The sequence below is a fragment of the Hesperophylax consimilis genome, chromosome 3 (assembly GCF_061612785.1).
Source record: "Hesperophylax consimilis isolate HC1 chromosome 3, BYU_Hcon_1.0, whole genome shotgun sequence".
NCBI lineage: Eukaryota > Metazoa > Arthropoda > Insecta > Trichoptera > Limnephilidae > Hesperophylax > Hesperophylax consimilis.
In genome coordinates this window covers 44070211-44142299 of record NC_142838.1, presented here as the reverse complement: position 1 = coordinate 44142299, position 72089 = coordinate 44070211, and the positions used below count along the sequence as shown (strand labels likewise).

Here is a 72089-nt window from a genome sequence, read left to right as displayed (position 1 = left end):
TTTCGTTTCTGTTTTATTATAAAAATAAAGACATCCTGGTAGTACATATAAAAGAATAGTGATCCACGTACACAATATTCAAATTAACAAACACATAATAAATAATAAAAAGTTTTTTAAATTGAATTTGGCCAACGAACCCCTCATGTCTACCAATGTATCATAAATATATATATTAAACAATATTACTTAGTTTGAACAACTATATTTTAAGTATATATTTTGTATTGGGGAAAGAACGGTTTTCCCAAACTGTAGGCTTTGATATGAAGATGATAGTGGTTCATAGTGATATCATCCGACGTCAAAAGCTCTGCAAAAGTAGCATCTAATAAGATTCGACTTGCGAAACTTTAAAAAAAATTTTTATGTTTTGTATTCTTGTAATTTTCCTGTTTTGCCCAATCAATTTTTATGTTTCTATTACACTTTGGATATTAATAACTTTTATAAAGGTTAATGTTGTTTAGCATTGTGTTTTGTGTAGGTATTTAAGCACAAATTATGACTCTGAAATAATATTTTAATTTTCAGAAATTCTCGTTAAGTGCCAACAATGTGGAATCCACTTATCCTTACGAAATCAAAATAGTAAAATCTTATTGAAAAAGACAACAATGCTTTTAACAAGTTATCGATTCAAATTTGTACTCAATAAATGGATTACATGGGGCATTGGGGCACTAGTACTGTATACTAAAGTATATTTTGTAATCGTTATTATTTTATCTTCAAAAGAACCGCCAGGCGGTAGAGAAGTACGTTCTATCGCATTTCACACAACATTAAGACAAAACAGAAAGTTTTTCTAGCAATCGTTAAATTGCTTAGTTTAATCAAGTGGTGTCCTTATTAGAATACATAATAATTTCCATGTACGTGTTAATTCGATTAATTTGAATTTTGGCGGGCCGGAACTCTGCCGGAATGTCGGCTAAGTAAATGGTTCGAGCTCTAACGTGTGTTATTATCGAGCGCATATTTACCAGTAGACCGCCTCCTAGTGACTAGCCAAGTTGACCATTGGCCAAGTGAAAGCGTTTGGCCACACGTCTCATCACTCGGAAGTCACAGTCCCAGAGGCGGCGCGTTTAGAACAATACAAAAGTTTTGAGTTTATGTTTCAGCAGTGGCCCTCTACACTCTACGCGTTTCCCTAACATAAAAAAATATTTTTTTATCTCTTTTCATATCGTAATTTTTAAATCTTATTTTGTTAAAAATACGTTATTCTGGAAATTTTAACATTTACAGTCAACCTCGGAGAGTCGACTGAAATAAGATGTTATTTATAAGTTGAAAAATACTAAGTAACTAACCATCATGCCGTTTCACCGCAGGAGTAGGCAGAGAGGACGGAGCGCAAAACAACTTGGCACACCCTCCTTTGCCTTCATACATTCATATTCCGACTTCTCTCCTCGGGCGTCTTCGATTTTGTCTACCATTCAAATTTGCGTAATATTTTCTCCTTGCACTCATTTCTTTGTTCATTTCATTTTTTTTGTTTGTTCTAAATGCCCAAAAAATTCTAAGCGTCCCTTTCTTAATCTTACATTATATCTATTATACGAAGTGTATTATGTATATTAGAGACATTTGAAATGAAAACATGCCATTCAATCAGTTCATCTAATCACGGCCTCCGTGGTCTAGGGATAAAGCTCTGTTAATTCATTTTATTTTATAGAAACAAACAGTACATGATTTACAAAGATGAAACAATATACTGAAATAAGTTACTTCATGTTGGGTAACTATGAGATATTTCCTTGTAATGTCTGTTAAGTTTTTTTTTTTTTTTTTTTTTTTTTTTTTTATTATTTTAATATACATCATATGGGTTACATTAATACATACATATTTTGCAAAATATAATATTAAGGTTCATATATGGTCATGTATACCTTATCAGAAAAGAGGAGCTCTTGTGCCTGATAAGGGAGCCACGATTCTTACTTAGATTCATAATTCATAATGAGATATAATAATAAAAATATAATAATATATATTATAATAATAATATATATATATTTTTATTTTTGTTTAAGTGGTATGTTTATTCCTTAATTACCAGGTGACGTGTGTAGTATATAGGAGTGTGTGTGACGTGTGTAATGTATGTGTGAGTGTTTGTGTGTGTGTGTCTGTATATATGCGCACTGAACAGTTTAAATTATTGACATGATGCCACGTTTGAATTTCGTCAGTGAATCCGAAAAATATCAATGTCAGAGTTAAGACAAATATTATTTTGAGTGTGAAGAGATTGGTTAATTTGCAAATTAGATGCTGCATTTGTTTTAAAGTTAAACGTGTGGAAATTATAATTATATTGATTAATCTCTTAATTCAATAATCTGTTAATTCATTAATAATATAAAGAGTAACAGATTGGTGGATACTTTCAATATCATCCTTGTGAAAGACCATTCAGATTTGAAACGTTGGTTGAAATTACTTATGCAGTGTTTGGTGATCAGATCTGAATAGCCAGGTACTTAAAAACTCTTCTTTTTCTCTTCTCTTTCCCATCACTACTAAAATTAGCCTAACAATAAACCTCAATTAGGGTAGCCATAACCCAACTGGCTCAAGAGGGTTGGGAGCTGTTTTTGCTGAGACTTGGTCGGTATTCATTTAAAAAAAATAATGAATCAGGTTAAGAAAACAGTATTTAGTTTATTCTTTGACAGTGGTGCAACAATCAAATAGTCTACTACCAACGATATAAAGCGTAAACAGCATATCGAAATTATGTTCGAAATAATGTTCTACCTCTCTGAAAATTATAGTTCTAGAACTTGCAATGTACTTACACAATTGTTATTCTAATATGAAAGTGTTAAGTTTACTAAGATGAAAGGAAATTGTTTTCACACTTACACATATTGGTACACAATAACAGTCTCTCGTGAATGCATGTAAACAATTATAATTATTTCACGCATAAACCTATTGTAAATCAACGAACAAATAACCACATCAATATTGATTTAGTATCTTTGATTTTGCACCTCAATAAACATGGAATTGTAACTCAGAAATGTGCATAAGGAAAGGTAAATCTGCTATATTCTTCCTGTAAAAGAGTTCACCCAGGTTGGAGTCAAATCGTAAAACCTCGTTCGCATTGCAACTAAATACAAACTAAGCATTAAATGTACAAATAGAAAGAGCATTTCAACACCAAAGTTCGAAAATGTTGCTAGTGATATGAAGTTTATTTTTGATGAAGTGGCTTGGAATTGTTGAAGAATCCGCTTATTGTATTCCGTCCCAGTCTTGACCTAGTAACCCTCATCGAGTTCAATGTCCTAAGAGGGGGCCGTACGTTTACAGTACAGCCATACGAGCGCGTGTACGTACGTTGAAGGTTTGTACGTAGGTATTGTTAAATGTATTTTTCGCAAGTAATTTTTGGTATTATTTTTGTAACGTTTAATTCAGTGTGATATACCAATATTACTAATACCACGATATGATTATTAGCATGTTTTGAAAATCAACTTTCATTTCATTTAGTAAAGTAGGCAAAATACATTATTTTCGTGTTTTTCATGGTGATGGTGGTATTTCGCGAAGGAGTTTTGTAGAAGATTATTCGTGTTTGGTGCTTGCCCCACCGTTGTTGTTTTCAACGTACAAAACCGAAATTTGAAAGTTTCCGAATAAATTTGGCGTTTGAAAGAATGAAATAAATAATTTTCTAATTGTTGATACAATATACATTTCATAGTTTGTACCTTTTTATAAGTTTTTTGTTTATGCGTGCCTACCAGAAGTGTTTGTACAAAATATTCATAGAAACGAAAGTAATACTGACGTTGACGTTGCAACATGTGTTATACTTATATTATCTAGAAACTATTTGGATAGAATCATTATATTTATAACTATTTACCTAAGTAAGATCAACAAATAGATGATACCTATTGTTTAAAAACATTTTTAGGATTGATTTGTTTTTCCTTACCAAACATTCTCACGGATAAAGAGGAAAATAGAAGGTCCACCTCATAACCAGGCCAGATTACTGCACAAGAGTCCCAACTCTCCCAACCATCTGGAGCAAGTGATATTATGGTATCGCCAACGGGGGAATGTTTGAAAGCTGAAAGTAGTGGGGAGGGGGAGGAGATGGAGAAGAGGAAGGTGTGGAGGTATAAGCGATTGGAATATACTTATATTCTAACTTATTACTAATATATTTTTTAAATAAGGGCTGATTGTAGTGAATAATCCTGATTATAAAAACCTTTTGGGAGATAAACACGTTTTTGATTTATTGTAATTCATAGCAAAACATTTACTATTCAAACTAAAGCAAGATAACACGCGTTTTTCTTAGAAAAAAACACTCACCTTACAAAAAGTTTCAGAAGATATCACTCTCCGGTTGAGCTGCTAAGAGTTACATACCAATTTAATTATCTTCTAGATATTCACGTTTCTAAGTGATGAACTAACTGAAAAAAAATATTTATCTTCTAGATATTTACGTTTTTAAGTGGTGAACTAACCGATGCACAATAATTATCATTTAGATATTCACGTTTCTAATTGATGAACTAACCGATGACCAATAATTATCATCTAGATATTCACGTTTCTAAGTGATGAACTAACCGAGACCAATAATTATCATCTAGATATTCACGTTTCTAAGTGATGAACTAACCGATGAACAATAATTATCTTCTAAATATTCACGCTTCTAAGTGATGAACTGACTGATGAATAATAATAATTATCTACTAGATATTCACGTTTCTAAGTGATGAACTAACTGATGAACAATAATTATCTTCTAGATATTCACGTTTCTAAGTGATGAACTAACTGATGAACAATAATTATCTACTAGATATTCACGCTTCTTAGTGATGAACTAACTGATGAACAATAATTATCATCTAGATATTCACGTTTCTAAGTGATTAACTAACCGACGACAAATAATTATCATCTAGATATTCACGTTTCTAAGTGATGAACTAACCGATGAACAATAATTATCTTCTAAATATTCACGTTTCTAAGTGATGAACTTACTGATGAACAATAATTTATGTTTTTTTTAATAAACGTTTATGTTCCATAATTATGTTTTTTCAAAGATTGGTTTTTTTAACTTAAAAAGTTAATTTTTGTACCTTACAATTTTCTAAAACTTAAAAAATTATTAAAACCTGAGTATAATTTTATATTTTAAAAATAATACCGACAAATTTATAGTTATTTATGTGCAGTTATCATATTAATATTATTTATCAAGGAAAAGAAGGATTTTGGGTTAATGCCAAGCCATTGTCTCATCGTAACAAATAAGCTGGTTTGAATTTGGGTCTGGTTTTAGAACAAATAAATGTAATGAGGTTTTTGCGGTATTACAATATGTGCATAACCAAGGTATTTCAAATGTATAAACTAAACAATAAAGTGAGCCTTATTGCTGTTTCACGTTTAACCTTTATCTATCGTTATTTAAAAATAGCAGTTATTTTAGGTATGCCTACATAATCCAACAATTAAAATCTGAAAACACAATATTTTCAAAAATATATCAAGCTTTATAAAGAGATGAATGTTTTACTTATTTAAAATCAGAGGATTTTGTATATTTAAAGTCCATTCGTGTTAAAACTTTGTGTTATTTGCCTGGGGATTTTGTAACTTTACCGTCCATTTGTGACGAAAAAGGGAAGGAAAACTTTGTGTTATTTGCCAGGGGATTTTGTAACTTTATCATTCGTCGAGTTTTTGGTATAATTTAAATTAGGAAACCAACTTAAAAGTTGTTTATAATATATATATTCTTACAACCTTGTCTTTTCTCCTTTCATTTCTTTTATCAGTGAGCCAAACAATGTACATGTTTATATGTTTATAAAACTATTAGCACACACGAAGATGTGAGCTAACTTAAGATTAATAAATAAATAAACATTAATACATAATTATTTTTGCAATTCTTTTCTTAATTGTTCTGCACCATTTGGGATCACTCACAAATAAGCATTTGATTACATAATATTCAAGTCAATTTTTTCCCCTGTTTTATAAAATTGCATTACTGTCAAACGTTGGTAGACGGACACCCATATTCCTTAACATTTTCTCCCACTAATCCTAATTTATACTAAAATGATCCTCTTAAGATGGTATTTACCCGAAATTCATACTTTTATATGTCTGATGTATCAATCAATGGGTGGTAAAACCATGTATGATCGTGTGAGGAATGTGGAGATCCGCAAAGAGTGCAAGGCTGATGTAAGCGTAATGAGTGAGATCAAAAAACGGACGCTTAGATGGTTTGGGCATGTAGAGCGAATGAGCGAAAAAAGGATTGTAAGGAGAATATACGATGTAAATTTGAATGGTAGCAGAAGTCGGGGACGACCAAGGAAGACATGGCACGACCAAGTGAATCAGATACTTGAGTCGGGCCATGTCAAGAGTCAGAACAATAGAAGAGTATGTATGAGACGATGTATGAATGTGAATGAGGCAAGGAGTGTGTGCCAAGACCGAGTTGTTTGGCGGTCCGTCCTCTCTGCCTACCCATGCTGGGAAACGGCGTGATGGTTAGTTAGTTAGTTAGTTATGTATCAATCAACCTTAATTTTGAGAAAAAAACACAGTGTTACTTTCCACCAAGCGGTCAAGACTGCCTTCATTATTTTTAAATGCTTTCACTACACTTGCAGTTGCTAAAATAAACGGCTTTTTTCAAGATAAAAATGTAGTCAAATTTATATATTTTTTGCGCTTGATGGATATTAGACATAAAATAAAGAGTCCTCTCCATCGTGCGATTTGTTGCTTTTTGCATCGTGAATTTAGCATCCCTTATACGGCTAGACCTGGCGTGCACGCCAGCTGAGGCTGTATGCTCTCTCCTCGCCCCTCGCGAGCCTCCGCCGCACCGCCCCAGTCCGCCCGCTGCACAGTACGCAGTGGCAGTGCACAGTACACACGGAACCCAGTGCCTGTCCAGCCAGCCAGCCCGTGTGCCGCTTTCCGCCTCGCAGCTGAATACCAATCAACGGCACTTTCCAAACTTGCAATCCTTCGCTTACTTCCATCCTAAAAGTGCACCTCCAAATAAAGTCAGCCGGTCGGGTTTCGGAAATAACATTGAACCTTCCTACGAATCCGGAGTAGGTTCATCTATATTTTTGGAGTGCGACTTCCTGCGGGGATTCACTCACGTCCGCGCTAATTACACGCAGGGTTAGGCGGTGCCGTGTCCATTGATTGAGCAATTAGAATGATTGTTTACAAACACGGACTGCTGGCCATGGCGGTGGTGGTCAGCTGTCTGACTATCACGAACAACGCGGCTAATATTGTGGGTAAGTGGATCATTAATGTCATTAAATTCAATAATTTATTGAATTAAATTGTCTCTTGTACATATTGTTTTTATGCAATAATATGATTATCAAACATTTTAGGACTTATTATTTATTTAACGTTTTAGCAGAAAATTTGTGTGCTTGTATTTTGAAACCAAACACATATAAAAAACACTCGAAAGAACATGTTAAATACTTACACTTAAATAATTCAATTCTGATTCTAGTGTTTTTTTAAATTAAATTCATAGATTTACAATAACAATCCAAAAAAACGTCATTTAAATTGTAATAGTACAGCTACGTGATTAAAAACACTTATTTGAAAAAAAATATTTAGTAAAATCGTAATTTAATCATTCTGAAGTTAAGTTGCAATTTTAATGTTTTTTTTAGCAATAATGAAAGTGAGTTCACACATTTCGTATGCACAAACAAGTATATTTTATAATTAAAACACCTTCATTCATCCGTACATGGCTTTGTCATTATTCATAAAGTAACTACGATCATAACCCGGATTACTTTCCTTTGAAATGAGTGAGGAATTAGTGAAGGTGGGCGAAAAGATAAATAATGAGTTTAGTGTCAATCACGGGGAACTTTCTCGCCGGGTCGGGACGGTATGACGGTTTGTCCGCATTAAATATGAACTTGATACTGCTCGATCGCTCTGTGGTCAGAGCCGGAGCCGGAATGTTGTAAGGAAGTAGGGCGCCGCTCTGCGGGAAATATTAAGAAAGTTTTGCGGTCGTATTCGCCGAATGCAAATATAACTTTGCATATCGTATTATTATAGGTTTGTATAATTAATTAGAATTAATGGCGGTCATTTTTAACAATGTTTTGGAGACATGTCTATTTAATACACTAGTGTTAATTATTGTTATTATCAGACTTCGCCCGAGTTTCAGCACGTTTTTCTGCAACATTGTATAAAATTAAAAATATGAGGAATTATTGTATTTTATAATTTTTGGCCAATTCAATGGATTTTTCAAAGCTTTATCGCTTTTGATAGAAATAGCTTTGTGGTGTTGGAGAGTATCCTAGTACTCTTAGATACCTACGGACTAACTAAAAAACGTGGTGAAAATTTTATTCAATTGATAAATTACCATGTGTGTGAAAACCTTACTAATTGAAACATAAAATAGACACTGATAAAACATATTTCATGGAAAGATACAAAAGTTATGTAGAATTTTTATGTTAAAACCACCACAGTGTCACCTACTCAAACCTACCTTACACCCAGCATAAAACAACAGTTATTAACACCACATTAACAACAGTTTTAAATATATATATTATATGCAAATTTAAATAATTTGGTAGACACTGCAATGTATGTATAGAAATTTAAAAAAAATATATTAGCCAGCTAAAGGAGGTTGTTTATATGTTGTATAAACTTGAAATAACCATAATTTCTCATCGAATTTTGGACTGTTTTAAATGTTCTATATATTTCTTCATATTGAAGACGTAAAAACGAATACAATAGTATTTTGGCCTAAAATCAAAATTTAAGTTTTGTATGAAAAGGGCAGCGCAAATATAGTGATAATTGCGATATAATGAAATTATAAGTAAAACAAATCTCTTTCGATAGATAGAGGAATCCATCAAAGCGAAATGATCATTCTGCTATTTTATTGGCGTTTGTCTATGGCGTATAGACTCTGATGATGAGTATCATTCTCTACGTCAATGGGAAGTCTCAAAACATTGTTTATAGTAATCGTCGTCGTCGTCGTCTATATTGATATTGATGAGGCAAGCAAGCGTACTTAATATCCGTTTGTGTGTTTATTTCCTTAATTTGTATTTATGAAGTTATTCATCTAATTTTGTACGAACTTTTTCAAGTCACTTAAATCGTAGAGGCACACCCTTTTCAACTACCTGGAATATATTTTTTTTGTAATTTTATTGTAAAACTTGCTTCAAAAGTAAATTTCGTAATTCATATTTTAAAGGAACATTGCACTCAAAAAACCTAATGATATAATTTTTTTATTTATATTTTTTAAATTTTATTTAAAGAAAGCAAGACAAAAAAATATATATTACAGTAAATAATAAAATAAAATACAGAAAAAACGGAAAAGTTCCAATAAACTACTTTGCAAAAAATATTAAAAAAAGATAAAAACTTATTTTACTTTATGACAACAGTGATAACAATAAAAAATAACAATTTGTTTTAAAAATATAAAAACATATACACAACAGTGATAGTATCTACCTATAGTTTGTATTAGACTCTTATACAAACTATTTCTTTCAGCGAGCCAATTTTTCAATATAATATTTGTTTTTACATTTATACATTTTTTTTATTTCAGCAGGTAACATATTTAAGCAACTAGGTATCATGTTGTCTAGTGTTCTTTGTCCATATTTGTTTAAATGCCTAGGTACAATTAGTCTTTCATTTATATCTTTATTGCTGATTAATTAAGAATCTCTTCAAATTATCCTGTTAAAAAACAAGATTTCAGGCCCTTGACGAATGTATCGATAGGTTTCCTAATAAACTTTTAGTAAAATACGAACGTATTTTTACTATAAAAGTCCATAAAAATCTGCATTTCTTCATTGTATATTACCAAGGAAATTGCAGGTGCATGAAAACGTGTTCCGATTTGTTGGGAATTTACTAATAGTTTATCAGGAAACGGCCTGCAATTCTGTTTTATTACCAATCAGTTGAAGATCATTAAATTTACGTAAGAATCATTTAGTGAAAGCATAAAATTTAGATCAATTCTCATTTCACATTATATTTATATCTAAACATAATCAATGGCATTCATTTTTCAGATCTACTGGAATGGAGTCTTCTTGGTAAGGACGCTGCCCAACTGAGAGCTGAAGAGGATGGAGCCGCTGTCCCCGGTGGCCAGAGGAACTGTCTCTGTGATGGACCTTCTTGCATCTGCTGCGTGGACTTCAACCTCACTTTTATAGATCTAGGCGGTCCAGGTCAGTTCTAATCTGTTAAAATTAATAAATTAGAAAATACATACAAGTTATTTGGTATTAAAAATTTGGTTATATTTCAAAGCCAATATGTTTGATAATGTACCTACTGAAGGCAATACTTGTTTCTAAAATCTAAACTTGGATACCATAGAAAAAGTTTGTAGAATGAGTGCTAATAGTTTTTATCCACTTTGACTTTCAGGATGTGTCCGGATGAAGTACATCTCACAGGAAGAAGGATTCGCAGTGAACATGTCCTATGGCGCCAACTTGCTTCATAGTCAGACCGTCAAAGGTACTCATTTTTATATGTGCTATTTATATTTATAAATAATCAGAATATGAAACCGATTTAGTAAGGTCAAGTAAAACCATATAAGAAATCAATATGTTCAGAACCGACGTTTGTTGTTCTCTGTCGAAGGGAAGAAACCTTTCTACTACCAACTAACTTTCTGACCTTGAGTTGATTTTTCACGAAAACGGCGCTATATAAATTAGCCAAATATTATTATTATTGAGAGCCTTTTAAATATTTACTACTTTAGTTACAACACATAAAATACTCACTCTTATTATTAACTGAAGCACACATATAATAATAACAATAAGTGTTTTATTATCTACATACAATATGCATACACGTATTGAAATGTAAAACCTCCTGGTTCTAGAGATTCCGCACTATCCCCACATATACACGTTTTACGCCAAAGACATTATTTTATGCCAATGAAAAAATTGATTTTCTGAATATTACATAAAATATAAAAATGAATTTGAACAAGATTGGCGATCTTAGTTATCCAGTTTCTAGAAATTTATACTGCGAGAAGGTATTGGATGCAATGATATAAAGACGTTAGTTGTGTGGATAAATGATGATGAATTTATACTTCAAGAAGGTATTGGATGCAATGATATAAAGACGTTAGTTGTGTGGATAAATGATGATGAATTTATACTTCAAGAAGGTATTGGATGCAATGATATAAAGACGTTAGTTGTGTGGATAAATGATGATGAATTTATACTTCAAGAAGGTATTGGATGCAATGATATAAAGACGTTAGTTGTGTGGATAAATGATGATGAATTTATACTTCAAGAAGGTATTGGATGCAATGATATAAAGACGTTAGTTGTGTGGATAAATGATGATGAATTTATACTTCAAGAAGGTATTGGATGCAATGATATAAAGACGTTAGTTGTGTGGATAAATGATGATGAATTTATACTTCAAGAAGGTATTGGATGCAATGATATAAAGACGTTAGTTGTGTGGATAAATGATGATGCATTTATACTTCAAGAAGGTATTGGATGCAATGATATAAAGACGTTAGTTGTGTGGATAAATGATGATGAATTTATACTTCAAGAAGGTATTGGATGCAATGATATAAAGACGTTAGTTGTGTGGATAAATGATGATGAATTTATACCCCAAGAAGGTATTGGATGCAATGATATAAAGACGTTAGTTGTGTGGATAAATGATGATGAATTTATACTTCAAGAAGGTATTGGATGCAATGATATAAAGACGTTAGTTGTGTGGATAAATGATGATGAATTTATACTTCAAGAAGGTATTGGATGCAATGATATAAAGACGTTAGTTGTAGGGATAAATGATGATGAATTTAATAATAATAGGAATTATATCTTTATTTAATAAATTTGCAACTATAAACATGTAAATAGATACAGAATACATAACAGATTAGATAAAGTTGAGGATTCTCATAACCTGCCTCACTAGGCTAGTAAGGCTAGCGTGTGTTGAGGCAGTCATTTTGTTAGTTATTATAAATACTTTTGAGTATTCCTACACTAACTAACTAACTAACTAACCATCACGCCGTTTCGCCGCAGGGGTAGGCAGAGGGTAACAAACAACTCGGTCTTGGCACACACTTCTTGCCTCATTCACATTCATACATCGTCTCATATATACTCTTCTATTATAATATAAACACTCAATATTTTTGTTGCATAAATAATTTAGAATTTAAGTGATTGCACCTGTATTAGTCGCTTGAAATATCAATACAAATTGAAAATATCTCCAGAGTGAAAATAAATGCCGCCGACGGGAATTGAACCCGCGCCTTCTGATGTCCGGTCTGATTCTCTGGACCATTGAGCCACGTCGGCTTATTTCCAACCCGCCAAATAATTCAATATGTACTTCAATCAACAATTACGGCTTATTATATTTTTTCCACCTGTAAACAACTAACTTGATTTTTGTAGGAAAGGCTTTGTTAATGCTAAATTTCCCACTAGATGGCGTCGAGACACATTATATCTACATTTTTTGGTGAAATACTTTGACTTGTAAAGCAAATAATTTGTTATCCTTTGTGCTATGCATAAAACCTTGTCTTATAAACATTGGTTTATCATTAAAAAATAATAATATTTTTCAAAAAATTATTAATATTGATATTAATTATTACGACTAATTATTGCTTATCCTTTGTGTTATGCATAAAACCTTGTCATATAAACATTGGTTTATCATTAAAAAACTGTTCATTTCCTTGATAAACTCAAATTAAAAAATAAAAATAAAAAGATGACACGAAGAATAACATTGCCCCATCTCCAGGTCCGGACCCAGAACCGATTTGCCTAAACATCGTGTCCCGCGTTGCGCAGCTGTGCGCCAGGGTCACGGAACTTGCGCCAACCTCTGACGGGCTGCGGGGCTGCGTGCAGCTGGAGCCCACGCTGCTAGGGGAGCCGACTCTGGATTTCCCCATCGGCTGTTTCAGGTCCGGCGCCGATGGCATGACCATGGAACCCATGAGGAGTAACGGAACTGAGGAAGATCTAAGGTTGGTTCAAAAGATGTTTTCACCATGGGATAGTAAGGTTCGGTTGTTCGACCCTTCAGCTTTTCGTTGGTTAGATGTATGGCATCATGGATGGCGGCTGATCGCACAATCGATCTGAAATACTGAGCGGACTCTTAACAAAACTTCACATGCTTCATCTTGAATATCTAACGCAACTGTTTTATGTCATTACATCAAAATATAAAAATCTGCTTTACACTAATGCAGGTAACTCCATTAATGGAGGACTGAACGCAGTTGGCGCTAACAAAAAATTGTCCAAAGAAGCGAAGTTAGCAGTCCACAATGGAGTGCTGGTACCTACCCTGATGTATGGAAGTGAGGCATGGAACTGGCAAAGAAAGGATGAAAGTAGATTGAATGCTGTTGAAATGAGATCCCTGAGGCGTATGTGTGGTAAAACCATGTATGATCGTGTGAGGAATGTGGATATCCGCAAAGAGTGCAAGGCTGATGTAAGCGTAATGAGTAAGATCAAGAAAGGGACGCTTAGATGGTTTGGGCATGTAGAGCGAATGAGCAATGAAAGGTGTGTAAGGAGAATATACGATGCAAATGTGAATGGTAGCAGAAGTCGGGGACGCCCGAGGAAGACATGGCACGACCAAGTGAATCAGATACTTGAGTCGGGCCATGTCAAGAGTCAGAACAATAGAAGAGTATGTATGAGACGATGTATGAATGTTAATGAGGCAAGGAGTGTGTGCCAAGACCGAGTTGTTTGGCGGTCCGTCCTCTCTGCCTACCCCTGCGGGGAAACGGCGTGATGGTTAGTTAGTTATTTAGTTCTGCTTTACACTAATCTATGTTGAAATAGATTGACTAATATGTCCGAGTATTCCGTGGGAGATCCCGTCCACTTTTTATGCTCCGACGGAGAAGATTTCTGCCTACCAAAACGCGCTTCTTATTATATTCCTTTTTTGTAACAAATAGAGATAATGATATCTTCACTGGGATCTCCTGCGCTGAGGATTTAATTTAAATATTATTAAAATTTAGTAGTATGGAGGATAAAATAAAGTAATTATAAATATATTAAGTGGCGTTTTACCGAAATAATTATCAATATATTAAATAGTGTTTATTTTCTGAAATAATTATCAATATATTAAAAGGTGTTTTTTCTGAAATGTGTTGTTTCGGTTTCATTCTGTATTTGGGGTCAGTATATTGTCTATTTTTGATCTCCCTATGTATTGTAACCAGATTTTTAATTGAGATTTAAAAGTTTTAATGAGTTTTGAAAGAGAGTAAGATTTTGTTGTAGAGTTTAGTACCATAGTAAAGGAAGCTTTTTTGCCCAAATGTTATATTTGTAGGCTGGTTGGTTTGATATCAAAAAGGTGTTAAACAAGACTGCGTAATGTCACCGTGGTTATTCGATCTATACATGAATAATTGTATGCACGAATTGAAAGAGGTGGGATTGGGTGCAAATTTGAGTAATCTGAAAGTACATAATATGTTGCCTGTTGTATGCTGATGATGCGGTGCTGATTGCTAATAGTATGGATGATCTGGAGTCTCTCGTGTCTAGGATGAACGAAGTATGCATGAAGAATGAAGTAATGATGAATGTAAGTAAGTCTAAAGTAATGGTGTTTGAAAGAGAGAGTACGAAAACAGTGTGCAATATAGTTGTGAATGAGGAATACTTGGAGCAGGTGGATGAGTTTGTGTATTTAGGAAGCATGTTTACGAGAGATGGGAAGGCTGACAGAGATATTGAAAGAAGAGTAAATGCAGGTAATTACGTTAATGGAGTCCACAACGGAGTGCTGGTACCAACCTTGATGTATGGAAGTGAGGCGTGGAACTGGCAAAGAAAGGATGAATGTAGATTGAATGAGATCCCTGAGGTGTATGTGTGGTAAAACCATGTTTGATCGTGTGAGGAATGTGGAGATCCGCAAAGAGTGCAAGGCTGATCTAAGCGTAATGAGTAAGATTAAGAAAGAGACGCTTAGATGGCTTGGGCATGTAGAGCGAATGAGCGAAGATAGGAGTGTAAGGAGGATATATGATGCAAATGCAAATGGTAGCAGAAGCCGAGGACGCCCGAGGAAGACATGGCACGATCAAGTGAATCAGATACTTGAGTCGGGCCATGTCAAGAGTCAGAATAATAGAAGAGTATGTATGAGGCGATGTATGAATGTGAATGAGGAAAGAAGTGTGAGCCAAGACCGAGTTGTTTTGCGGTCCGTCCTTTCTGCCTATTATCATATATCTGTGATGGTTAGTTAGTTGTATTTGTAGTTACTGGTTGGTTATGTTTTCGACCCTGAGATTTAGTGTTCTCAATATGTGTGTTAGTCTTCATTTCTTGTGTTTTGCATTTATGAATGTAAAGACATATAAATTTTCAACATCAATTGAGACAATTCAGCATCTATCTTTAGACGCATATCACAACGTAGTTAAAGTGCTCCAATGACCTTTTTAACTTACATGTAGGTAGGTACTTCGAAATTGTCATTTTCTCTGTAATATATTGGTGTATAACCGTTTCATGGAGAACAACATCAATTTGACTTAATTCATTGTTCTTATTCCAGTGCCCTGAAGCCCGACCCCGACACCCCTACCGGAATCAACGCAGATGAAATCCTCCAAGCTGTCAACGACTCTGCAGAAGAAGGGATCGCCTTTTTCTCCAGCTTACTAGGATTCAATTTCGGCAAAACAAATAAAACTGAAACGTCATCACAAGCTCCTGACTCTGAAAGCAGTGAGGTTCAACTCCCTGCCAAAACTAGCAGATCTTCTAAAAATATCCAATACATCTCTAAAATTAATGAGATAAATTAAAAAATATATAAATATCGTGTTATCAAATCTGTAGTTATTTATGACATTCGTTCGTATTTTATTGAAGATAAAAATAATGTATGCTTAATCTTAGATAGTAGAATTAATCACATCATCCTATAGTCTGTATGTAATATAAATAAACATATGAAAGTAATTTAATTATTTAATAAAGAAGTCTCCGTCTCTCTTTGGCTTCAAATTTTAATTTTTTGCTTTTTGTGTTATGGGTTTTTTTTTCACAAAATTTCAAAGTTGAAATCTGTGAAAGTTCAATTCAGGTTCATGAATTTATACGGTTTTCTCTAAGGAACTTCTTGCATATGGCAACTATTTTCAGGTCGCATAATGTAACATGATTTTTTGTAGTTATCCATTTGACTAAATAATTACTTTCAGTAAATTAGTATTGGGACGTTTATACGTAGTCTAGGTTTAGTAGTTAGTAGGACCGGCGGAGATGCTAATAATGTAATAATAAAGTGGACTAACTAGGCAGCAATGGTAGCAACCAGTAATATTTTATAAAAAGGCAAGACTTTGTGAAAAGTATTATTTGTTAGTCCATTGGAAGATTGTAAAATGTTATTTCTCTAATAATATTTTTTTTACCAAGCAATCACTAATCAATTTAACGTACACCTACATAATCAACAATGATTTATGTATTACGTAGTACTTGATAAATCACAATATCTTGTCTTGCCACAAAAACATACCTGTAGGTATACAATATACAATCAGTAATATCATGTTTTTACTGAAGGATAAGTTTGTCCATCTAGCGAGGAAGCATCAAAGCTTACAGATTTTTTTTTATTATTACTATTATTTTTAAATGATGAACTATAATTTGCAGAAACAAACGTGCGCTCTTTTAAATGTTTTGCATATAGCGCTGTGCGATTTTGATACTGTTCAACAAAGTCACGATAAATGTTTATAGCAAAGCAAATAACCAAAATTTAAATAAAAAATTCTTGATATTTTTGTATTAGTGATTTAAATATTTGGAAATAATGTATTTATTGACAAAAGTTGACATTTGTATAAAGTGTAGAAAATGTCTCCATTCATCTGGTCAGTTAAATCCTTTATGAAAAGGCTCCTGGGGATTGGTTTCAAGAAGGTATATTCCAGACCTGTGAAAGAAAATAGGTATTATCATTTCACACTCTCAAACAACAAAATCATCAAGAATCTAAGTTATGTAAGTATTTTCTGCTTACGCGTTTTTTGTTAAATGCCCTCCCATCTGTAGTGTGCGGTTCAAACTATTACATCCAGTGTTATACCTCATCTCCTGGTAGTCTCTGCACTCTCGTCCAAGAAAACCATTCTCCAAGCCGATGGACTCTGCAAAATACTCGTAGGCTCTGCTGTGCGAGCACCAGTAGTCGGAGTATAGACAACCAGGCATCATTTCCCCCCCGTTGGGGTAGAAGTCCACGTGACCGTAGGGATACATTAGCATCCCTCCTGAGATGAAAGTGTGGATAATCTCCACGTAATCAGCATCCCCACGGCCAATGCAGTAGGCGGAGTTTTCCCACGTGCCTCCGGGAGGATCCAGAGCTAATGATTATTTATTTATTTAGTGATAATACATTACAAAAATAATAAAAATATTATTTCCAGTGAGTTGAAGAAAATACTCATTTCAGGAAAGACAACATGAATTAACATTAATAAAATAAAAGAAAACTTATTTTTACATAAGAAAATGATTTTAAAAGGGAGTTCAATGTTCTTAAAAAGTACTCCCATAAAATTAATGTTTCCGACAGACTTAAGAGAGACTAAACGGTGGAGTTGGGAAACCCTTATCCATTTGGGTGCTCCCAGAGATATGTGTTTGGATTATGTTGAAATGTTTGGTGCGTGGGGTACAGGACTGCTAGAGTTTTATTTGATGAGTTTATGGTTTCATTGATACGATTTCGCCAGGTGAGTCTACTCCTAGGTACGTTTTCTCCTAACAAGTAGATGTAAGATGGCCTGGCTGGTCGGCAATCTGAGAAAACATGGATTTGTGCTTATTCGCCATTGTTTGAAGAACATTTCTAGTTCTGATACGTGGGCTTGATCGCTTACCGAGGTGGACATGACTCCAGTATCGTCTGCAAATTTACCTATTTTCGTGCGATGGTTTTGGATACTGGGGCGGGGAAATCGCTTAGGTAAATTTCCGCAAGCGCTGGCGATAGAATAGATCCTAGGGAAACCGGCTCTTAGCGATCTTCCTATCGATGATTTGAGTCATTGAGTGGAAGATATTCAGGAGGTACATTTTGTAAATGCGACCTCTGTGCCAGACTTTATCAAATGTTTTGCAGACGTCTAGGGAGAGGGCTACTGTATGTTGGCGATTATTGAAACCGTTAGTAAATTCTTCAACCACCATCAAGAGTTGGTGGAGAGCAGAGTGGCCCGATCAAAAGCCGTATTTAAAGTCGGGGATAAGTTTTAGTTGGTCAATTGATTTGTGGAGCCTGGCGAGAATACAAATAAATTTACAGACAGGTGAAATGCAAAACGGTAGAGTTAACGTAAGACTTTGCTATGCTCAGTCAACTGGGCTACAACGTGGACCCGGCTCAGATGAACCCTCGCTCGGCCCAGGAACTGCACGAACATGGCGCGATACATGCCGACGCAGTGTGCCATACAATGCCTCCCGGCGTAGCCCGCGGATTGCGCGCCCAGGCTGTGCGCCACCAGTGCACCTAGCTGACGGGAACCCCCGCCCACCCCATGAACTGCAGGAACATGGTGAGATATATGCCAACGCCTTGTGCCATACAATTCCTCCCGGCGTGGCCGGCGGTCACGGCCACCTGGCTGAGGGGAAACATGGTGAGATATATGCCGACACCTCGTGCCTTACCAGAAATATATCCTATTTTCCCTGTCATGCAATTCCTCCCGGCGTGGCCTGCGGCCTGCGCGCCCAGGCTGTGCGCCACCACGTGCACCTGGCTGAGAGGGACCCCCGCCCACCCCAGGAACTGCAGGAACGAGGCCAGGTACATGCCGAATGCCACAGCCAGTGGGTCGGAGGGGTTCTCGTCCATTCCGGAACTCCAGTCCACAACTATTACGTTCACGTCATAGTGTTTCAGGAATGCTGAAACATGTCACAATTTAAATTACTTTCACTTTAAATAAAACATTTACCATCTTTGAGGTGGAGATTAATTAACTTTGTTACATATTGCCTATTTGTCACTCAATTTCCAACTCACAACTTTATTAATGTAAACATAACCTTTATTCACATCATAACAGCGGTAAGTACTCTGGAGAAACAGGTGCTCTCAAAATAATTTTTATAAAATGTGTTCTACAAAAAACAGATACTATGCAGATATTTTCAACTTCTTAATTTATGATTTGTTTTCAAGTAAAATGTATTAAAAATAATCTTTATATTAATTGATAAAATCAACGGTAATACCCATTAACAGATTGAAAACAAAAATAAACTACCTCCACCGGTGTACATTACTTGTTTGATAAGAAATCTTATTATTTAATTATTTACCTACTTGACTTTAATTGGCGATATAGGGAATAAGTGTAAGTATGTTAAAGGGTGACGTTAAAAATATAAACTAAATAGTTGACAAACAAATATGAGACTTAGGTACCATTTTTAACGAGTATATTTGATGCATGATTTGCGCTGCTCTTCCAGCCGTGGATGAGGACTTTAACAGGAGCACGGCGAAATCCCGATGCATATAAATGGTCTAAGTAACCATTATATATTTCTCGAGGTGTGTCCGTGTTTTGTCTAGGAAAGGGGAAAAACGTATAATAGTAATACATAAACAGGCGTTCTCAAAGCTAACAAATCTACTTTTCAGGTGTCAATCATGTTTACATCAATAACTTACGGAATACAATTTGATAACTAAGATTTATTAATAATTTTAAATAAAGTAAAGAGCTTAGGAATAGGTGCCTTACCTTGTATATAAGTAGAATTTGACTCTTTCCCTCGGATTATAATCACTTCGCAAGTTTTCCAATCTAAAATCAGCGATTCCTCCAAATGCGAGAGAAATAACTGAAATTTTTTAACATCATTAATGCACTTTTCATATTTAGGTATAACTGTATATATTTCCTCCATGGGTATTGTTATAATTTTATTTATCTTATGGAGTCTTCAAATATTTGCACTAACTGATTATAAAATAAATATATTTCTCCATTGCAATATTTTAGTTAGGAATCACAAATGTGCGAAGAATGAACTAAGCGAACCACAGATGTGAGAAGAATGAACAACACTTATTATTTTAGTTTTAATTGATAACATTATTTAAGAGGAATGTCTCCTGATTGTTGTGTACATATTTTTTTTGGTTTCTATAAATTAACTAACCAATCATCAAGCCGTCTCCGCAGGGGTGGGCAGAGCGGACGGACCGCCATATAAGTCTATCTCCGTACACACAACCTCTGCTTGATTCGCATTCATATATTATCGCCTCGCATACACTCTTCTGCTAGTTTCAATCCTGACATGACATTGACATTTTAAAAAACTTTTCTCAAATAATAATCTATTTGCATGAGTACATATTATATATTCTTTTTTGTTTTTTCATTGATTTGTTCCATACATAAAAAAAATGTATTAATATATTTGTTTTATTTAGTATTTCAGGTTTGTACACGAAAATCCAATTTGGTGGAGGTATTTTGTTATATGTAAAAAATAATCTTGCCTTCTCGCAAATATTTGTATATACAAAATATTTTGAAAACGTTTTTGGAAAATTGACACCTAAAAATAAGATTTTTTTAATCTTTTAGCTATATACCGACCTCCGAATCTCAATAAACAAGCATTTTTGTCTGAAATATCTTCTGTGTTTAAAAATAATATTGCCCAAATGAAAGTGTCATATATTTTGGTGACATAAATTTAAACTTATTAAATAGAAATAACTTATGAAAATATCTAGTGTAATAGCTCGTGTATCGATCATTTTTTGTAAGGATTAGCGGAAGACAATTCGCTGGAGCTTTTGCAGGTGTGAGTTCAATCTCCTCATGTGTATGTGATTATAACATTGCAGATCACCACACTACTACTATTAATGTTCAGATAGCTTCTATAGAACAAGTAAACTTGAACAAAACTGAAAATATAACGATTCTTTCGCAGAGACATATCGACAATAATATCCAAAATTATGATTGGAAATCACTTCTAGAAGAAAATGACTGTTGTACTGTTTATTCAAAATTTCAGAATTATTTTGATGATTTGTATAAAAATAGCACAATTGTTACAAGTAGAAAATTCAAAACCCGGCTTTATGCGAAAAACGATTAAATATCTTCTGATATTTTATGTAAAATTAAAAGAAGAGATAACTTATATAAACGTTGGAAAAATGCTCCAACAAACAAATATTATGAGAAAGATTATAGATGTTTTAGAAGTGTATTAAATAAATTATTAGTCAAAATAAAAACTTTTTACTATAATGATAAATTCAAAAACAATTTTCATGACCCAAAAAAAACGTTGGAGGAGTGTAATAAAATTTTAGAAACTAAGTGTAAAAATGACAGTGATGAAAATGTTTCTAAATATCTGATGAAAGATCGAACAAAAGAGTGTTTCATTTTTGTTGATTATTTCTCTGAAAGTGTTTACAATATGTTACATAAGTGCAACCATAAGACAATTGAATTTGAACCAGAAAAGATGCCTCAAAGCATGTACCTACCGAGGGCAACAGCGGCGGATATAGAAAGTATTATTAGACAAATGAAAAGTTCTTCTCCGGGAATTGATAATATCAGGATGAAAGATTTTAAAAAGCATATTTTAATCTTAGGTCCAATTATAACCCATTTTATAAACAGAATCTTATTTCAAGCAAAACTTCCTGATGACTTAAAATGTAGTTTTATAAGACCTATATTTAAGGGAGGTGACCACACTGTATTGGGTAACTACAGACCAATTAGTATCTTACCATCACTAGAAAAAATTCTTGAAAAATATATTCAAATAAAATAATAAGATATTTTGAAGATTTTTCTATAATAGATACTAACGGTTTCCAAAAAATACACAAGAATATATTATATTTATATGGAAAAGAGAGCACTGTGACTGTACTCTCTTTTCCAAACACAATGACTTCAGACTTTATTACATTCATGAAACGTTGCTAGAAATGGCTTCAGCCGTGTTTGGAGACCAGACCTGTATAGCCAGGTACTTCCTTACCTTCCTCTACTGCATCTCCATCCGCTTTCCACCACCACTACCTTTCCCGCTATCTCCAGCCTCACAACAATTCCCATTATTCGCAATATTGGGAATACCATAGTCTCACTGGATCCAGATGCTTGGAAGTGGTTGGGAATCTTGTGGGCTTTATAAAAAAATAATATTCAGAAGGCAAAAACTACGATACAATTAAAAAAAATATTGATTAAATTTGATACAAGTTTTCACTTTTCCATTTATGTCAAAAGATGTAGCTCGTCCAAAGGGTCTACTTACCGACTTTTAGTAATTTATTAAATGTCGTATTTTATATTTTTCTTTCTATTCAACGATTATGGATTGACGAAACTAGTTGGTTCCGTCCACATGACTTCCGCACAACGCCCTGAGCCACTCGCAACTAGCAAGTAAGAACATATTATGGGAAAGCCCTTATACTTTTCTTTGCATTTTTGCAGGTTGGGAGCGGCTAAGTGCGTTTTGCGGGCATCGTTGACGGAACCATTGAATACGTTTGGATTTAGACATTGAATTGAATAAAAGACCTGTAAGACCCAAATAATAATAATAATAAATAAGAGTCCATTTGGTCCTTTTCCGTTGCAGTAAATTATCATAGTAAACCTGAATTGGGAAAAAAAAGTTGTTTGGGAGCAATATCCTCTTGAAAATTAATTGTTGTTTTATATTTGACATTAATCGATAACCTTATCACCTTCAGTACAGAGCAAGTAGATAACAGTGCTGAGCGATATAACATTTCAATGTAGATGTGTATAGCTAACTACTTATCACATTTTATCAAGAACTAACTGCCATAAAAATCCATAATATTTAATTGGATAGTATGATTGCTCAAGGTTAAGTTTTAAAAAATCTTTATAATGTAGTTTTATTTATTGTTTCTTTAGATTGTATCTTTTTTACGTTAGAATTTTTAACCTAGCACAAAGATTATATATTATTGCTCTCTTACAAATTGGGTACCTACATGGTACCTATTAATCTAATTCCAGTCAATTCATTACGGTATAATGTAGTAAACATGTTGGATGATCGATATTTAATTGCAAGAAAAAATATAAAAACTATTATTTTAAAAAGGAGAGAAGAAAGAAAGATAAAGAAAAAATTACATTATAGAAGGAAAAGGGTGGAAAAATATACATATAAAATATATTATGCCACAATTTAAAAGGAAAAAGATGAAAGAATATGTTGAAAATCCTCGGATAGCACAAATAATAATTTAACATTATTTTGAAATGTACACAAGGAATTTGATAACTTAATGTGATCTGGAAGTCTATTAAATAGAAGTGGAGCCTGGTACAAATAATGTCTTTGCCTAAATGAGGATTTAGAATGAATTGTCATAAAGTTCAGACCAGAGCCAATTCTTGTAGTACGAATTTGCTGCGTTCTTTTCGTTGAACTAATATTGTTAAAAAATCTGCACAGCGTTTGTGTGATAAATAGAAGTTTTAAATTCATGATATTACATTCCTTATAAAGTAACTGTGTAGGATATCTAAACTTTTTCGTGTACATAACTTTAAGAATCAGTTTTTGGGCAATATTAAGTGGTTCTATTACAGTCTTCAGGCAAGAACCCCAGCACATTATGCTATCGAAAGTAGACACTGAATTATAGCAAAATAAACTGTTTTTGATTTTTCCTTTTTCTAGTACATGTCTGATATCTTTAAAAATATATATAAGTCTCCTAATTTTATTTACCAAAATTTCGAAATGATCATTCCACCTCAGAAATTTATCTATTTTTACCCCCAGGTATTTGACGTTGTCTAGACATTCCAAGAGGTTGCAGTTACACGTTTGCACACAATTGTGAATTATCAGCTTATGAGAGGTAGATAGCTGACTTTTATAAAAAAATGCTAAAAGTGGTGTACTTGGTTTTTTTGTGTATTTAAAGAATATATATTATTACTAAGATAAATTTTAACTACTCTTAAACCTGTATCACATTCTTCAAAAGTTTCACTCCAATTTTTACCCTCAAATATTAAGTCAGTGTCATCTGCAAAACTAACAATGGATTACCAGGAATAAATCGTTTATATAAATCAGAAATAATATTGGCCCAAGCACAATACCTTGTGGGACTCCAAATGAGTTTTACTCTTTCTTAACATTTTATTTATTTCTACTTGCTGTGTTCTATCACTAAGGTAAGATCTGAACCAACCCATTGCTGTATAATTAATGCCTAAAAATAATAATTTCTTAAGAAGCAGCTCGTGGGAAACCGTATCAAAGGTCTTTGATAAGTCCAAAAATACCGCAATAACTTTGTTGCCATAGTCCAGTGCGTTTATAACTTTGCTCAATGCCTTTAATACACCATCACTCGTACCTCTATTATCTCTGAAACCGAATTGATTGTCGTAGAGAATTTTGTATTTTTCTAATAATGATACTATTTATTTATTTATACTGGGTTTTTACAGACGCTCTCACTTACGTGAGAACAATCCAGTTATAAAAACTCAGTTAACATACAAAGACACATTAATTTTCATATACGTAAATAAAAATTAAAATATAAAACAAATAAAAATAAAAACTCTAAATTAAAAATATATATGAAATACAAATATTACAGAAAAGTAAGAGACGCAAGTAATACATAATATAATCAATGCAACATATTATTTAACAATAGCAGTTTTTTTCTGAATTCATATAAATTATCAACAAAAATATCTACTTCAGCACACTCAATCTTGTTATACAGTCGACACTTTTGGGTTAGAGGGCTAAAATAGGCGATATTATTTTTGAAAATATTCAGGAGAAAAATACTATATGGGAATTGGGGACATTTTTTTCAATATTGACATAATGAGGTATCAAGATGGCCGTGGATAATTTTATGCAAACATAATATTAGGTCAGTCAATTGCCTTCTTATTTTAAGTGTATTAATCTTAAAGTATTCACGACGTGCGTCGTATGATCTAAGATGATCATGTAGTCCACATTTGAAAGATAATAGTCTAAGCATTTTTTGTTGAACCGATTCTATAATATTTTCATACTTACATATTCAAGTTCACTTTTAATTAAGGAATAGTAAAGGGTTAGAATTGATTGAGGATCTTGGAAAGGTTTACATATTCTGTGAATAAATCCCATCATTTTAAGTGATCTGGACTTAATGTCATTAATGTGTAATTCCTAGATTATAGAAGACACTTTCTTAAGAATAATCTTATTAATGAAATAAGAAAAAAATTATAACCTTATTTCGAGTAAAGTTTAAAATGTAACATTTTCTAACATTTAAGTGCATATCATTGACAGTACACCAGTTATATTTATTTATTTATTTATTATAAGAACTTGTTGAACATTTAAACATATTTTTGATCATTCATCCGCCATGCTAGGGATGTCCCTGTGTTATGGCGGGTGATCAAAATCCTTTTGAAGCACTAGATGATCGGTAACAGACTTGTTTTACGAAAAATTTTAAGATCATCGGCGAAAAAAGCATAATCACAGTTTAATTTCGAGCCAAGGTCATTTATGAATATAAGAAAAAGCAGGGGGCCAAGATTTGACTCCTGTGGTACTCCAGAAAATACAAATATAGGGGATGATTTGTATCCGTTAATAAGCACTAGTTGTGTTCTATTAAATAAATATAATTTCATCCAGCGCAATAAGTCTCCATGTAATCCTATTTGTTTTAGTTTCTTTAGTAAGATGGAATGGTTAACTTTATCAAAAGCTTTTTGGAAATCAGTATAAATTGCGTCTACTTGTAATATTTCGTTAAAAGAATTACAAACATTATTACAAAATTCCAAAAGATTTGAGTTGATAGATCTACGAGGAACAAACCCATGTTGCCTAGTGCAGAGAATAGGCTTAAAATGTAAAAAAAAATTTTTGTATATCAACTATTCAAAAACCTTGGCAAAACATGACAGTATGCTAATTGGTCTGTAGCTTTTTATCGAAGATTGGTCACCTGATTTGAAAACTAGTACCACATGTGCTTCTTTCCACAAGTCAGGAAAAGTCCCCGTAGTTAAAGATGCATTAAAGATAATGAACAGCGGTAAACATGAAGAATCTGCACAGCAACTGACAAAGAATGGAGGAATTTTATCAGTTCCAGGACCTTTACTCGAGTCTATTTTAATCAAAAAACATTTTATTTCATCTGCACTAATATGTATTATACCTAGGTTGCTTTAGTTGTGCACAGTAATGTTTGGCATTGAATCAATAGATGATTTTGACTTTTTCTTTTTCCTTCCTTCCTTCCTTTTTCATTAGAATGGATCGATTTTTTAACCAAATATTTGTATTTTAATTCTCTTCCCCTTTTTTGGCTTTCCAAAGCAGTTCCTAAAATAAGGAGATATGGATTCTCCTAGTAATATAATTTTATCTCGGTTTGGTTTGAGATCAGCTTCTTCTTTCTCCAATAATTTTGATCTTGTTTTTGGATTTCTAATTTTAATGAGTTGATTTTTTTTCGGATTACCTGGTCTTCTGTCATATTGTCTTAAAGATTTTGTGTAATATCCACTGCATTTATTTGGTTATTAGCATTTTTTATTAGATAGTGGTGTCACGAGTTAAAAATACGTGTTATTTTATTTTTTAATTTTGTTAGATAGGAGTCCTGAAATTGTTTACTTCATTTTGAAGAAAGGAGTAGTAGTCCTGAAATTGTTTACTTCATTTTGAAGAAATGAGTAGTAGTCCTGAAATTGTTTACTTCATTTTGAAGAAAGGAGTAGTAGTCCTGAAATTGTTTACTTCATTTTGAAGAAAGGAGTAGTAGTCCTGAAATTGTTTACTTCGTTTTGGAGATAGGAGTAGTAGTACTGAAATTTAAAAAAAAAGTTACTTAAAATATTTAACGTTACAAAAACATCGATAAGTAGTGAACCGAAACAGGTGATCCTACCATTATAGAAAGGGTGAATGGGTATCTCATCAAAATGACAGTTACTAAAAAAACCTCCTCCTAAAAAAGTGATATAAAGTCATTATATAATGAAAAAAACTAGGTTAAATGGGTTACATAGGTAACGTGAAACCTAGTTTTTTTTCATCATTATCACTTTTTAAAGGTGTGTTGAATTTTTATTTTGATGATGGAGGAAAATAATTTCCCTCGAAACCTATATCATCTTTAGGGATGCTGTGTGATGCGGCGGTACCCAAACCTGCCTACTAAATTGTGAATCCCTTAATTTATGGCAATGTGTAAATGCTCGAATTGTAATAATTGTAAAATTTATTTTTGAAAACACCATAAAATATTTGCATAGCGCCGTTTTGGTGCAAAATCACCTCAAGGGCGCATTCAACATAATTACTACAATAATTATTATTGTAGTGATTAATAGTTAATAATTATCATTGTAGTAATTAATATTTATAATAATTATTAATTAAATTATTTTTACTTCATTATTACTATTTGCATGGAAAATTACAATATATTCGTATTAAGCGTGGCGACCTGTACTAAGGTTTAAAATATTAAAAAAAATATAATATATAAAAAAATGTTAAGGGACTTTAAACGGGACGTGTTTTAAATATTTTACATTCATTAATAGTTGTTTATCAATTATATAAAATTTAAAATATGTTTATTGGTAAGGCTATTAGAAATTATAATGTACTTACTCTTCGATACTAGCTGCAACTATTCCACAAACGGCTGCGATTGATCCAGAAATAACTAGAGCACCAGCGGTAATTGGATTTGGTACTATAACCGTTGCCACACCGTTAGTTGTAACGAAGGCACCGGCCACGGCAGCACAACCCTTAAGATTTTCCTTTGCACCACGTTTTGTTCTGTAATGGTAATTTTTTTATTTGGTAAATAAGGTTCGTGTAAAGATATGTAGGTATATTTGTGTCTTTGATAAATATATTCTATTTTTATTTTTAGTCACAATATCGTAATAGCTATCATTGTTACATTTCGCAAACTGAGTTGAAGAAATAAGGAAGTGTACTGCATTTAACTGATGTTTGGCCGTAGAAGATACCGTTAAAGATTGAAGTGACAGCACTGATTTGTGAATTCAAAATGGTGTGTTGATTTTGCATTGTGCAAGTGAGGTTATAATTTCATCTCTTCAACTATGCTACTTTTACTTAGAACTTACAACATGTCGTCCGGAAGAAGAAATCGTATCATTAAAATATTAAGTAATCTATGGTTTTGAGTCTACTCATTCTATCTTTAAAAATATGGTTATGTTGAATTTAAATGTATTCATATTTTGCACAGAAGGTGAATTATTATTCTAAAGTCCAACCCAATAATGCTGAGAACATAAAGAAAAAAAAAATAATAATATAATTTATAATTGACTGGACAAAACGACAAAGGTTGACTCATTTATTAAAAAATAACAAAAAATACAATCTAGGCAAAAGTTTAATTCGTTATAACATTTAAAATCACTCCATATATCTTAAAACAATGTTATGTAAAGTTCATACTTGTATCAGTCGCACTAACTAACTAACTAACTAACTAGTCGCACTGTCACCATCTACTGACAACCGCTGGACGCTTTCCTATTTATATGCATGTTATAAGATTTACTCGTAAAATCACTTCCTATATCTAATTTTTTTTTATTTATTTATTTATTTAAACGCCCATAGGGCTTTTACCTATAATAATGTACATCTTTATTTTTTAGTTATACAGATTACATATAAAAAATTTAAAAAAAATAAAAAAATCGGTGTTAGCAAAATACAGGTTACATAAAAAAATATCAGAGTTGACAAAATATGTTACATAAAATATAAGAATTTTAAAAATATAGGTATGGATAGAGTAAGTGAGATGAAAAATATAAAATCTTCCAAAATCCACAAAATCAACCATAATGATAATAAGAAAGTATAACAATAGTTTACAAATTAGGTAAAAATAGTTCGCACATACTCCGTTTAAAGTTGGCCAAGTTCAAATTATTGTCTAATACATTATTAAAATAGAAAATAAACCATTTTTAACCTTATTTCCACTTGCTTAAACAAGTAAAAATAAGTTAAAAAATGTTTTATTTTCTATTTTAATAATATATAATTCCACCAAGTATAACAGTATAATAAATAAAGTCTAATACACTTATATTATTTAAGTATTTGTTACCAAGACTGTGTAAACGTTGTATTGGAGAGTGAAAACTATAGTTGGAATGAGATGTATGTATGTAAAATGTTGATATTTGCCTAGTTGTTCGTGTAGGTATGTGTAGATTTATTAAATGCAGGAGTTCACAACAAAAATGTACAAACCCAAATGAACTAAATCTACTTTTTAAAAATGTTAATTTCTCTATTTTAAATATGAATATTAGAAGTTTAAGGAAACACTTCGATGAGCTCTGTATCCTTATTAATAACCTAGATTTTTCTCCAAGCGTAATTGTTTTGACTGAAACACAAATGAAAGATATAAGATATATATCAGAATATACCACAATTTCCTCTGCCTGTAAGCATACTGGTCATGATGGAGTCACTGTCTTCTTTCATAATACTCTGAAAAATGTTGCCACTGAATTTATTGAATTTAAGTCAGCCAATGCAATAAAATTAACATTTTTTCAAACCAACTATAAATATCACGTACTAGCCATATACAGATCTCCATCATCAAATGATTTTTTATTTGTAAAAGAACTAAAATCTTTTGTTAGAAATCTTGACAGAAACAATTTTACTTTTTCCATTTTGACAGGTGACATTAATATAAATATTAATGATAACAATATAAATGTAAATTGTCAAAATGAGTATCTAGATTGTTTATCAAGCTCTGGATATACGTCATATATTAGCTCACCAACTAGAGTAACCTTAAGTAACTCTGCATGTTTAGACCACATATTTGTCAAGTCGCACAAGGCGACCAATATTATCTCTTCAATTCTTGAAACTAATATCACAGATCATTACCCGACCTTTTATGGACACCATTTCAAAAATACACCTCTAAACCAAAATTCTGTAACTCTAGAAAAAGTAGACATTGATTATAAAACTCTAAACTCTTTACTTCAGTCAGAAAACTGGGAAAATGTAATATCAATAGAAAATCCACATTTAGCATTAGAGAATTTCTATAATACTCTTAGAGAGTATATTCTAAAAAGTGAAAGTAAAATAGTTGTCACTAACAGAAAATATAAAAAAATTAAACCTTGGATTACAGTTGGATTAATTATATCAATTAAACAAAGGGATAAATTATATAGAGAAATGATAAAATATCAAATGGATTGCCAAAATAATAATCTCAGAACAATGCCTTACCTGAAAACAAAATATCTAATGTACCGAAACTTACTAAATAGACTGATACGAAACTGCAAAAATAAATACTATTGTGAACAAATTGAAAATGCTAAAAATAATACTAAAAAAACTTGGAATATTATAAATGAAATTGCCAACAAAAAAATTATGTCTTCAAATATTGTAAATGAGGTTAAAATAAATAATGAAATAATAACTAACAAATCGAGCATTGCAGAATGTTTTAATAACTTCTTTACAAATATAGTAGACGAGGTACTTCAATCTTCCGGCATTAATGTTAATCATGATTATATGGAGACATCTCCTCTATTAGACTCTAATAACGATTCAATTAACTCAATAGAATATTTTTCTCCTATTACATTTAATGAAATTGAAAAATATATTGATAACCTAAAACCATCCAACTCTAAGGGAAATGATGGCCTATCATGTGATACATTAAAAAAAATAAAACAACATGTATTAACGCCATTACAACATATCTTTAATATATGCCTCAAAGATGGTCATTTTCCAGAACAGTTTAAAATCTCCACTATAATACCTATTCATAAATCTGGGGATACGCATAAATTAGACAATTACAGACCAATATCCCTTGTTTCAAACCTATCAAAAATATTCGAAAAATGCATCAAATTTAGAGTCATTGAACACTTAGAAAAATATAAAATTCTATCGAAAAACCAATACGGCTTTCGTAAAGATCTAAGCACTGAGGATGCCATATATGAATTGACAAAAAATATTTATACATCTATCGATAAAAAAAAGAAATGTCTTGCCATATTCCTAGATTTAAGAAAAGCTTTCGACACCGTTAATCATAATTTACTCATTAAAAAAATAACTCAACTGGGCTTCAAAAAACACACACTAAAATTACTATCAAACTATCTTAAAGACAGAACACAAAAAACAAAAATTGGGAATAATTATAGTTCAGAAACACAGATAAAAAACGGAGTTCCGCAGGGAACTGTTCTTGGCCCGATTTTATTCTTAATTTATATTAATGATTTATGTAATTTTGTAATCCCTGGTAAAATTGTTTCTTACGCCGATGACACGGCAATAATAGTGGATGGTAATAATTGGACAGAAACTTTTTCGAATGCAACTGTATGTATTTCACTTGTTTCAAAATGGTTAAAATACAACAAACTTGTCTTAAACTACAGCAAAACATTTTACTTACCTTTTTATAAAAACATCAAAAACAAACCAAAAGACAACCTTAAAATTAGAATCCATAATACAACTTGCAATCAAGAAATGTGCTTCCTGTGCAACGAACTCGCTAATGTCAAAAATATAAAATATTTAGGAGTATCAATAGATATTAATCTTAATTGGAAATCTCATATTAATCAAACCACTTCAAAACTAAGATATCTAACCTACATATTTTATAGACTCAAGGAAATTTTAAACGCTGAAAAATTGAAAATGATCTACTTCTCCCTGGTGCAATCTGCAATCACTTATGGCATAATAGGATGGGGTGGTGCACCTGATACATTTATTAAGCCTCTACAAATAATTCAAAAGCACATAATTAAAGTCATATATAACAAAAATAAAACATTTTCGACCGACCTATTATACAAGGAATCTAAATTATTTAACATTTGTAAATTATTTATATTACAAACTATGAAATATCTATTTAAAAACAAAAACAATTTCAAAATAAATGAAAACAGAATGAGCAAAAGAACAAATAATATATTTTACACCCCCCAAACCAATACTAAATTAATGCAGACGCATAGCAGTTTCATTGGTCCTCGTACATTTAACCTCCTACCACTACAAACTCAAATGATAAATAAAAAGATAGAATATATTAAAGAGGTAAAATTATGGCTGATTGACGCAGATATTGAAACGCTTTTACTATAAATTTATTTATCCTTTCTACAACTCACTTGCTGAAACTTTATAAATTATTGTACATAATGTTTTTCTCTTTACTTTTTATAATAACTATAAACAAAAAAAACTTTTTCTACTAATGTATATTATACTTTAGGTACTTGAAATATAGTAATCGTTTTATATTACCCACACTCAGGCAGTCAGTGCCTTAGTGGGTTTTCATTTCTTTTGTAAACTATTTGGTATTATATATTATGTTATTTTATACTATCTATTAATATGTATAATATGTGTAAAGAAATGAAAATAAATAAAGTAAAAAAAAAAATAAAATAAAAAAATCGAATTTAGAGTTCAATAATTTTAATAAAAAGGTTAGGTCGTTTATTTTTCTTCTGTTTTCTAATGTCGGAATATTTAAATGATTCAATAATGACTGGTAATTTATGTGTTCTAAAGGGATTTTAAGTTTAAAATTGACGAAGCGTAGAAATTTTCTTTGAATTCTTTCAACATTATGAATATGTACATTGTAGAAGGGCGACCAAACTATGGAGTTATGTTCTATCAGGCTTCTAACAAGGGATATGTACAATAGTTTTATGATTTGTAAAGATTCAAAGTTTTGAATTGTTCTTAATATAAAACCTAATGCTTTCATACCCTTAATCACAGTTTGTTGAATGTGGGCCGTAAAGTCTAGTTTCTCATCCATTATTATGCCAAGATCTCGCAATTCCTTTACTCTTTCCAAATTTGTTTTATTTATTGAATAGCCAAAAAATTGTGATGTTTTTTTTCTGGAAAAGGTCAAAATTTTGCATTTTTCTACATTTAAATATAAATTGTTTTGTGAACACCAGTTATTTAGCATGTCTATATTAGATTGAAGAACTTGACAGTCGTTTAAGGAAGTTATTTCTTTATATAATTTAATATCGTCGGCGAATAGCACTACATTGACATTTTTAAAGCAGTTGACTATGTCATTTATAAAAACAATAAATAAAATTGGGCCAAGATGACTACCTTGCGGTACGCCACTAGTGGCCAAAAATGATTTAGATAAAAAAGATTTTATTTTAACAAGTAAAGTTCTACCAGATATGTAGCTACTTAACCAGCTTAACATATTTGCTCTGTTTCCTATAGCATGAAGTTTTTGGATCAGTACTTTGTGAGACACTTTATCAAAGGCTTTCGAAAAATCAGTATATATACAGTCAACTTGTTTATTTATAGAAAAAGACTCCAATATATAGTTTTGAAACAGTAGTAAATTTGTTGTAGTTGATCTACCTCTAATGAAGCCATGCTGTTTGTCATTTATTAACTTTGTTAGTGTGGGATATATTTCTTCCAAAACTAAAGATTCAAAGATTTTGGGTAATACAGATTGTACGCATATTGGTCGATAGTTTGAAATGTCAGTCTCGTCACCTTTTTTAAATATTGGAATAATATAGCTGGATTTCCAGTAGATGGGAAAATATCCAGAGGAAAGTAGGTGGTTAAATAAAATGGTTAGTGGTTTAGACAATACGGAGGAGCACTGTTTTAGAAAAATTGGCGGGATGGAGTCCGGGCCTGCAGACTTGTTTATGTCTAAGGAACTTAATTTTTTTTTGCAAGATTCTTCGGTGATGTAGCAGTCTGTTAAATGTGTGGTTTTTTTGAATGTGTATGAAGGAATATTTTCTTCTAGTGTTTCATCATCATAAACATTTTTAAAGAAATCAGAAAAAAGATTTACAATGTCTTGCGTATTGTTGGCGTATTTGTCGTCCATGTGCATTTCTGGAGGATAGTCTGTGCTGTCGTTGTTTATTTTTTTAATAAATTTCCAGAGATTGTTCGAGTTTAAGGCTGTGTTCTCGATAGAATTTATATTTGTTTTATAACAGATTTTAGAGAGATCTTTGCATTTTTTCCTACTTTCACTGAAATTTGTATAGTCGATTTTCTTCAGAGTTTTTTTGAATTTTTTATGAAGTATTTTTTTTTTTGTAGTGAGGCTATTAGTTCTGATGAGAAGTAAGTTGGATATGTATGTTTTTTAGGAGTAAATAGTGGTACATATGATTTGATAGTGGTGGAGAATATTGAATATAGATTTTCTAAGGAATCGTCGGTATTAACGTCAGACAAAAAAGACCAGTCAACATGCGAAAGATGAGAATTTATAGATTCAAAATCTGCTTTTTTGTAGTTGAGAGTTTTTTCAACGGGTTTCGGCTCGACGCCACATATATTTAACTTAATATAAAGAGGGGGGTGATGATTATCAACAGGTATCAGAGGATCATTACATTTCTCAATGAACAATTTAGGATAATTTGATATTGCTAGATCTAGTAAGCGATCATTTATGTTGTATATAAAGTTATGTTGTAAAAGATTTAAAAAATTTGTCATATCTAATATCTCACGTGCACAATCATTTTGACTTTCATTAACAATGAAACCACTATCACTTGTTTTCCATTTTAGGTTAGGGAGGTTGTAATCCCCGAGAATAATAATTTTAGAGTTAGGGTATTTGTAGAGTAGATTTTCAACGTCTTCGCTGTGGCTTCGATAGTTTCCGGCATCAGATAGTGGCGGTGTGTATAAAGTTGCAATTATTATCTTTTCTACAGTGGTATCAATTTGTACAAATAGTTGTTCGAGTGTATTATTTTTTGTTATTTATTATCTTTTGTTTATTATTTTTTGTTATTTTTATTATCTTAAAGCAATGCTATGTAAATTCATACTTGTATCAGTCGCACTAACTAACTAACTAACTAACTAGTCGCACTGTCACCATCTACTGACAACCGCTGGATGCTTTCCTATTTATATGCATTTTATAAGATTTACTCGTAAAATCACTTCCTATATCTTAAAGCAATGTTATGTAAATTCATACTTGTATCAGTCGCACTAACTAACTAACTAACTAGTCGCACTGTTACCATCTACTGACAACCGCTGGATGCTTTCCTATTTATATGCATGTTATAAGATTTACTCGTGAAATCACTTCCTATATCTTAAAGCAATGTTATGTAAAGTTCGTACTTGTATCAGTCGCACTAACTAACTAACTAACTAGTCGCACTGTCACCATCTACTGACAACCGCTGGATGCTTTCCTATTTATATGCATGTTATTATTTTTTTCTGAATATTTTTCTTTCCCCCTTACGTCGGCCTTCTTTAACAATATTGTGTCAGTGATAAAGCTTTGCACATAATGAAAACAAGGAAAAAGTGCTAATTAACTAACTAACCACCACGCCGTTTCCCCGCAGGAGTAGTCAGAGAGGAAACAACTCGATCCTGGCACACACTTATTGCTTCATTCACATTCATACATCGTCTCATACATACTCTTCTATTATTCTGACTCTTGACATGGCCCGACTCGAGTATCTGATTCACTTGATCGTGCCATGTCTTCCTCCGGCGTCCCCGACTTCTTGTAATTAAACAAGAGCACTTAACTTCCCAAGATTATAAGTTGATGAAATGATTTCTCTTACCATTGGAGTCAATAATATTGGATGATCTCAAACTTTTGATGGAAATAATATTTTACGAAGACTGCTTAAAAATGCAATCTGACCTTGATGCTATAGCAGAATGGTCAGATAAAAACAAATTAGAATTTAATATAAAAAAATGCGTAACAATGACATATACCCGCTGTCAGAAGCCCGTAGTTTTTGATTACACCATTAAAGAGAAAAAATTATGCCGAGTCAATGGCTATAAAGATCTCGGTATCGTCTTTGATCCCAAACTAACATTCTCGGACCACATATCACGACTTACTACAGCATGCTACAAACTCCTGGGGTTTATCACCAGAACATGTAAACAATTTCATGACCCAGATGCAATGATAGCCATGTTTGATGGCGTCATACGAAGTAAGCTGGAGTATGCTAGTGGTGTGTGGACTCCGCACCAAACTAAGTATATTAATATGCTGGAACAAATCCAGAAAAAATTCCTCAGGTATGTCTATATGCGGATGCGTGGAACTTATCCAAGGTTTATGCACCATGTGGACTTACTTGAGGCAACAAATAGATTTAGCTTGGAAACTAGACGTCATGCAAATCTTGCAATACTTAGTTTTAACATAATCCATAACTATATTGATAGCCCGTTCCTCTTGGAATGCTATGGTTTATACGTGCCCGAAAACTTCAGCCGTAGTCATCGACACGACTTATTCAAAATACCATACGGCAGAACAGATATTCTAGCACAACATAGCATGACAAGAGGAATGGTGCTATTGAATGAAATCTCAGAAGCACTAGATATATATAATTCTTCTTTAAATAGCCTAAAGTTTTTTTTTGTATAATAATAATCTTCATAGGTGTTAAGATTTTCAAATTGAGAATTGTACAGTAATTGGATAATCTATCTGTTGTGCAATAAATAAAAAAAAAATATATCGTGTTATTGTAAACTCTTTTTTGTATAGTGCCAAGGAACATTTATCTCTTTCACCTATGGGTAGAGACCGGTTGGCATTTCGTCTGTCAGTAAATTAATTCATCAAATTTCAAAAATAATTTTCAAGTTTTGCGTTCCATTTACGTTTCAGAAAAGGTGATGCTTCCACTTTACAATTCAAGTAAACCATTAGACACTTTGATTACATTGCTAAGTTTGACGAGATGGTTAACTTTGACTTTGGTTCCGTAAAGATTCCTTTCCGAATGTGAAATCCTCGGGGCTATTTGGATTTTCTTATTGACAATTTGGAAAATTATGGTACCTACCTGTTTATATGTGTCTGTTTATTGCGGTGGTAATGAGAATGATTTAGAGAATGTAATTTATTGACCTTGTGGCAGGGTGAGCGCAGCTGGATTGCAGATCAGCGGGATTGTAGTCCTTAGAGATCTTAGGGGCTAACTCGTTCACTGCGGCAGGAACAAGAACTTGTTGGCTTTGAGGCTTGTAGTGGACAACTGAGGCGGGTGCCTTGTATCCAACAGAAGACATCTATAATTCCCGCAATATATATATTTTTGTTTTTATTTTTATTTTGAATATCTATTTATGTGAGACTTCTTATCATTTTTACTAATGTATCTTATTTTATTATATGCTTTTGTTGTAACATTTAATATTTTTTCTTTTTTCGTTGTATTATGTTTCCATTATTGTTTTAATTTTGTAGAATCTATAATAACTGTGATACTCTACTATTAAACTTTGTAGTGTGTAAAAGCCCATTAGGGCGTGTAATAATAATAAATAAATAATAAAAGACGGGATGTGCTGAGGTAGTCGCTGGTGCTCGCCTCCATAGTCTCCACCCTCACCGAACTTAGTTCTGAAATAAATTGGATGGTAGTTACTTTCATTATCGCCCTGGAAATAGCTATAGGCGTGTTTGGTGGCCAGATCTGAATAGCCAGGTACTTGACCAGACTCTTCACCTTCTTCTTCCCCTCCCTACTACCTTTAGCCTCACAAAATTAATGTAATAAAATAACACAGCAGAAATAATAGTTAACTTCGTGTATATTTGCCTTTAAATTTCAAATCTTTTATGAAATACAAAAATATGGACAAAGGAGAAAATTTTCAAAATCATCTGGTTCAAAAACGAAAAATTACTAGCTCGTAAATCTGTAGACTCACGCATAATTGAAATAAAAAATCACAATGACCTGCAACATGAAATAGTGTAAACAAAGCATCGTTTCTATACCCATCTACAATATAATATGTACAGCAAAATGGACGAATTCAAGAGTCTAAGTGCAAAAGAGTGCAACGAAATCATCACTGATCAGATCTGATCAGATCAACGATTTCTGCCGTATAGAAGTAGTTCATCTTAATATACGGAACCTTCAAAAATATATAGAATAATTTATTCTCAATTTAAATAATCTACAAGTAGAGCCGGGCATTATAGTGAAACATATAAAAATAGTGACTCTCCGCATTATAACTTATATGATTACACTTACATACAAACAAACACAAACATCAATAAAAAAAGTGGTATCACAATATTCATTAATAACAAATATAAAAAAATTGTATCAATATTAGAACACAGTGTAGATTCAACTAACTGCATAGAAATTCAACTCAACTACAATAAAATGAATTATTATTTAATAGCAATCTATAGAACTCATGGATCCAATGCCAAATTATTTATCGAACAAATACGACAAATAATATCAACATTCAAAAAGAAAACTTGCTAAATCACCGGGGATTTCAATATCAACATAAACAAAAATATAGATAATATTCTTAAACATGATTATTAAAACTGTATGTCAGAAAACAATTTTAAATCATGTATAAATGAAAATACGCGGGTAATTCAAGGTCATAAACCATATGGTAAAGATCTTTTTTGGACAAATATTAACATAAAAGATCTCCATAAAATAAAAACCGTTGTCTGGAAAAATAATATAACCGACGATCACACGTGTATATTTCTGTATGAGGATGAAAAAAAAACACAGGCTAAAAACTTGTTAGTGAACAAATCTTATACCAAATTAAATCTGCAGATTAATTGACAACTTGAAAACTGAAAATTGGCAGCCTGTAATCAATTGTGAAGAGATTGAGATATGTTCAAAGAACTTTGAAAATATTTTATCCACGCATAGAGAAAAATCTAAAACTAAAATTACAAATCGTAATAATAGACAAAAATCTAAACTGGAAAGATCAAATCAATCAAACCATCAACAAAATAAGAAAATTAATTTGTATATTTTTGAAAAATCGAAATTTTCTCTCATTGGAAATTCAGTCTACCACGCTTTAGTAAAATCAAATCTCCAATACGCTGTAATCAGCTGGGGAGCTACATACAAAACAAATCTACTCCCTGTTGAAATTGTACAACGTCTAATTATAAAAATTATGTTGAGAAAACCAAGAGATTATCCAACACATATAATTTTTGAAGAATTTAAAGAATTAAAATTTAATGATTTTGTCAAAAAAAACATAATAACTAAAATAATAAAAGTAAAATATTTAACAGCTTTTTAACTGAAAGTCGTACTCGTCAAAAACATATAATTCCGACACAAAAATGTAACACCACTTTTGCTCAACATCCTAACATATTTCTAGGGAAAAAATACTTCAACAGCCTACCCGAAAATATCAGAACAATAGAAAACGATAAACACCTACCAAAAGCAATTAAAAATACCATAATGATGAAACTATATTTTTAATTAATTATAAATTTTAATATTCATAATTACAAACATTAAATATTCTTAATTTTGATGATCGCCACTCTTCTAGACACAAGCGAGAAGAGGAACATTATAAAATCAAAAGCAGTGAAAACTAATTGTATGAATTATTTTAGTTAACATTATTAATTATACTCTGTAATACTATTATACTGTAAATTGATTAATTATTTAATAGATAAATACATTGTAAAAAAATTAAAAAAAGAGTTAGTTGAGGTTTTTAGGGTTTCGAGGGTACTGCTGGAAGGAAGTAACTTGTCATCTTTGGGGAAGATATGTACCGCTGGTCGTGCAGGCAGTATAGGGGCATTGTTTATTGTGTTTGGTGGATATTTAGGGAGGGCTTGGTCGGACGCAATCGAACTCCACGTTCTATTCCCATTTTCGAGTGTTTGGTTTAAAGACAATTTTATGTAGGTCTTTAGTTCTTCTTCAAAGTTGCCTAATTTTACACCCATTTGACCGACATTGCCCAAAAGATCGCGGAATTTGGGAGCAAGTTTAACTATATGCACCTTAGTGAATTTGTTTGATGAGTCGGTTATTATGTTGTTCAAAAGGTTTAAAATGGAAGTTGCCTTTGCCAGGAATTGCTGGGCTGAGTTATTATGTTATGTTATTTATTTATTTATTTGTAAAAAACAAACAGCTTTTACATAATATACAATGATTATAATAATAATAATAGTAATGAAAAAAAAATAGTTTAGAAAAAAAAAAGTTACATCAATGCAAGAATCTCATTAAATATTTATCGAGATGTTTCCGAGTTTTGTCTAAGAAAGGTAATAAAACAGAGTTCTCTAGAGACAAACATTTTTACACCAGTATCTTACGGCAAATAATGCAATTTGATAATCGATTTATTATAATAGTTATATTTAGGAATATGTGCCTTATATTATATATAAGTAAAATTTGACTCTTTCCCTTAGATTATAATCACTACGAAAGTTTTTCAATCTGAAATCAGCATCATTTCTCCAAATGCGAGGGGATTAACTGAATTTTCTAAAATATACCATTATTTATGCACTTTTCACTTTAAGGTATTACTATAATTCAATTTCTCTAATGAAGACTTTAAATATTGTTGCACTAACTGACTAAACTAACTTAATGTTTTTTCCCCCTTGCAAAATTTCAGTTAGGCATTCTTTTTAGAGCCAATAAATGAACTAACAAACCGTCAAGTTGTTTCACTGCAGGGGTAGGCAGAAAGGATAGACCGCCACTAATCTTTGCTATATTCTAATTCGTATAAAGTCTGGAACATACTCTTAAATAATTCAGACTCTTTACATGACCCGACTAAGTATTAGATTCACCATTGATCGTTCCATATCTTGCTCGGGCGACCCCGACTACTTTTTTCATCATCTTCCACCTCATATACGTTGTCTTTACGCTACTTGCTTCATTCATCCGGTTTATGTTTATATGTTCAAACCATCTAATCGTCCCTTTCTTAATCTTAACCGTTACACTTACATCAGCCTTGCATTATTTCCGGAACTCTGCACTTTAAATCATATAGAGTTTTGATTAAAATGACTTTATTCAAGTATGTGATTCAATCCATCACTTTGATGTCTTCCTCGGGATCGCCTCATTTTTAACATGGGCATATAGAGTTTTGATTAAAATGACTTCATTTATACAGCATTCAGTCAACTTTTATCCTTTCTCTGCTAGTTTTATACCTCGCTGCCATACCTGCCACATAAGGGATGGTATCAGCAATTCATTGTGGACTGCCAATGACTGGTTCGTCTCTTTGGACTATTCTCCGTGTAAAAATAATGACGTTTCAAGAAGTGGTGTAGCCAGCTAACATCACGTTTTATTTTTTGAATTACTTGCAGTAAATATTTTTCTTATTTTCTCACATATTCAATAGAAAAATCTATTCATAGGAATTTTCCAAGCCATTCGAAGTCCGTGCAAGGGGCTCAATACGCTGAAGTGCAATTTAAATAATCAATTTATGTGGTTTAGGTAAACATTACGTACATGTGGTGGTGGTGGTAAATTTATTATTTATTCAATTCTATATAATTATTAATACTCCAGTTTCAATATACTTTAAGTAATTCATTTATAATGCACAATATCTAATTATCCTTGCTAGTATGAAGCATCAGCATTGGTTTCCAAATAAAAGACACCAGTCCTGAAATTGAAAACATTATTTTTAGTTACAAGGCACCGGAAGGTGATGAAATATAAACCGTGACAAGTACTTTAAAGTGCCCCTTAATATTTAGTGTTTCATTTATTTAATCATTCATTCATATTATGCTTCGATCTCCGGCTGGTTCAATATTCTATCTTCCACGATATAAAGCCGCTTTGAAACATATATTTTTTTTAAATTTATACTTGTTAGTATAAAGATAAATTTCAATTGACATTTTGGGTATCCATGTCAGCAGTGGCAAAATATATGGTAGTATAATGTGGTCAAATTATATAGGGGTTCACCAGATTACAAAAGTTGAGTACTACTCTGTATCTTTCGGGTTAACAAAAGAGTAGGTTCGTGGTTTAAAACGGGTTTGTGACGTGGCTAAACCGGCGGCAGGAAAGTTTCGAAAGATACAGAGTAGGCCCCCAGAGTTGTCTTTTGTACTAATTAAGTTGATTCGAAATGTTTTCAAAAAAATATTCGAATTAAGGTGCGCAACTGTTCTAAAATTTACATTTATTAATAAATATTATAATGATATTATAAAATATTAAAATTATGTTTTAAGTTTTACACAACTCTTAAAAACTATTCTAAAATGTGTCATTATCAATTGTGTAAAAATTAAAACGTATATATTAGTAAGGCCATAAGAAGTTATAATACACTTACCACTTATTACGATTTACTATTTTCAACCAATGCACAAACGATTGAGTATAATGCAAAAACTCCTCCAGCGTAAGCCATATGTTGTGGCACAGGTGATCCACCCATTCCCTTAGTGACGGCATCGGCCACGTCAAAACAAGCCAAGAGTTCATCCGAAACTTCACGTTTTCTTCTGTAATAATAATTTTATTTAAATTAGGTAATTGTAAAGGAATACTTTTATTGCAAATTTAGTAATTATTTTTTATGTTGATTTTTTCTTGTTTCTGGTAAGAACTAGTAGCAACATTTGATACATTCTGTGTATTGTATATTCTGTGTATTAAATATTCTGTGATCCATTCTGCGTAATATAGGTATATTTTAAAAGTCAAATTATTATTTTAAAGACCCATGATTTGTATAATACCAAGTTCCGTAAAATTCTGTTATTATGTCATTATGGGCCAATTGCTTAACATAACTTGAAAATTAACATGGAAATTCGATGAATTGTTCAAATTCTGTGTCACAACCGATCCCTTTTTTTGACGGTTGGGAAACATAAGTTACCTAATAACCCTACTGTTGTTCAGCCCAAGCATCACCGGCAGCAGCCAACCAAGGCCACATACACATATATGTCTGTTTGCGTTGTATTGGGAGTGAGAAAGAGTCGGCTATGGTCTATTGTTCAGCCCGAGCATCACCGGCAGCAGCCAACCACGGCAACATACACATATGTGTCTGTTTGCGTTGTATTGGGAGTGGGAAAGAGTCGGCTATGGTCTATTGTTCAGCCCGAGCATCACCGGCAGCAGCCAACCACGGCCACAAACACATATGTGTCTGTTTGTGTTGTGTTGGGAGTGGGAAAGAGTCGGCTATGGTCTATTGTTCAGCCCGAGCATCACCGGCAGCAGCCAACCACGGCAACATACACATATGTGTCTGTTTGCGTTGTATTGGGAGTGGGAAAGAGTCGGCTAAGGTCTATAGTCTATGGTCTGCCCGAGCATCACCGGCAGCAGCCAACCACGGCCACATGAAACAAAGACGGTCTTCAGTAACAACAGAACGTGATGTCCTTCATTGTGAGGTGTGTACTTCTACGACTGTTTTCATGTTGCATACCAACGGAAATTATGAAAAGAATGTAATTTTGACCTTTTGGCAAGGCGGCTAAAGATCTGAGGGGCTAACTCGTTCAATGCGGCAGGAGCGGAAGCAAGTTGGCTGTGAGGCTTATAGTGGACAACTGGGGCGGGGGCCTCGTATCCGACAGAAGACGGGATGTGCTGAGGTAGTCGCTGGTGCTCGCCTCCATAGTCTCCACCCTCACCGAACTTAGTTCTGAAATAAATTGGACACTTTGAAAAATCTACAGAATGGTAGTTACTTTCAGTATCGTCCGGGAAATGACCTTAGGCGTGTTTGGTGGCCTGAATAGCCAGGTACTTCACCAGGCTCTTCACCTGCTTCTTCTCCTCCCCACAACATTTAGCCTTACAACAATAATTAAAAAAAATAGTTAACTCTGTGTATATTTGCTTTTTAAATGAAGCTATTGATGATTCCATAGTGTAACTGGCTTCAGAAGATTGGTTAATGAGTAGCTTAACTCTTACATTGTGATATTAATTATGGAAGCAATATGAACAATATACAAATATTTTGAATTAAAAAAAACAATCAGATTAGTTGCGACCGAGAATCGAACTGTGAAAACTTCGCTTGTGCCACCAACCGCCCTTTCCAGACCGGTTTCAACAGTCACATATATATTGCAAATCGCCAGCTTGTTTAAATTTGTTTTCTGTAAGGAGCAAGTCCTACAGTCGAACTCAAATTTAAAAATATATTTTTTGCGTGTCTTCTGAATCACACCGAATATTTTAAATATTGCTTAAGCCAATACACACAATATTTTATATATTTTTTATTAACGCCCTATCGGGCTTTTAAGAGGAAAATTGATAATTTATGTTTGTAAGTGTAACTGGATATATGCATAATAGCATATACTAATACTACGATTAACATCAAATCCAAATAATAACACCTGATATTGTAAATAAAGCAAGGCTTCAAATATAAAGTAAGTATGTACATTCGTATAAGCATACAATTATTCATATTGGTTGCAAACCGGTAATATTGTAATTTTCTCATAAGGTATAAACTGATATTATAAAAGAGAAAAATTAAAAAAGAAGAAAAATAATATCAGTTGTATCTATAAAAACATTTAATTAATAAGTAATTAATTAAAACCAATCCTGTAATTAATATCGAATTTTGATAATAGGACATGAAATGGTAAATAAATCAAAGTATAATAAAAATGTTAAGTTTGTTCGAACATTATTGTGTGTATTAAAAGAAGTAAGCGATGTACTAGTGGGAAGGTATAGAGACAAGATTTAAATAAAATGCAAGAAATGATACAAGTTAATAACGAACAAATAGGTTTTAAATTATTTGCCTTTTGAAACCCATAAAATTATTAACACTGAATATATCAATAAATTCACAGCATTTGTTTGCAGGGTGATGAATTCTTGGAATTGGTGAATAGATAGAGTCGTTAGTATTGAGGTTATTGTTACATTTAGATGAGTGTTTGCTTCGAGTTTGTCTGGCAGGTAAATTCATATAAATTAATGTCAATAATTCAGGGCTGCAATTAGATATTTAATAATTTTGAATAAAAATAATATATAAGTTAAAACTCTTCCATCTGATAGTTTGAGAACTCAAACCTTTTTCAAATTCATTTGAGGCAGTGAGATTAAAAGCGATGGAGAATGCTTACGCGTGCAGTGCATCAGCTCCGAGAGTTTCAGCCCCGAGGTGACCTTCCTTGACAAGTTTCAGCTTCAACAGGGTTCTAAGCTCTCTTTCCCGAGGGGTTAGGCCTTGGTGAGACTCCACCAAGGAAACCTAAGCAAATAAATACATTTATTATTACATGTTCACACCTCACAACAGTCCCAACTGCCCAGAGCCGTTAATGTATGGCATCATCACTATCACTCGTGAGACTGAAGAGAGCGAGGAGGGAGAGGAAGGTTCAGATCTGGTCTCTAAACATTGGTAAAGCCATTTTGATTAGCGTTTCGATTTCTTTCCATCAGAGAGATTATTAGAATATCATCAGACCTATATATAAATCAGGAAATCACAGAGTTTACAAATTATCGACCAATTGCGATTCTCCTTGATCTAACAAATCTCATTTGGTCTTACGTTGGTCTTACAATAGATTTACAGATTTTAGTGAAATTTAATGACTTTAAAGTTTTTGTAAGCAAAAATATTTTGTACGGTATATATAAAGAATAAGCGGAAACAATTATAGGAAACGAAATAAATAGTTTTGGACAAACAAATACAAATCGGTTTCCTAAAACTGATATCATGATGTGGCTCAGTCTGTCTGTGCAGATTGAGAAACAATAGCACGAGTTGTTTTTACATTCAATAGATGGCGCTGTTTAAAAAAAAAGTTCTTACCTGTCACAGGTGACATCTATATAATATAGGTATAAAAATACACAAAAAATTCATGCACCTTGTTTTGCCCTTTTGGGGACTTTAATATTTATTTGATAGATGGGAATGTGTGTTGTGCATTATATGGACCGTCTGGAGGAAGCTAATGGAGTACCTGTGATCTATGTGTGTTGTGCATTATATGGACCGTCTGGAGGAAGCTAATGGAGTACCTGTGATCTATGTGTGTTGTGCATTATATGGACCGTCTGGAGGAAGCTAATGGAGTACCTGTGATCTATGTGTGTTGTGCATTATATGGACCGTCTGGAGGAAGCTAATGGAGTACCTGTGATCTATGTGTGTTGTGCATTATATGGACCGTCTGGAGGAAGCTAATGGAGTACCTGTGACCTATGTGTGTTGTGCATTATATGGACCATCTGGAGGAAGCTAATGGAGTACCTGTGACCTATGTGTGTTGTGCATTATATGGACCGTCTGGAGGAAGCTATTGGAGTACCTGTGACCTATGACCGGTTCAAGGAATCTTCGAAATACGTCATTTAGACTATTTCTCAAAGCAGTTAAATTAAATTCCAAGGCCAAGGACCACTACCGCTAAACTGACAAGGAATATCTCGGCTGACATTGTTCAATAAAATAATGCCTGAAAGAATAATAACTTACAGATTATTCAACTTACTCGGAAGCTGGGTCCAGGGAGTCCTGGGAGTTCTGAGGCCAGGTCAAGGGCCACTACTGCGAGACTGACAGGCAATATATTGGCTCCCATTGTTCACTGAAATAATGCGTGAAAGAGGAATAATAACTTACCGATGATTCAACTCCTTCGGAAGCTGGGTCCAGTCCCGTAGGGAGTTCTGAGGCTAGGCCAAGGGCCACTACCGCGAGACTGACAAGGAATATCTTGGCTGCCATTGTACACTGAAATAAACAAACAGGTTATTTAATTATTAATTCGCGACATTTGTATGCAATTATCCCTAATTACAGTAATTACGTTATATTGAGCAGAGCTTTGAGAGGAGAGTACGAGAGGTGTGAAGCTTATATTAAGGCCACGTAGTAAGCATTCAAAGATGGTTTGAACGACAGATATGTAAATACGAATGATAGAGGGAGCGCGCTAATATTGTAATTAAGTGAAACTGATGAAAATATTGTATTAAATCTCTCGACAAATGCTCAAGTTGCATTTAAAGATACACTGTGAATTGTTCATACCCATAACATATTAAATAACAGAACAAAACGTGTTTACAATAATTTAAGTGGCCTACTTTGCGATGTTTTTTCTATTAAGGGAATTTCATATGAAGACCGTTTCGGCATTACCAATGTATAGATATTATTTTAAAAAATAATATATATTTATGTAACTTAAAAACTTAAAATGTTCCAGAGAAATATGTTATAAATAAAGGACCCCAAGTATTATTAATTAGGTATTTCCAAAGATGCAGATCTTAAGATAGATATAGCCAACAACCACTTATTGACTGAGCTTTGCAAAGTCATATTTTAACTCGACCGTTTTGCATTTCGTCTGTCAGTAAATTTATTTGTGCATTCCGTTTCCATTGAAGATGGTGGCCGTTTTAATGGTTCAGTAAAGATTATTTTTCAAATGTGTAATCTTCGTGTTTGTTTCAATATTCAGAATTAATTTAGTTTCAGAATTCGTTTCCAAGTGTAATAAGGCGGGATATAGGTGCGTGTGTATGGTAGTTGGTCGATGTGGCACTTTAAAGTTGATGAATAGTCAATTGTCAAGCTAGTAAAAAAATAAGAAAATAAGCATATTTAAGATCGACTGATAATAAACGAAAAAGACAAAGCTTGACTTGGTTAATGAAAAATAACAAAAATTACAATCCAAACAAAAGCTAAATCTCTAAATAGTATACAATAAAGATGCTATTTGCGTCTGTCTGTTTGTGGGATTAGTTATTCTAAACTAAGCAACGGAAATTGATAGAGTTTAAACTTAGAGAATTTATTCCAGAAGGTTTATATATACAATACATGCATATATAAATTAGATCAAAGTCAATGTTAATCCTAGAATTCACAACATTATTCCAAATCATTCACGAACCAAAGCAACGCCTGGTACACGTCAGCTAGTTCGTTATAAGATGTTAAATCGCTTCACAAAAGCAGCGGGAGTATTAACAACAAAAGAAAAAAATATCCTTAAGGAATGTTATGGAAAGTTTGACACTTGTACTTACATATATCGACTTGTCGCACTGTCACTGTCTACTGACAACTGAACCCTTTCCTATTTTATTTATATTTTTCTCTTTCCCCCTCCCGACGGCTCTCTTTATCAATGTTGTGGCAGAGCCAATAATGAAAACAAGGAAAATGTGGTCATCTTGGGAAGAACCCATGGAATTAAACACGCGGGCGTAATTTCCAAGATAAGTTCATAGAAATTACTTCTCTTATCATTGAGGTTAATAATGTACAGGGTGACTCAAAAAATAATGTCAAGCGGAAGTCCAGAGGTGGAGCACCCTGAGGAGTTCTCAAATCGCCCCCATGTATTCTCCGCAATTTTTTGTACTTTTCGAGTTATGATTTGTTTTATTTATTTGTGAATCCTTGACATATAAAAGATTATTGGTCACAGGGACATATTACACTGGAAATATTGAGATACATGCTTGATTTTTTTTCTAATTAGAGAGTGAATAGTATGCCTTGTAGACACATAAACAATTATGGGCAGATCTGATACCATTGGGCCATAAAAAATATTGAATCCCAAATTTAGTTGATATTCTAAACATTCCGCCCACCAGAAATATTTAGAAACTAGCTGTACCGTTGCTGTGGCTTAGGTTGTATGTGCAAATATAAAAACGATAGTGCGTGTTGATTTTACATCTTACAGATGGCGCTGTTTTTTTTTTTAAATAATTTGTAATACTTTTTTTAAATTTGTATATGTCATTGGTTAGGAGTCAAATTGAGTACAACTCGATAGTGTGGTAGAGGTGTGGCATATTTATCGTACCCAGTTAAAGTACCGGGTATTTCCATGCGATACTTTGTACTTGTGACAAATCTCCAAAATACCTGGTTCCAAAATACTCACAAGTATATTATACTAGGACTAAATATAGGTACTTTTACCAGGTATTTTTGATATTTCTGGTGGGTATTTTGATAGGTATTTTTGATGGGTATTTTTAATAGGTATTTTTGATAAATATTTTTGGCTGGTATTTTTGATGGGATTCTTTGATGGGTATTTCCGATGAGTATTTTTAATGGGAAAAATGTGGGGAATTTTTCGACAGGGAATTCCGTAGCCACTCCCCCTCCCCTCCCCCATGGATTTTTAAAAATTATTATGGGGAATTACATATTTATAATATAATATTTTGTGGGAAAGTACACATTTGAAAATTTTTGTAGGGAATTACGTTCCAAAGAAATTCTCTAATAACCACCCCCCATGGATTTTGAATTATTAATGGGGGGATCAAGCTTACGTAGAAAATTTGTGTGGAATTTATGCGAGTGCAATTTAGAAATTAATTATTCTGAATCAATCCTCAGGTCGGTATTAAATACGTATTTTTGTATTTTGTCAGCGGTATTTTTACCAGGTATTTCTTTATACCTGTACTCATTGTACCCAGTAACGAAAAGTACTCATAGGACCCACCTCTACAGCGTGGGCACCTAGTTACGCAAGTCATTCACTCACGATAGAAAGAATTCAAAATAAATTCTTAAGACTTCAATTTCAGAATGGTTATAACAAGGGAATGTTTCAACTATGATTATCTACTATGTCAACTCAATTAATTAAAATTATCTTAATGAATTAATGACCTAATGCGTTTTTATAAAATCATAAATTCAATAATTAACAGCCCTGAACTGTTATCAAATAATTATAAGCAATAATTAGTTGCCTGAAATATCAATACAAATTGAAAATATCTCCAGAGTAAAAATAAATGCCGCATTCCCGCTGGTGTTATAATTATTTATTACCCTTTATTCTTTGCATAAAACCTTATCTTACAAACATTAGCTTATCATTAAAAAATAATAATACTGAACTATTGTACTTGATTTCTTTACATATACCTCGCAAACCAACATCGAGGCATTATCTACCGTTCTATTGTGATAACTCCAACACAGATTCACAATTCTATTCCCCCGTTCTCCGTGTACAAAATTTGAGTAATCACTATAAAGATTGTGATGAACTTGCCCTGGGATAATTTTTTTTATTATTGATTTATTATGGTGGGAAAGAAATTTTCATTTGATCTCACGACATAGGAAATTACCAGATGTTGGACAACTGATTTTAAAACAAGTGTTTAGATTTATTATGGTACTAGAGAAAAAAATAGGAACATGCACTGTATCGTCAGAGACCTCCGGGGTGGTGCTAAAATTCTCAGATTTAGTCCAGTGCAGCAGCGAATTTGCCATTTGGGGGGGGGGGCGGATAGAAAAAAAAACCCTAACAAGATCAATAAGAAACAATTCAACTAGGTTGAGCAACGCTACTAAAGTGACTTATTAAGTAGGAAATACGCCGTTAAATATAGTTACGTAATTTTTCTAAGGATTTAGACGAATTATAATTATGAATAGCAAGGTAAATAACATTTTAACAGGACGAGTTTGGAATTTGCCTAAGTAAATTAAAATCTCGCAAGAAGATTTAAAAATAAAACTATTACATCATAATTATTTACTACATCCTAGAATTAGGTTGGTAATTTGAAAAGAGGCTAAAAACTGGTAGGCCGACACGCCACTGGACTGGAAGGGTCTTGTTTCTTCTTTGTCAATTCTTTGAACAAAGAATTGGACAGTTTACTTGAGAAGTAACAATTTATTGGTTTTGAAACGATTTAAATTAATGTGACGGGTTCTAGAGCTCATAATTGATGAGGTCTTTTAGTGCGTTTCTGTCCTTGAATACACGAAATTTCGAGAATTCAAAAAGACATAAATTAGATATCGCATATGGCGAAAGGCGGGGTTGGTTTGGGAAGGGAGTCTGGATTTGAAAGCGCGGAGAGACGGTCGAGACAGTCAGCGTGGAAAAGCGGGGGAAGATAGTCTAGATTGGGGAGAGCTAAGAGACGGTAGAAGGTGAAAAAAGCGGTTCAAGATAGTCAGTTTGAAAGCGTTGGGAGACGGTCAAATAGAGTCAAGGGGGTCAGAGATTCAAGGTCTGGGAGACGGTCAGGAATAATCAGGATCGGTCAGCGTTTTAAGATAGTCGAGTCAGTAAAACCTAGGAAGCGCGTCAACAAGAATTAATCGTCGGGGCGCGAACACGGCTAAAGTCATTTAGTGTTCGACGTAATGTGGTTCCAGATTCGACGTAATGTGGGTGCGCGTCAATCTTGCCAGTACGGCAAGATTCTACGCATGTCTATACCGCTCACTGAACCATAGCGAATCAGACACTTCCGAGCTCTTCAAACATTTGAGCGATACTATTGATGATCTCTTGCCCCGCTACCCTTCGGCCGAGTTTGTTGTTCTGGGGGACTTCAACGTTCATAACGAACCATGGTTGAAGTTCTCAGGCCCAACGGACTCGGCTGGCCGACAGGCGGAATCCTTTGCCATTTGCTACGGATTAGAGCAATTGGTTCAGGAGCCTACAAGGGTTCCTGATGTCCAGACTCACCGCTCCAATCTGTTAGACCTATTCTTAACTACTGTGCCACACGGTTATAAGATTGACGTCACAGCGCCTCTGGGATCATCTGACCACTGCCTAGTGACGACATCAATCCCTGTTAGCCTCAGACCAACCAATGAGAGGCTGAGGAGAAAAGTGTGGCACTATAGGTCAGCAGATTGGTTCGGTATGCGGGCCCATTTCAATGCTTTTCCGTGGTCAGCTGTTTGTTTTCGGACTTCGGACCCTTCAAGATGTGCCCAGGAGATTGGTGAAGTCATCAAATCGGCGATGGATGGCTTCATACAATCGACTACTAAAGAAACTGGTGTGGGCTCAAAGCCGTGGTTCAGTCGACAATGCTCCGAAGCAGTTCGACGAAAAAACGCGGCTTACCGAGCCTACAACACATCTCGAACGCCCGAAAGCAGATCAGCATACAACAAATCGGCAAAGGAATGCAAGAGAATCATCAATAGGTCAAAATTCGAACACGACCTGCAGATCAGCAAAAAGCTGGCTGCCTGCCCGCATGGCAGCAGAGCATTCTGGTCGCTTGCGGGCTCAATAGGTCGAAATTTTTGCAAACCCAGTTTGCCACCTCTTACCAGACCTGACGGCTCACTAGCAAACACCGCCACCGAAAAGGCAAACCTTTTAGGGAAAATGTTTGCGGAAAACTCGACCCTCGACGACGGGGGTGCTGTTCCGCCGTCGGTTCCTCACTGCGGCTTCTATATGAAAAAGCTGAGGATCCGGCATCGGGATGTACTCCACGTCATACGGGGGCTCGATGTTAACAAAGCTAGTGGACCTGATGGAATACCTGCCCTGGTATTGCAGAGGTGTGCTGCGGAAATAGTTCCAGTTTTGACAAAGCTCTTCAAAATGTCCCTGAAGTGTGGCACTGTGCCCTCTGGTTGGAAAAAAGCGGTAATTCACCCTATTCCCAAGAAAGGTGACCGCTCCAACCCGGCCAACTACCGCCCCATAGCGATCACATCAGTTCTGTCCAAAGTGATGGAACGTGTGATCAACGACAAACTGCTCACATACCTCGAGAAGAACAAAATTATCAACGACCGTCAATACGGATTCCGGCGGAACCGCTCGTGCGGTGATCTTCTCGCGTATGTGACGCATGTTTGGGGGCGGTGCCTGGAACGTCACGGTGAGACCCAAACGGTCGCACTAGACATATCCAAGGCCTTTGACCGGGTCTGGCACCGAGGACTTGTCAACAAATTGCATTCTTACGGACTTCCCGCATCCCTGTGTACGTGGATTGCTGACTTTTTAAGGGATAGGTCGATTCAGGCGGTTGCTGACGGTTTCACCTCTTCCTCGCACTCCATAAATGCTGGCGTCCCACAGGGATCGGTTCTGTCTCCGACTTTGTTTTTGTTGCACATCAATGACCTTTTGACATGTGCACCGATTCATTGTTACGCGGATGACAGTACAGTTCATGATAGCTTTTTGTTTGACAAGCCCCCAAAGGGCACACAAACTCCAACGGCTCGGAGGGCTTTGAAGCAGAGAATGGACGGTTATCTCGAGAGTATTTCCTCCTGGGGTAAAAATAATCTCGTCGAATTTAATGTTTCAAAGACCCAATCCTGTCTGATTACGTCTAAAAGGGATCCAAATGATAATCTAGTCTCCTTCAACGGAAGCAATCTTCCGAACAGGCCTTCCATTGATATGCTTGGTGTAACTATAAGTGACCAGCTCAGGTACGGGGGCTCCATCGAAGCTAGAGTAAAGTTGGCCTCTCAGAAGCTGGGCGTACTGTACAGGGCCCGCAGATACTTTAATAGTACACAACTGCTCACCCTGTACAAATCGCAAGTGCGCCCTACTGTCGAATTTGGCAGCCATCTCTGGTCTGGAGCCCCAAAATACCTGAAAAAAACCCTTGACTCTGTGCAGAAACGGGCGGTCCGTTTGATAGATTCCCCAATCTTAAAAAACGGACTGCAATCTTTAGAGCACAGGCGTCAGGTAGGTATGCTGTCCTTGTTCTATCGGTATTACAATGGAAGATGCTCTGAGGAACTAGCGTCATTGATCCCTTCGGCACCGGTGCGTAGTCGGGATACACGCCAAACGCGCGCCCAACATTTGTACACAGTTGACACTTGTCACATGAGAACGGGTCGCTTCTATGATTCGTTCTTAAGTTCAACAGCTCGGCTGTGGAACGAACTGCCGGCCTCTGTGTTTCCTCCCTCCTACAACATGGGACTCTTCAAGACCCATGTTCACTCCTTCCTCTCCACAAAAAGACCCTCCACACAGCATCCCCAAAGATGACATAGGCCCTGAGGGAAATTATTTTCTTCAGGGCCTCCTGTGTGGAGTAAATATAAAAAAAAAAAAGTGTAGAAGGTGTGATTTTCTAACAGCATGAGTATTTTACTGCATGTGACTGTGATTGTTTCTTGTAATTATTTGGGATTGCACTAAGATGTATCGGTAAGTCTTGTTATAATCTAATTATTAACCCTTATTTTCCTTTATTTAAACCAAATAATTCTATTGTATTTTGAAGTAAGAGTATTTAACTTGAGTACTATAGGTAATTATGTTAAAATCTTGAACGGAAGAACTTGTGACAATAGTCCGGACCCGTTGGCAAAGGAGGCCATAAATTACGAGACTTGGCCATTACAAAAAGGACGAAGAGCGGTTACCCTGAAACCGCTTTAGATCATTCAACAGTAAGCATTATTTATGAGTTAGACTATTTTTCGCAATTTAAAATGATTTAATAATTCTCCAGTAGTTATATTTAGCGTCAAAATTTAAAAAATATAAACCATTGTAATTATGCGATGTTTTTATAATTCGACGAACGGTTATTAGTCGAAACAATCAGATACCTATAGGCGGAGTGGTAACGAATGGAACGGTTAATTATATGCTTCGATGCCTGTTATTTGACAATGAGTTATCGTATCCTCCTTGGGAATTCAACTTATTCTTCACGGAATTCATAGAATATATTTAATTAAATATAACTTATTCAAACATCACTCTCACTTAGCCGTGTGCCGCGAGCGCACCATTATTTCAACTATTAGAGCCACGTGCGTATACCTACGTACCACTAATACCTACTTCCAAGTCCGTTTTACGAACTTTGTGAAGGCTACGGTGTATTGTAGTTATTACAGGGGTTTCTCTGTTAGCATATAATTTTCATTCATTTTTGAATCGGGATAACGCAGCGGATTGAAGCTAGCCGACGAGAGAATGCATCTGTCTGGCATTCCTATTCTATCAAGTGAGATTTTCATTTTTCATAAGTTTGGCGGGGACGAAGTGTACGAATTTTCCGTAGGCTGTCCTATCTTATCAAAGCGACAAAAGCGAAGGGAACGAAATTTGTGATTGGCTTGCCTAATAGGGACTTTTGTGTTAGCAAAGTCGATAACCCTGGATACCGAGATAAAGTCTATTTCAGTAGAGCAGTGCCGGCTTTTCCCCTGCTCAGGTGTGGTTGAGTTATTCCCGTAAAAGCATCGGTTTCTGTCGAAGGTGTTGGAGGACCAGCCTTAGATAGTCACCCTGGATAGACCCCTGTTTCGAGTATTTTCAGCTGGTGAGAGGACGCTTTCACGGAGTTCCAATCGAAGGGAACGAAGATTGCTAATGGGCTTTCCTACTTGAGTCAGCTTGGTAGACGAAGGAACAAAGCGGATAATGGCTATGCTATTCTTGTCTGGCGTATGGGGAGGATTTTCTCGCTGACAGAACGAAGGGATCGTGACGAATATGAAGTTGTTTCGGCGATTTCTGACGTCTTTCCTGTCAAATTCAATAAATACTTACCCCACTATAGGAGGAGAAGTCATCCAGAATTAGGTTGGGAATTGACTCCGACTGAAACCGTTTGAGCTGACGGAGATCGGATGATTTCAGATTCACGACCTGATGATTCCAGTATCCCTGATCCTTAGCGCCGGAAGTCGAGGATATCATTTTCTACCATTCTTTGATATTTGAAGCGAACGGAGGGTAACAAACGATAGAGCGAATGACTATGACTTTGAAGTGGGGTAAAATCTCCCGTCTCGGAAACATTCGTTATGTCGGATGGACGCCCTCATTCAAATTAAATATTGAAATGACTATTTTGAGTGTGGACGAAAGGCTTGAAGTATGTTCTGTATTGTACATATGATAAATATGTGTCATTACCTCTACTGGAACGAGAAGCTGTATAGACTGGAGCCAGGAGCTATTTGGAGTAACGTGACTGCAGAGGCGAAGACGAACAAACTGAAGCTGAATTCATCATTATTCTTACGAGCGTAAACCAGAGGGGTGTTCACGGGACTCCCGAGCTCCTGACGTTGCTGATGCAAACCACTTCAGTATATGTTTATGTTTGAGGTTAGTAGAGTGGACTCCTAACTTTCGGCATACTGGCGAAGCTTAACTTTTCATCGATTTGGGGGAGGTTGACGCGACCTAAACCTCGCGCTACCCACGTGACCCAAATGGTTCCTGACACCAGGCTATCATGCCACCGGACCGGAGCAGCTCCTTATACCTAACGGTATAAGATGAATCTTCTTCAATCATCATCATCATCAACATCATCATTTACCAACAAGGATCCACATCCCACCTTCATCACCCTCCGGCAGGAGGCAAAACATGTCATTATTTCATCTGTCGCTGAGCGATATTCAATTAATTTCTGGAGGTGTTGGGATTGGACCATCAATTTGACTGCTCTCGAGCTGGTCACGTTGATGGATGGGATTTGGACGGAGACCAATCGAAAGCAACACATGTTTTGTCTCTAGCTTTTCCCAAAAATACCTACTCATAGAAATAACTCACAAAACTAACAACCCATAGTCAAATCATTAACCTAGAATCTTGTGCATATTGAATTGAATTGTCTATAGAGAATTTCATGTACTTGTAATTAATTTTCTCATTATATTAGCACATTAGCGACTGCAGCAACATGAAACGTTTGGGCGAGCAAACAAGGTAGGAAAAGGTAGTTAAAATCAGGGTAGTCGGTCATTGTCTTATTTTCAAACCATACAGAATGTAACACGCCTCATCTTAAAAGAACCAAAGTTACCACAACCAATTAAAAGGATCCTTCAATGAATTAATCACTGTCGAAACAAAAAATTGACACAACGTGACATATTAATTCGTTAAGATTGAAGGGTTGATGTACCGCGAGAAGTTGCAAATCAAACGTAACAAAATATTAGTTCGTTAAGAAGGTAGTGTAGACGGTTAAAAACATTACGAGATGTTGTTAAAATATTCTACACATCATTCACCTAATATAAACAAGTCATTACCTAATTTATTTTAGAAAGAAGAACATCAAATTTAATATAATTTTTGTATAGAAACTACGTAGCTCTGTTTATCTTTCCAATGTATTGTAATTTTCCTAGTGTTATATTTTTCCATCTTGCATGGTGGAGTATCTAGTTTTGATTTGATTTCGTTTTTGACTTTGTTTTTGTTTTAGAGGTTGTTTTTTATTCTGTCTTCTATTTTCTTTTTGATTTTAGTTTCATCTTGCTTTGATTTTGTTGTGCTTATTTAGATGTTCTTTCTAATTAATAAAAAAAAACATACAACACGTAAAAGCCCAGCCGGGCGTGAAATTAGAAAGGAAAAAAATAGTTTGTCGAACAGATTAGGTTGTTTTTTTATTAAAAAAACACACACACGTATTCGAATGCAAAGTTGTGACAAAATTTCAAAACAATGGATGAAGAACTTGCGGAGATTTAAGATTTTGAGCAAACTGTTCTGTAACCCAACATCTACCAATGTACCTAGCTTTCACTAACTCATAATAATATATGTAATATGTTTTATTCATCAATGATGATCTAATTTAATTGCACACTTAAATACACAGTTAAGCTACTTAAATAAAATGACTAAAACCAAATCCCAGTAAAATATTGTAAAAATCTGTTTAGCAAAACTTCAAGAATGTTTTGACACGCAATAAACTAACAAGGGATTGAATAGTATTTAAGCCCATACAACTCAACAATGATTGTCATTCGTCTTTTCGTTCTTATACCATCATCACTAAAACTTTGAAACTTGTCTATTGTAAAATTACTGAAACTTAATCTCTTAAATAAAATACTTGATTGGTGTCAGAAGTGGGATTTGATATCAATATAAAATCATCACGACGAAATAAACACAAAAACAATAAATAAAATCATCGATTACCTGAAGTTCAACAAACCGAAGTCTACGTCCACTGGGACTCAAGAGGACTACAACTACACGTTGCAGCCCTTGAACTGAAGTCATCAAGACCCAATCTGCAAGAACCTTATACGAGAGCTACCTAGGAGAGACTGATCACCCCTCCAAGAGAGCAACTTCTCGGAATGCATCCAACCGTACTTATTTTTACAAATTGACAAGTACAACTAGAAGAATATTCCTACGAAATGCAATATACACAGGAGAATTAAATTGCAACACTGATTGTCTATCACGAATACCAGTAAACGCATTTTCAACTAAATTATATATTACGTACAAAAACTTTTTAGAAAAGCACAACGAATTAGTTTTAGATAAGGGGGAAATTAATGAGTATGGCGACAGCTTATTAAAAACCAACGATAAGCCCGTCGCATATCCTACATCAATTGACCTTGATGACTGTGTACCCTATTGTTCCGACATTGTCTATCAATCTAACGAGGCAAGATAAGTGATCATGAACTTAATCAGACGGAAACCACTAAAAACCAAAACTCACTATCATATATGTTTAAAAGTAAACCACTATGATAAACCATAATACCCGGGTGTTTTTATCGCTTTAAAAGAATTTAAAAACTAAATTGATAAATAAAAAAAAAACATTTAGAATTCCACCAAATGCATAATCGCTTTAGGAACCAATAAACTTGGAAAAAAAAATCTAAAGAAATTCCCAATGTCAAATGAACAAGACTTACAGGAAAAATAATACGGCACCCATGATCATAACGTCAACATCTAGAGAACCTCTTGAAAGGCTAGCTCTAGATAAAGTAGGTCCGTTACCTGGAACTAAAGATGTAAACAAATTCATAATTACATTCCAAGATGATTTGACCAAATTCAGTCAAGCATATGCAATTAAAAATGCAACTGCAGAAGAAACAGCCAATAACTTCATAATTTTTGTCCCACGTTTGGTATACTAAAAGCCATATGACAGATCAAGGACAAAATTTTGTATCATCACTACTTTTGTACCGGTAACTTAAATTAAGCCCGGCTGGGCTTTTAAATGTTTGATGCAAAACATACAACTTCAACACCCTATCACCCTATGACTATTGGAACACTAGAGAGGAGCCATGCCACTTTGAAGGATTACCTTAAACATTATTCTTTTTTAATTTAATAAATATTTACACGATGATGCAGTATATTTTCTTTTGACTACCACACTAGGCTAATGCCCCGGAATCAAGATCAAACCGATTGGGATAAATATTTGAATCTCGCAATGATTAGCTATAATTCAAACACTCAATCCACAGCGAAATTCACCCTTTACGAATAAGTATTCAAGAAAAAACCGGTAATCCCCAATAATTCATTTAGAAATAAAACCACCACGTACAATGACTGTTTTTTTAACCCTTAAGTACAAACTCTAACAAACACATCAAGTTGCGAGAGAACAAATAGAAAAATCGAAAGAAAATTCAAAATAACGCCATGATGCACATGCTCATGAACATCAATACAAATTGGGAAATCTCGTACTACTCAAACAAAATTGGATATTACGAAAAACTCTCTCCTCAACCCTTAAAAGACCGTATGAAATAACGAAATTAAACATTCCTGCGAACGTAACCCTAAAAAAAAATTTAAAAAAAAAAAATACTACGTGAATGATATAAAACCATACCATTAAACAAATAATTCATTTCTTTCAGATGGATTGCCACATTACTCATGGTGTATCAGAGAGAAGTGTGTGACACACAAGACTATAAATGGGCCGGTGATCCCAATCCGTGGAGGCGGAAGGCGTCGTCCTTCAGTGGCGTCGGGGGGTAGAGCGGGGCGTCTCTGTAGCCATTGTAGCTGGTCCGATGCTGATTGTCGTCCTTGTCGTAGAGTCCAGGTCTGGTCGTAGAGGCAGAAAGGTCCGGGGTGAGGCGAGGGGCAGAAAAAGAGAAGGCGAGTAGAGTCAGAAGTCGGAGCGAGGTAGAAGGCAGAGCAGAGAGAGTTGTAGAGCTGATGGAGGTTGCTGGCTATCTGCCTTTCTGAGGGCCTGTTGCCCGTTTTATAGGCCGCCGGCGGGCACGCGACGCTCACACGGGTCCACTTTTTCTTTGATTCCTAGAATCGAGGGCCGTGTTTGTGACGCGATCGCGGCGCACCGCCGGTCCATTTACCGCCTCTCGGCCGGTAGTTTTGGGCCTGTGGTCGAACGCGATCACGGCCTTTCTTTGTTCAGGCACGATCCTCAGAATCGCGCCTGTGGAACGTTCTGACGGCAAATCACCGCCATGACGGCGCACGGCCCTTTGCTTCGGGCCGTGGCCGAACGTTCCCTCTCGTATAGGCACGATTCTCATAATCGTGCCCGAATTAAATGCTATTATGATATCCACCAGCTCTCCCAGTATACTTCTCTACCCGTGTCCCCTAGCCAAGCTCCGACGTTTCATTTATTGTTTTTACATTTTACATTACATTTCTACATAATTTCATACATAGAGGGTCATAACAGTTTAATTTTATACATTTACATATTTCTTAATTTAGAATTTTATTTTATAATTTTAACGTGGGTGACTGCGGCCGAGCCCGGAGCAGTACGTCCGTTACACATGGCATCGAGTCTAGGCAACCATATCGATATAATGAAATATTTTAGTGGAGTATTATATGATACACTAGGAACAAAAGATATACAGTGACTATTGGACTTTGGTAATATTTCAAGACACTTCTAAATTGATACCTCATCACATAAAAATCGTGGAAGTTTATGAAAGAACTAACACTGCGCGTATAAAAACGACATCACATGATTTGTAAAATCACTGCAAAACATCACTTGCATCTATAAATTCGGAACTAAACGACGTCGAAGTAAAACTAGACGCAATAACTCACTTAATTCGGAATTCAAACACAGAAGAAAAATCACTAGTAAGCGAGGATGGTTTGATGGAATCGGACATGTATTTAAAAAACTATTTGGAACATTAAACTCTGAAAATGCTACATACTATGATAATGCAATCTTAAAATTAACTAAAGAAGACAACCATATAACGTCACTACTAATATATCAAACTCAAATAGTGAAATCAACAATTATTAACTTCAACGATACCATTAATAAAGTCACTACAAACAGAAAATAGAAAAACAAAAAATAAATAAAATAAAAATGAAAAATAAATTTAAAAAAAAACAAAATACAGAACGCACAAGGAACATTGTTCTAATCAGTCAAATAAATTCGTTACGAGATGTGACAGCGAACTTAAAATTAAGAGTGGAAAATATAATAAACCCTATTATGTTCAGCAAAAGCAACATACTTTATCCAGGGTTAATAACACCTACATATATATATTTATTTTTTTCTTATTTAATATTTGAAAAAATATATTTTTACACAGATAAGTATGCAGGATAAAAAAAGATATAAAGCAATAGAAATTAAAGTAGCCTTTCCTCATAATTTCCCATATAAAGAACGAAATGATAACATTAAGTATTTAAAACAAGGAAGGTAATTACCAACTCCCTTGACACTTAATAACATATACATTATAATAGAAACCGCAACATTGACTTCACATTATATTAATAATCAGTAAAATTCATTATCTCGATACAAGAGTATACACGATACAAAGTTATACCTCTACCAATTCCACATAACCCCAAAAACCTAATTACGTTGGAATAACAAAATCGAAATTGACCTACATAAGATTTAACAACATAGATAAATGTAAACCCATATCAACCGGCAATACATATGCAAGGAAGAAAACGTTTACTCAACCGAAGATAACGCCATTTGCGAATCAAAAATCTTAGCAAACAGTCTATCTAAAATACCTGACTAACTATTGATTGTACCGACAAACAGTTCACAGGAATATTTAGGAACAGGAATACTGACCTTAGACAAAGGATGTAAAGCATTTAAAAAATACTACCAAATGGCATAAAATGATGTAACCACAAACATGATCCACAGATCGACCTTAACATAATTCAGGACGACTGCTGTAACAAGAAAAAAATATAACAAAACCTTGCCACCATTATCTCCTATCGCGATAATCAATATAAATCTAGATGTTTGGAGGATTGTGATTATCGCCGATTTAAATGGGTTGTTGGCTGAATGATTCTGTGGCTCTCCAATCCGCAGAATCCAAGGTGAAGTGATTACTCTCGGTGTGCAAAAATGAGAATTCGGATATTTCCAAATTAGTTTTTATTTTAACAAAACTCACGTTACAATAATTTTATGAACAAAAACAGATCGCGTACGTTAGAGGAGATTTTAGGGCTAATCCGGCGGCTAGACCACTGGAGAAAGAATGAATTATTTGCCTGGCGAGGTATCGCGCGCAGGTTCACAGTCATACCAGCCTCACCAAAATGTGGGTAAAATTAATGTTGTCATTATTCTCGGGAGATGTAAACTCCCTCTAATTTACCCTACAGATGAATTAAAATTAGCAACCTATAAATTAGGGCAGTTTGACAAAGGACTCCGTCAAATAAAGAATGAGTGTTATATTGTTAAATATTCGAGTTACTTTGGTACAAAAATGGACTTATTAATCGGAATAATCGTGACTTACATGTCTTACCGAATATACATATTAAAGTCAAAAAGAAATTGCTGTAGTCAAGTGGAATTTGTTCAAAAATATACAATCAGTGTAATACAACTCGAACTAAGAGGACCCATCCAGCTCTTTCATTTAACAGTCTAATAAATAACAGAAATTGTAGACATAAGCACTTCCAAGGAAAATATACCAATAGCTTCGGAAAGACTTACAAAACCAATGGTTTTGAGAAAAAAAATTTCAACATAAAATAAAATAAAAAATAAAAGTAAAATAAAATTCTCATTTTACCACTGCTCAACATGTACACTCATACTATTATAACCACTCTTATGTAATGATAAACATAAACATTACCAACAGAAATTGTAAAACGTACTACTTTACCATGTTTATTGGATGTATGTATTTTTTTATAATTATCAATATAAAATATGTTAAAAATTGAAAAACATATAAAACATAAAAGACAAAATGTAACTGAAATTATAGAATATAAAACTAATTATTTAAACAAAACTGTTAATAATCAAAATGCGAATATGATAACTGAGGATAACTATACAGGAACAACCTAAAATGTCATGGAGAAAAATTACGGACCAGCAATAGAAAACTGTAAAGTTGCAAATAAAAGACTGATCAATCAGATGACAGCCTGCAGATTAAAGTATAATCCGAATGTAATTACAATTATTTTTGATTAAAAAGATAATAGTTTCCATTCTAGAGGGGAGGTATTATGTACCCCAACATCTACCAATGCATCTAGCTTTCATTATCTCATTATATGTAATATGGATTATTCATCAATTAACTCCAATCATTGTCATTCGTCTTTTCGTTGTTATACCATCATCACTATAACTTTGAAACTTGTCTATATAGCAAAATTACTGAAACTTAATTATTATAATAAATTACTCGATTTCATTCTAAATAAAAATTACTTTTTGTGCATTCACCATCTGAAGATAATCCCGAAAGCAGCCTCTTCACCTACGATATCTAACAAATATCAAGAGACATTTGAAGAAGGAGCTAAAATAAACTAGACCTCACTAATCTAGACATCAACAACATTGGTGTCAGAAGTGGTATCTTAACAAGTCGAACATTAACATTTTTATTTATAGAGATTTTAATTCATTGAACTACCCTTTCACACACGTTTAGACGGTGCTACTTTCCTTGATCTGATGTGATGGGAATAATCTTGTAAACCGAACATTTTTAAAAAAATAACAGAAAAGGCAATTTTTTGTTATATAATTAAAAATCACTTCACAAAAGCTACGGGAATAATTGACACCAAAAGAAAAATATCTTAAAGGAATGATACGCACTGTCACCAACTACTGACAATCGCTAGGGTGCTTTTCCTTACAAGCATGTTATTGCTCTATTCTCCTCACACCGGCAATTCTTTAACCATATTGTGTCATCTCTTTTTCCATGAAGCTTTGCAGATAAAAATTATTCAAAGTACATTACAAGGAAAACTGCTCTTATTGAGTATGACTTAATTAGATACGCTGACGTTATTATTAAATTAAGTATAGATTAAAAAATACTAACAAATTAATATAAGCAATAATTATTAGCCTGAAACACCGATATTATAATTGAAAAAAATTTTCGAGACAAAATAAATACCGTCGATGGGAATCGAACCCGCAGTCTTCTGTTTGCCGGTCAGGTGCACTAGCAACTACACTACGTCGGCTTATTTCTAAACCGACAAATAATTCAATAAATGGTAGTATTTTATTCAACAATTATTGTATTTTTGATTTTTTATTAATATTTATTTATTTAAAAAACGTTTCCGTTTTCCTTAAAACGATTATGAACCAATATATATTACGTAGAAGATTAAGACATTAAACTTGTCGTGATATTATGTGAAAAGTTGCCATCGACAAACTACTGAAAAGTAGTTTATTGGAATTTTTCTATTTTTTTCTGTATTTTTATTTTATTATTTACTGTAATATGTATTTTTTGTCTTGCTTTCTTTAAATAAAAAAAAAGTAACAATCTGCCAAAAAATCTTACAATACAACATTATTTTGGAGATGCTAGTGAAATTAATAACGGTGCCAAATTCTGAAATTTCTGTGACATCATACTCAAAACACTTGAATTGTCTCGAAATTGACGTATTGTATTGTCAATAAATTAACCCAAAGTGTAAACAGGCAAAATAACATCTACATAAGTCAGAAAAGTGTGTGTGTCAAGTAAAAGCAACAACAGATATACACATTCCGATCAAAAAGTGATAGTAGATAGTGTAATATGCCGATAGTGGAGGGTGGCCGAAATCCCTCATCGAAAAATACTTCGCATTTTACACTCGCGTTGCTTTCAGCGCATTCGGATATAGTCAAAAAGTGGTTGACTTTTAAATGAACCTCCCGTAGTATGCCAGCAAGGATATGCCGGTGGAGGTGCCGGAATGGGCCCTTCATTGAATTTCTCAGGTAAAAAATGAAGTTAAATATTCTATAATACACATCCTTGCGAAGTTATGATGTATTAATAAATTCTGGTAATTTCCTAGGTATTGCCGACTACTTGTAGCAAATACTCTGATGAAATCCCACGCCAGGATTACGACGATGAATTCAGGGCAACCCAAAATGGTTAGTAGAAAAGAAGACTTGTTTTTTTACATCAACAATGTCGCCGGCCAAATGCCAGTGTTGAAAAAGTGTTATGAATCACAACCAGCATAACCAACGAACCAACATATATATGAATCCTTCATTCTCGTTAACTCTTAAAGTAAAAAAAATATACGTTATTTTTTAAGATAATATCTATATATTATTTTGCCGAAACATTAATGAAAAATCGCAAAGTAAGCGCCGAAAATTATTAAAAACACGTTTTATTCTGTTATTTAAATGTTACCGAACTAAATCATTTGTCGAGAAATTTTTGCTCTATTTCAAACGAGTCGTGTTTTATTAAGGGCCAGTTGTTTCGGAAAAAATGACGCGTGAGGAAGTCATCACATCGTCAATCGACTCAATTTTCCATAAATTGGGTTGGTTCATCGTCGGTCAAGAGTAAATTCAACGAAATATTCATGAAAATGTGATCACCCGAAATCGACCGGTTAAAGCGATAGTCCATTTTTTTAAAGAATGACGCATGCGCAAACGTCACATACTATACTATTAGAAATGTTTTGAACAACTATCTCACATGTACGTTATATGCATTGGATCGTTATTGAATGTGAATAACTTAAGTGTAACTGCATACTTCTACCTAATTTAATTAAATAAATAAAGTACCAACATCCAGTATTATTTTATTTGTATTTTACATAAGTGAGGAACAAAATATTTCAAAATAATATAACAAATTAAAATAAAACAGAAAGTAAGTAAATGCACCTACATTGTAGATATTGAAAAAAAAAACATATGGAAAATTATTAAAAAAAAATAATAAATCGGAAGGTTGCGGGTTCAATTTCCATCGGCGGCATTTATTTTTCTCGGAAGTTTATTTATTTTTAAATATTTATGGGTGTTTCAGACTAATAATTATTGATTATAATATATTTTTAAGATTACAATCAATTAAGAATAAATGTTTAAATACATATTAATGGTATTTTCCAATTATGTCCTAAATCCTGGATCTAAATTTCGCTAATAAACAAATAAGTTAATGTTAATTTAGTGTTAATCTTAAGTGACCTACTAGGTAAGTATGGTACTGTATATAATCACCATATTTAGTTAGTAAAAACATAGATCATTGATCACCAGGAACAAGATTACATAGAGATGAATGATGGACTCGCCGAACGTCACAGCGGTGCTGTCAAGGTTTGTTATCTATGTGAGGATATTGTGTAAGCGCTTAATTAGCAGCAGACACATACCTGGATGGATGACGAACCTCGTGTTGGCACTGTTGGTGGAAGCGGTGGAATCTCTCGCTGCAGCAGCTGGTGCAGTTTCTTCACCACCTAGGATTGCAGAGTCTCCATCTTATATCTCCATGTCACCTGTTCCTGTACTTCATCACCTGTTCCTGTACTTGATTTAATTTCACTTTGTTTTTGTAATATTTATATTTTTTGTAATTCCTGCATCAACTGTAAAGCGCCCCCTAGGTGATATCTCACAAAAGCGGCGCTTTACAAATTGTCCAATAAATAAATAAATAGCTTGTATAAAATCATTCGAAAAATTCACTTACATTTAAAAGGAGAGGAAATAGGTTTTTGGATTGTCGGTTTTGGATTGTTGGACTGTTGCTGCTGTTACTCTCTACTGATAGTTTGTTTGAAAATTTGTATAAAATCATTCGACAAATTCGCTTGTATTTAAAAGGAGAGAAAATAGGTTTTTGAATTGTTGGTAGGGATAGGAGTTTAAAAAAAGGTGAAAATGCATTAATTAATCAGATTATCTTAAATGAATAATTGATATACGACTAGTAAACATTGTAAGTTCTTACATTTAGTTGGTAAACTGCCGTCAACACCATAATAAACCTCAGCTGTGAGTTTTTCTGTGAAACCACAGAAAAGTGCTGATGTCATCGTCAAACACACTAGGGAGACCATCAATCGAAGTTCCGCATAAAACTTGTCTCCTGCTGTTATTTACAGACTTGGTGGATATCAATAATTAGAACGCGTGTTCGGTTATAATGTTTATTAACAATTTAGTACGGATTGACTACGACTATCTTCTGAGCTGTCGGTTGGGTAAAGAGAGCGAGCAGATGCATCCGTCATCTTTTATACCTCTATCTGTCATCTCGCTCTTACACATTCAACAAGCAGGCGTACCACCTAAAACCTTTCTTACACCTGCTTTATTGGTGCTGCAGGAGGTCCACCGCCAGTCCTTCTTTTCTCCTGAATTTCTCTCCTACCGTCCTTGAAGCATTATTAAAAGTCAATTAATAAACATATATACCTGCATGAATTAAAAAAAGAATCAGGGCAACCAATTACTAAATATAACAGTTCTTGGTAACGGATACTTGTCAATTAATAACTGATTATTTACTGTAGATTTATAATCACCACACAATCTAAAGCTACCATCTTTCTTGATCACTGGCACGATTGGACTCGCGAAATCACTATATTGAACTTGCTCTATAATACCGTTAGAAAGTAAATTATTTAATTCGCTTTCAACTTTTTCCTTCAAAGCAAACGGCATTACTCTGTGATTACGAAATATCGGAACGGCAGAATCTTTTAACGTTAAATTCACTTCGTACTTGTTAAACTTTCCTAATTTATCCGTAAAAATTTTTTTTACTAATCGCTCCTTTAATGTATTTTGTTTTCCACAATTAACGATCCCAGTTATTCCCACATTAAAGAGATTCATGAAATCACGTCCTAAAATCGAAAGTGACGAGTAATTGACAACAATAATTTTGAGTCGGTGGCTTAAGCCGTTAAACTCTAGTATCGGTGTGAAAGTACCTACCACACCAATGAGCGTATTGTCAAAACTCCATAAGCTCACGTTTTCGTGCAATAACTCAATACTGCTGAATTTATTGAAATAACACTCTTCGGGAATTACGCTACAAGATGCTCCAGAATCTACCATGAATTTATTATTTATTCCGTCGAGTGAAACTTCTATATAATATGGCTCAATACTTAGTACATCACCAACCATTCCATCCGATAACAAAATATTCACGTTTTTACGTGTTGTTACCTGTTTACACTGTTTTGCTAAATGACCCTTAGTACCACAAATTTTACATACATAATTTTTGAATCTACATTCTACCGCCGTGTGATTATTATAACCACAAACCGTACAATTACGCTTTGTAACTTGATGAACCGGCGATCGCGCACGATTATTACTACTGCTTCGCTTGAAACTATATCCATCTCTCTTTTTCACATGCGTATTAGGTGAGACACGACCTCCGCTGACTTTTGAATTAGCTAAAACTATGTTATCAGCTGATTGAGATTGAGTTGAAGCTACAAGTTCAATACACTCTGCTACTTGCACACATTTTTCGAAAGTATATGACTCACTATCGAGAAATAATTTTTCTCTAATCTTACCGGGTTTACAACCTAATACAAAGAAATCCCTTAATTTCTCTGATAAACTATTCCCGAATTTGCAATTGTTAGAAAGAGATTTTAAGCGAACAGCAAAATCGCGAACTGATTCGTCATTCCTTTGTTTAGCTGAATAGAACTGTAATCTTTCTTCAAAAAAACATTTTGTCGTACAACAATATTCATTGAGCTTAGATATCAAATCTTTTAAATCAACCTCTGTTACTTTTTTGGAATGCACAAATTTACCAGTAGAGAAAAACAATCATCTTGCAAAGCATTTAGGAAAATAGCTCTTTTTTTAACATCCGATGCGTACTTTTCATCATTCACAAGGAGGTACTGCTCGAGACGGACCTTGAAGTTCTCCCAGTTACCGTCACGTAAACTGAAGGACCCCAATCCTGACTCCATACTTCCTCTGCCCAGAAGGTACCCACAAGACAAAAAAAGAAAACAGAAAAAAACTTCCCAACGAGATTTCTCCGCTCTCCAATCTGCTCCTTGGACCCTCTCAGGAAACCGCTCCTTGACCCTTGTTGGCTGGATGGCTCTTCCCAGACCGCTCCTAAGACCTGGTAACACCGATCCTTGACCCTCGGTGCTGTTGATGGCTGCCCCAGACCACTCTTGTGGCCCGGACCCCTCCGATCCTTTGACCCTTGGAGATGCTGCCGCTTGACGCCCTGGATCCTTCCGTGCTTCCCCCTTCCGAGAAGCTGGCTCGCGTATTTTTTTCCGTGCGAAATCTCGTGCGTCGATTCTTTTAATCGTTGTTAATTTTTACGAATTCCGTAGGCTGCGCCACTGTTATTTACAGACTTGGTGGATACCAATAATTAGAACGCGTGTTCGGTTATAATGTTTATTAACAATTTAGTACGGATTGACTACGTCTATCTTCTGAGCTGTCGGTTGGGTAAAGAGAGCGAGCAGATGCATCCGTCATCTTTTATACCTCTATCTGTCATCTCGCTCTTACACATTCAACAAGCAGGCGTACCACCTAAAACCTTTCTTACACCTGCTTTATTGGTGCTGCAGGAGTTCCACCGCCAGTCCTTCTTTTCTCCTGAATTTCTCTCCTACCGTCCTTGAAGCATTATTAAAAGTCAATTAATAAACATATATACCTGCATGAATTAAACAAAGAATCAGGGCAACCAATTACTAAATATAACAGTTCATTTAACTTCCTCGCCTGACGTTTCATATTTTCAAACCGAGCCCGGTGTTGTTTGACAGAACGGTAGAAACATCCATCGCCATTATACTCGGATGCAAGAGTAAGCCATGTCGCCTCTCGTCGTTTGAAGCTGACTGCATCGGTATTTTTGTTAGTGAGAATATGGCTATACTTCCTCACCAACAACTCAAACCGATCACAGTCATCGTTTACTAAAAACACATTTCAAATTTATATCAAATATGCTTAATAAACTTAAATATGCACGTGAAATTTTATATTTATTAGGTTCAAAATACACAAATCCATCTTCATGTTTCTTGTAGATATTTTATTTCACTCGAAAGCACTATAATATTCCTCTGCAAAAATATTATTAAAGTGTGGCAAAATTAAAAATAATATGTAAAAATAAAAATTTGCCGCCACTCCATGGCGGAACATTCCAGAAGGAATAAAACGCAATGCTTTTAGAAAGTTCATTTTCACAAAGTTCAATTAATATTACTACCGATAAATATATAAAGGTACCGCAAATGTTTTCGTAATGATCGTTTATGTTGTTTAGAAGACGAAATTCCACGTAATATTATCAAGCTTTACATAGGGACGAAAACAAAATGATGGAAAGCGACTACCCCGCATTATTTAAGCAGAAGATAGCCCAGCACAGAGCGCAGCAAGGCTTCAGCTCTTCTCATCTTCTCGTCTTCCCGCCTTCACTCCTGAGGAAGTCGAGTGCGTTACACGAAAAACAAATGTTGGTATATAAGAGTATATGGTTAAACAGTGGACCAACTTGCTAGGAACAAAAAGCACCGAGTTATCAATCTAGTGAGTGGTTTATTTTTGGGATACACTTATTGCTTATACTCATAAACAACATCTGTTGTATTTTTTAAATGTTTTATTAATGAAAATAACATTGAACTTGTGGTGATAACTAGTATACTGGCAAAATTCCTCACTCATTGAATTATCTTAAAGCTTTTACATTGTGTACCAGTTATACCACAGTGGTTATGCTAGTGCCATTAAAAAAAATGGGGCCCAACCCGTGAAATCGTTGTCAAAAACTTCTAAATGGTGACATTTTACGTGGGTACCCAAAATTACACTTGTTCACAGATTGCCTGCCGACAGGCGTTCGTTTCAGAGTAGAACAAAAGTGTTGTTGAAGTTGCCAGCCAACAGGCGCAACTATGAAAATATAAAATAATGCTGGAATTCATATGAAGGAGTATTTCATATTTTCACCTCTGCAAGTATAGTTCTCATTTCTAAACCAATTAAAAATGCAAAGCACTGGTATTAAGTACATTAGAAAGTGATCCCAACCCCTTCGAAACATCTGCTCTGACCCCTAGGTCACCAAAGGGAAAAGATTATGGCACTTAATCAGATGTCATTTATGATCCTGAATATTATACTTCACTCCCTCTAGGAGAAGCAGAACAAGATGGTGATACTTCAAAGCCCAGTACTTAAAATTCCTTAAAAGATGCAAGAAGATCACTGACCTTAATCGAATCCCCAATATCAGAGGGAAAAGGCAAAACCTCGGTATTACAAATAGATAAAATAGGGTGCGAGTTAGATAAATAATATGATAATTATATAAAATTCAGCCATGAAAGGAGAATTGAAAACACTACGACCACTGCTCAAACTTTGGTTAAAGACGTTTCTAAAATCAAAGACACTGTTGTAGTTGAAAACATGTCTCTCATCAATAACCTGACTAAAGGAAATGAAGAAATCATTAGAAACTTAAATAAGATAACTGAAATACCAGATTAAAAAAACACAAGAAATGTATGAAACATGAATCGATAGTTATTATAAAACCAAAGGATATAGAGCAAAATACAATAATAATAGTGTAACATTGATAACATAAATTTTCTGTTCCACAAGTGTGTAACCACACACACACACATGTCAAACAGAAGGAAGTCACTACTGCTACCATAGATATACCAATCACACCACTAAGTAAGAAATTTCTTATTATTTTTCGGAATAACTTTTATTGAGTAAATCCTCAAATTGTAATATTTAAATATTGAAGACAATATTAGTGATTTTT

The 72089-nt window shown here is 34.1% G+C and overlaps 3 protein-coding genes across 4 annotated transcripts; 1 reads left to right on the top strand and 2 right to left on the bottom strand.

Moving 5' to 3' along the window:
• The first annotated feature begins 7125 nt into the window (after positions 1-7125).
• On the top strand, positions 7126-16124 carry LOC149425593 (uncharacterized). Its single transcript, XM_089651195.1, has 5 exons — positions 7126-7361; positions 10194-10355; positions 10558-10650; positions 12976-13204; positions 15787-16124. Exons 1-5 carry the CDS (start codon positions 7277-7279, stop codon positions 16037-16039), a joined length of 822 nt encoding a protein of 273 aa, XP_089507321.1. The 5' UTR covers positions 7126-7276; the 3' UTR covers positions 16040-16124.
• Positions 16125-17009: 885 nt separating this feature from the next.
• On the bottom strand, positions 17010-20321 carry LOC149425592 (pancreatic lipase-related protein 2-like). The gene is made up of 6 exons (XM_089651194.1): positions 20232-20321; positions 20012-20111; positions 19690-19835; positions 18927-19166; positions 17269-17614; positions 17010-17181 (listed from the first exon to the last, which is right to left on the bottom strand). Exons 1-6 carry the CDS (start codon positions 20257-20259, stop codon positions 17121-17123), a joined length of 921 nt encoding a protein of 306 aa, XP_089507320.1. The 5' UTR covers positions 20260-20321; the 3' UTR covers positions 17010-17120.
• A 21506-nt stretch (positions 20322-41827) lies between these two features.
• On the bottom strand, positions 41828-67687 carry LOC149425591 (uncharacterized). 2 transcript variants are annotated; one of them, XM_089651193.1, is made up of 7 exons: positions 67573-67687; positions 67321-67352; positions 46983-47093; positions 45466-45593; positions 43818-44003; positions 42672-42843; positions 41828-41984 (listed from the first exon to the last, which is right to left on the bottom strand). In XM_089651193.1, the coding sequence occupies exons 2-6, from the start codon at positions 67321-67323 to the stop codon at positions 42678-42680; spliced, it is 594 nt and encodes a 197-aa protein (XP_089507319.1). In that variant the 5' UTR covers positions 67324-67352; positions 67573-67687; the 3' UTR covers positions 41828-41984; positions 42672-42677. The 2 variants fall into 2 exon arrangements, with proteins under 2 accessions (XP_089507319.1, XP_089507318.1); XM_089651192.1 differs by lacking the exons at positions 67321-67352; positions 67573-67687 and adding an exon at positions 48404-48443.
• Positions 67688-72089: the final 4402 nt, after the last annotated feature.

Bases quoted from the DNA above. Each gene is read 5' to 3' on its own strand.
- LOC149425593 (XM_089651195.1), top strand. From the start codon at position 7,277: ATGATTGTTTACAAACACGGACTGCTGGCCATGGCGGTGGTGGTCAGC. The intron at 10,356-10,557 runs GTCAGTTCTAAT...TTTGACTTTCAG, and splicing joins TATAGATCTAGGCGGTCCAG to GATGTGTCCGGATGAAGTAC. The intron at 10,651-12,975 runs GTACTCATTTTT...CCCCATCTCCAG, and splicing joins TCATAGTCAGACCGTCAAAG to GTCCGGACCCAGAACCGATT.
- LOC149425592 (XM_089651194.1), bottom strand. From the start codon at position 20,259: ATGGAGAAATATATTTATTTTATAATCA. The intron at 19,167-19,689 runs GTACCTAAGTCT...GACATGTTTCAG, and splicing joins AAATATACTCGTTAAAAATG to CATTCCTGAAACACTATGAC. The intron at 17,182-17,268 runs GTAAGCAGAAAA...TTTCTTTCACAG, and splicing joins GGGCATTTAACAAAAAACGC to GTCTGGAATATACCTTCTTG.
- LOC149425591 (XM_089651193.1), bottom strand. The intron at 44,004-45,465 runs GTAAGCATTCTC...AATTTATTTCAG, and splicing joins GGAGCTGATGCACTGCACGC to AACTAAGTTCGGTGAGGGTG. The intron at 42,844-43,817 runs GTCAAAATTACA...TTATTATTACAG, and splicing joins TTTAGCCGCCTTGCCAAAAG to AAGAAAACGTGAAGTTTCGG.